The 72,089-nt window shown below is 27.2% G+C and overlaps 5 protein-coding genes and 1 long non-coding RNA gene across 8 annotated transcripts; 2 read left to right on the forward strand and 4 right to left on the reverse strand.

Moving 5' to 3' along the window:
- Window positions 1-1,054: 1,054 nt before the first annotated feature.
- LOC126551280 (probable NADH dehydrogenase [ubiquinone] 1 alpha subcomplex subunit 12) lies at window positions 1,055-4,854 on the reverse strand. The gene is made up of 4 exons (XM_050204194.1): window positions 4,683-4,854; window positions 3,018-3,100; window positions 2,826-2,941; window positions 1,055-1,295 (listed from the first exon to the last, which is right to left on the reverse strand). Exons 1-4 carry the CDS (start codon window positions 4,775-4,777, stop codon window positions 1,164-1,166), a joined length of 426 nt encoding a protein of 141 aa, XP_050060151.1. The 5' UTR covers window positions 4,778-4,854; the 3' UTR covers window positions 1,055-1,163.
- A 788-nt stretch (window positions 4,855-5,642) lies between these two features.
- Window positions 5,643-11,862, forward strand: LOC114132673 (DC-STAMP domain-containing protein 2-like). 2 transcript variants are annotated; one of them, XM_050203351.1, is made up of 15 exons: window positions 5,643-5,990; window positions 6,056-6,201; window positions 6,346-6,481; window positions 6,643-6,793; window positions 6,868-7,027; window positions 7,202-7,323; window positions 7,406-7,547; window positions 7,640-7,853; window positions 7,918-8,071; window positions 8,943-9,111; window positions 9,180-9,344; window positions 9,751-9,997; window positions 10,236-10,463; window positions 10,757-10,911; window positions 11,552-11,862. In XM_050203351.1, exons 1-15 carry the CDS (start codon window positions 5,845-5,847, stop codon window positions 11,695-11,697), a joined length of 2,481 nt encoding a protein of 826 aa, XP_050059308.1. In that variant the 5' UTR covers window positions 5,643-5,844; the 3' UTR covers window positions 11,698-11,862. The 2 variants fall into 2 exon arrangements, with proteins under 2 accessions (XP_050059308.1, XP_050059309.1); XM_050203352.1 differs by lacking the exon at window positions 5,643-5,990 and having other exon boundaries at window positions 6,112-6,201; window positions 6,332-6,481.
- A 359-nt stretch (window positions 11,863-12,221) lies between these two features.
- LOC114132674 (glutamate receptor ionotropic, kainate glr-3-like) lies at window positions 12,222-21,825 on the reverse strand. Of its 2 annotated transcripts, none has more exons than XM_050204074.1 (9): window positions 21,680-21,825; window positions 21,109-21,432; window positions 20,500-20,618; window positions 20,256-20,426; window positions 19,499-19,722; window positions 18,741-18,955; window positions 17,969-18,091; window positions 15,342-15,490; window positions 12,222-12,688 (listed from the first exon to the last, which is right to left on the reverse strand). In XM_050204074.1, exons 2-9 carry the CDS (start codon window positions 21,316-21,318, stop codon window positions 12,472-12,474), a joined length of 1,428 nt encoding a protein of 475 aa, XP_050060031.1. In that variant the 5' UTR covers window positions 21,319-21,432; window positions 21,680-21,825; the 3' UTR covers window positions 12,222-12,471. The 2 variants fall into 2 exon arrangements, with proteins under 2 accessions (XP_050060031.1, XP_050060030.1); XM_050204073.1 differs by having other exon boundaries at window positions 21,668-21,825.
- LOC126551225 (uncharacterized) lies at window positions 17,070-19,579 on the forward strand. Its single transcript, XR_007605089.1, has 3 exons — window positions 17,070-17,711; window positions 18,767-18,922; window positions 19,495-19,579. It is a non-coding gene; the product is annotated as an uncharacterized LOC126551225 (long non-coding RNA).
- Window positions 21,826-26,103: 4,278 nt separating the features above from the next.
- Window positions 26,104-29,559, reverse strand: LOC114124148 (glutamate receptor ionotropic, kainate glr-3-like). Its single transcript, XM_050204075.1, has 10 exons — window positions 29,412-29,559; window positions 29,124-29,272; window positions 28,456-28,785; window positions 28,268-28,383; window positions 28,014-28,184; window positions 27,712-27,935; window positions 27,199-27,407; window positions 26,773-26,895; window positions 26,562-26,710; window positions 26,104-26,470 (listed from the first exon to the last, which is right to left on the reverse strand). Exons 1-10 carry the CDS (start codon window positions 29,557-29,559, stop codon window positions 26,236-26,238), a joined length of 1,854 nt encoding a protein of 617 aa, XP_050060032.1. The 3' UTR covers window positions 26,104-26,235.
- Window positions 29,560-33,496: 3,937 nt separating this feature from the next.
- On the reverse strand, window positions 33,497-52,702 carry LOC126551085 (uncharacterized). Its single transcript, XM_050203849.1, has 21 exons — window positions 52,564-52,702; window positions 50,731-50,975; window positions 49,190-49,614; window positions 47,217-47,557; window positions 46,946-47,097; window positions 45,444-45,779; window positions 44,517-44,632; window positions 43,974-44,144; window positions 43,632-43,855; window positions 42,634-42,842; window positions 42,029-42,151; window positions 41,763-41,911; window positions 40,289-40,559; window positions 35,882-36,211; window positions 35,656-35,837; window positions 35,421-35,591; window positions 34,806-35,017; window positions 34,433-34,644; window positions 34,034-34,159; window positions 33,817-33,965; window positions 33,497-33,743 (listed from the first exon to the last, which is right to left on the reverse strand). Exons 4-21 carry the CDS (start codon window positions 47,362-47,364, stop codon window positions 33,497-33,499), a joined length of 3,528 nt encoding a protein of 1,175 aa, XP_050059806.1. The 5' UTR covers window positions 47,365-47,557; window positions 49,190-49,614; window positions 50,731-50,975; window positions 52,564-52,702.
- Window positions 52,703-72,089: the final 19,387 nt, after the last annotated feature.

Below are 72,089 nucleotides of genomic sequence, written 5' to 3' on the forward strand. Positions count from 1 at the left end.
TCATCAAAATTTGAATTAACCAGGACCCTCAAAGTTGGAACTATATTAATTATATTAACTATATTTAACTATACTTTAGTTCATTGAATATAATTCAAATATAATATAATAATATTGTATAGACTCAAACATAATGTTTTTAAGGAGTTCAATATAGGCAATTTCTATGTACATTCATGTGAATGTTCTCGTCCGCCTTATAAATATTACTTACGACTTACGAGTGCTGTGCACGAATGCAGCGTACATGCACTATTATGAATACGGTTTTGCTAATTTAGTTGTCCAATCAATTTTTTTCGGCTATTATACACGCTCCCGCGGACGAAGTAAAACCACCGCCGACTGTGTTTTGTGTGTTTCTTATTCTTTACTCTATGTTCTGAATAGAGTATTTATATAAATATTCTATTATTTAAATAATTAATAATTTTTTTGGTAAATTTTATTATAATCAGTTAAAATAAAGCCTGAATGTAGTAACCGGGTACGAGTGCAGTAACTGGTTTAAGTGAGAAGTCGGGAAGGTGGGATACATAAGGTTATTTAATTTTTATCTGTGAGCAACAGTATACCATTGCTAACAAAATCGATTCTTAGTGAAGCTGGTATATCTACTTGAACACGTATATGCCTGAACTGAGATCCCTCTTATTAATTTGGTATAAAATATAATAGCGATTAAATCCCTTAAAAAGCAAAAGGGTTACAATTGATACAAGTAATAGATGAGCATAGAATAATTTTTATATTTTAACTAGTCTTATGATTTGGTATCATAAGCAATTTAAATGCAACAATAAAGCAATAAAATTGATAAAATAGTTCTATTTTATCATAAACTGTAGAATTTTATAAAAAGAAAAATTGTATCAAATTGTATCACATTGTTTTAAAACATTTTCTGTTAATTATTGGTGTCTGGTAATATAAGAAAATGGTAATCTTTATTATACAAATTAAAATTTATACTGAATAGTATTTCTATTAATAATATACAATCAAGTAATATATTATACTGTATCAATTAACTTGATAATCAAATAAAAACATATAAATTGATGGTATGTTTATTTGAAGTTTACTATTTGTTAAACTAATTTAATCATGACATTTATAATAATTTGCTTTAAATAGATATTTACACTAAAGAGCCACATAATTTAATTTTTATTTGGTGGCACCCAAGCTTGGATTTTTGGTGGCATTGTACTGTATGGTACATATTGGCGTTCAGTACCAGTTTCGTTTTCTGTGTGTTTAGCCATCCATTTATACTTAGGCCTGTTTGGATCCTGAAAGATACATTAATAAAAATAAATTATATTTATTCATAAATAATTTATACACTTATTGATAGAATACTAATTAATGTTTTAGTTAGTTTTAAATTAAATTATTTGTATTTAATAATAAAATAAATACAAGGCTTGAATCAAAAAAATTTGAAAAAAAATAATGTATCAATATTTTTATTTATTTATTTTTTTTGTGAATCAACACTATTCAGCTTTTTAAACAATAATATTTAAGAAAATATAAAAAATAAATAATGATGAATAGTAATAAACATTTATTAAAATATTATTTATATGGAGGTTGTTGTGACCTTGTTATGAATGATAATCGATTATTAATAGGATTGCTTAGGGGTCCTTATAATAAGGGAATTTTTTGAAAAGTTGGAATGAATCACTGGAAAATTAAAGGGCTCTTAAAGTCTGGTGTTACTTGAGACACATAAACAAAATCTCTTTAAAAATCCTAGTGTATCAATCTGAATTTCAATTAGCCTCTGTGTTACATTTATATGAAATATGATACAACAATCTGAGCATAATTTTAAATCAAGTAATTCACTAACAGGAATGAAATCATGCAGTGGATGGGGATATTTAAGCAATAACTTGCAAACCTGAGAAAGTACTTTGTACTTTAACAATCTGCTATACATGACATTGGTGTAGAGAGATTACACTAAGGAACCATATTAACTGACATTTATTTTTGTGACTTTAAATTCAAATAAATTGGTATAAAGGAGCTAATATATTTTCTTATCATACCAAAATGGTATTATAGGTAATAAATTGTAGCAATGGACTGTAACAGGAAAATCACAAAGATGAAAAATATATAATTTTATGATGGGTTTACAAATTTGTTTATTTTTAATATTTTTATTTGTTAATGTAGAGTGATATTGTTTAAGATTAACTGATTTTACCTTGAAAAAATGCTGTAGATTAGTTGTTCTCTACTAGTATTACATCAAAAAAAAAAAAATTTCAAGGACAACATATAAAATAATTAAACTCATTAAACTCATTAAGATAGAAAATTATATTTTTTAAAAATTAAGTTTGTAGACATTTTTGTATTGAGTTTTACTTAATAATTTTTATAATCTTTTGTTCTGGACTTGAAAATGTTTTTGTTCAAATCATTAGAACTCCTTACAACCAAATCACTTATCATTAAATTTAGTGTCATATAGTTTAAAATATTATAAAATCAATGGATATATTTTAAGTATTTTTCATATATTATTTTAATTAAATTATGACTAATATGATTTTATATTATATATACATATATTGTTTATCTATAATTTATAATATAAGTTAGGATATTTTATTCTCATATATAAAAAAAACAGGAATATTTTATGATTTTGTAATATGTATATATATATATTTTTTTTTATTATTAATGAAATATTAAACATGCTTGTTTTTATAAATTATTTCTGATCATAATTGTTTTTTTTATATACATAAACTGTTATTTTTAATATTTTAAGTAAAGTAATAAACGATAATTACATTATATGGAAGAAGGTCTGTTTTGTAATGGATCCAACCATACCATTCAGCAGGAATTTGACTAGCATCATAATCCAAAAATACTTTTTCATTGTATTCTACCCAACGATTACGTCCTGAAAAATGTTCACTGAATTAAACGAAACGCCCACAAGAAAAAAAAAAATATATTAATTGATAGATAATAATTACCATAAAAATATAAATTATTTTCATAATAACGATTGCCCATTTCATCAGTACCAACTAATGTACCAATTTTCAATTCATCATGTCTGTAAAAAAGAACATTCAATTAACAAAAATAAAAAATTTATATACTAAAAAAAGTCAAAAATTTATGTTATAAATAATAGTACCAATATAACTAATAATTACAAAGATCGTCTTTTTCAAAATAACTAAAAGTGTTTTTAACATGTTTTTCTAAAATATTTTTACAATTTAATATTTAATTATTTCTAATGATGTGTTTGGGTATCTAATGAATATATTTCTTCAACATGCCATTCTGTTTCTTAAATATATATATTATACAATATTCATGAAACATTATATTTACACAGTGTTAATAAATACAGTCATACAGATTATAAAGTTAATTAAAAAAAAAACTATTTATTTAGTCATAAAACATAAATAAATATCATAAAAGCATTTATATTATAAGACAGGGGGAAGAAAATCAAAAATTATCCTCCTCCCACTGATGTTAATAAAATAATAACTATGGTAAAATAATAATTAAAAAAAAAAACCTAAAATATAATATAAAACTTGACGTATTTGAATGATAAATTAACTGTAATAGGTAGTTAAAAATAAATTTTAGTAAAAATTGTTTACATATTATTATGATTAGTTTGAAAACTATATTCACAAAAATAAATCTTACTTGTAGGCTATAAAGTATGCGAATGTTTATGAATCAGTTTTTGTATGATTGTAGAACAGTTTAATAAAAAATAAATGAAGAATTATTTCCAATCTGAGAAATATTTATGATAAAAATTTTGTAAAATTAAAGTATAAACATTTATATAATAAGACAGGGGGAAGAAAATCATAAATTATCCTCCTCCCACTGATGTTAATAAAATAATAACTATAGTAAAATAATAATTAAAAAAAAAAACCTAAAATATAATATAAAACTTGACGTATTTGAATGATAAATTAACTGTAATAGATAGTTAAAGAGATTAGTATGAATATTTTCAAAACAAATTTTAGTAAAAATTGTTTTCATATTATGATTAGTTTGAAACTATATTCATAAAAATAAATCTTACTTGTAGGCTATAACGTATGCGAATGTTTATGAATCAGTTTTTGTATGATTGTAGAACAGTTTAATAAAAAAATAAATGAAGAATTACATCCAATCTGAGAAATATTTATGATAACAATTTTATAAAATTAAAGTATAAACATTTATTATAATACTTTGTGTTTTTTTCTTACAATTTCCAGTTAGTGTGATAGGTAAGTGATAACGCTAATCGGCAGAATTACTTATGTATTAATTGATAGAATTATACTGGTGAGTCTTAAGCAACAATTAACCGGACATTATAAAAACGGCCCTAATTATAATTTATGACCAGTAATCACCTATACCAAAGAGTTGAGTTACTTAACTCGAGTAACACTGACCTGTATGGATATTACAACGTTGCAGTATTATAATGATAAACACGTATTTATTCATTTTTAAACTAATACTATTAATTACTCAAGTATAATTTAAAAACATTTTTGGGTAGGTAGTTTGTATGTAACTTGTAAGATTTGTTTAAAGGAAAATACTCAAAATTAAAACAGAAAATCCGTAATAGTTTAAGATGAAGAACTTACCTGAACAGTTTTTTGAAGGCATTTAATGGTCCACCGTTGGCTTTGATGATGTTCAAGCCGGTGGTAAATTTATTAAAAGGAAAAATTTTATTCATTTTGACAAAAATTAAACCATAAGCAAACTTAAAAATAAAATATTGTCAGTGGACTTGACTTTAAAAACTATTATCACGCGAGTTGTTATCAATGTCAAGCAATCAGATGTTTATTATTACTTACTTTTTAAATTGTTATTTTAGTGATTTGCCAGGCAAAATATTTCGTTTTTTGTATGTTAGTATTAATAAATTTAATGATTAATTCAACTATATTATAATAAAGATTATCATTAAGTATTAAAGTTATTAATTTTTAATTGTTATTAAATATTATTTTACGTATAATAATAATATGTGTAGTTTTAATAGTTTTTAAAATTTCTGATAGATAGCGTACTACTATATAAATCGTTGGATAATTAATTATAGTTTGATATTAAAATTCAGAAACTATTCCACTGGTACGTTTTGGTTTTCTGAATCAAGCTGTTCTAGTTTTATTGATTTAAATAATTAGATTTTATTTTCATTCTATAAAAAATATAAACTCTAAGTTCAGGTTCAAATTAATAAAGTAATTAATTTCCTAATACCTCGTAAAAAAAATTTTAAATTACCTAAGCTTTTTTTAAACCATCTACGATCTACCTACTATAGTATGATTAGTTGATTAGTATTGTTAAATTTAAAACAAAAAAAATATATTTTGTGGAAGAGTTAGTGCATTGACAACATTGAAATGAAATAATTTTGGAGATTGTTGATTAAAAAAATATATCATAGAATACGTCATAGTAATATAATAGGTATTCGGTTTAATCTAAATTTGTTACTATGTAAACTATTATACCAATTGCAAATTGTGTATTTATTGCTATGAACGATCATTTTTTTATTTGTTAATAAATGTATTTTTAATAAAATATTTTTATGCTATTTCAGTACTTAGGTACATAATTATTTTCTTCTAGTTGGTAGTTGGTAATTTGGCAGTAACCAAATTACCTTTTTTTTGTGTGTGTGGGTATATGTGTATAGATAATTTACTGTTATGCTTTGTTTTCTATTAATTTATTCTGAACAATTTTATAAACTGATACAAAATATTAAAACTAGTGATTACTATGTATTTTCTTCGTGTTTTTCGCACTTTATTGTTGAAAATGATATTCAAAAGTTATTTGAGACGAAAAATGTATGCATTGGAAAAACTAAAAGGAAAGACACCAAAATATTCAATTTTCGATCGTTTCATCAACGTTTTACTTAAGTAATTGTTTGTTATTGTTTTTATTTTATTGAAACCACCACTGAATAAGTTGTTATCTTGTTTAGTTTATTGTGGTGTATTTGGATGGAAAAATGGTGTGGTGTAAATAAAGAAAACAAGAGAATGATTAAATGGGCAAAAATTAAGAAAATTTTAGAAACTAATGGGACGTTTGCAAATTTTCTCTTAAAATCTTTATTAGGATTTATGAGTACGCAGTTTTGATATACTTACCTACAATTTTATAAAACGTTTGATATAATATTATTACAATTAATTTTATCAAATGTTCCAACTTACTAACCTAGTTTATTTTAGTCTGAGTATTATTGTTCAAACAGATCATACATTTTAGGTGGTATTTTATTGACTATGGGAATGTTCATGTTTCTGTTACTGCAACTAAATTATTCATACACTAAAGCCACAGTAATAAGTTCAACAATTGGGAGTGTACTAACTTTAGGATTGGCTTTTTCTCCGATTTTCAGGTACGTTTAGAATTTCTAATATTCAGTTTTAAATATTTTTAATAACTATATGTACATCGGTTACTTACAATGGGATTAGCAATCAACTTCTAGCAAATCTAGCAATCTAATTCGAGATTAAATATATAAAAAATTATGTTTACATTTTTTAATTGATATAGGTGTATTTTTATGATGGTATTGCCGCAATTATTTTCGGATAAGGGTCGACACGCGCTACTCATGTATGCGTTTATTTTATCTTTTTCTGGACCTTCCAAGACTACATTACACAACACTGGAGTCTTATCGGAATCACTCACTTGCCTGCAGGTATATGAATCGCTAGCCCAAAAATAATTTCAATCAATAACAATTCGTTAATGTATCCAAGTTGAATGTTTCAGGACGAAATAAAATCAGCTATACGACAAATCGTTGAATTAATAAAAAAGCCATTACTGGCCGTCCGATCTTCTATAACACGCATAAAGGCAGATCTAGCCGTAATAATCAATAAAATGAAAAAAGGAATGTTGGCCGTCAAGAATACTGTAACCGAGTTAGGTGAGGATGTTAATAATTATTTGGTTATCAATTTATCATGCTGTTCGTGAGTCCTACACACAAAATATAATAATTGTTATGATATCATTATAAAAATATTATATTATATTTAAAATTTTGCGTCACCAACCTTTTTTTTTTTTTTATATAACCTTTATGTTTTCTCCTGTGTAGTACGAACAATTAAGTCAGCGTATGAATGGCTGTACAGCGTAATGAACATTTGTAATAAAAAAGTCGGAACTCCATATCAGAGGTGCACGAGAATGTTCGACGACGCTTTGGAGGAGTGTAAGGTAAATAGTTATAGTGGCTTAGAAATAATTTGTGTGACCAATGTAGCAACAATGAAAAATAACTAATATGCGTTTTACACAGGTAACGGTGTCTCCTACATTCGATTGGATGTGTTCGATATCGTACGTTATTTCCCACGTATGCTATACGGTTAAGTTCCTGGACAGCCTTTGTGAATTTTTCGAATTCATAAACGAATCAATTTTTGGAGCGATTCAAAACAGTGAGCTTTGAAAAATTTTAACATGAACACCTATTTCTATACCACCGTTATCGCGAAATTGTTATCCAAATATTAAACCCTATGGTGTTCAGGTATAAAGAGTTACGTGCGGCACATGAAGAACATGTTTTATGTATCCATCGAGTTCAAACATTCGTTTGCATTTGAGTCGAAGCCGAGCAAACTGAGTAGCGATATTATTCGCGGTATCATTACCGAAATCAAGTATAGGATCGAAAATGTCGTAATGCTGTTTGACTGGGCTGGATCGATTTTTTCGTTCTTCTTCCTGTACGTGTTTGTGATGTGAGTACTTTTGTAACTGGTGTTTCTATTAAATACGTATCATTTTAAAATATTATGGTCGTAGGGTATGGCGGTACAGACAGAAGTATTTAACGGTTGATTCGTTTGATAATAAATATTTGACAAAGGAGTTATACGAGCTGGACGAACGGAAACAGATCCTTGATCGGCCGACAATCATGCCGCTGACTAGAGTCGAAAAAAATAAATTCATAGAGGTACCTACTAGTTAGTAATTACTATTATAGTACACGGCATTTTCTACTTTATATGTACACAATGTGAAACAAAAAAATAAAAAAAAATAGCCGATACAGTTAATTAATTATTTCTGTGATGTTTTCGGTTTAAAACTTTTTTACTTGATATAGTATAATTACTAATAATCATTTAACATAACCATTATTATATTGTTATATAAAAAAAAATTTTTTAAATATTGATTAGGTAGGTATCAAAAATCTTTATAATATGTACAATATAATAATAGATAATTTAATGTAGATGACTATGTATTTTCGTAATTGCCAACATCAATGTGAAATGCTTGTTATACAATTAACTTAATACCTACCTAAGTAGTAAATTACTTAACTAATTTAACTATCAATTATATAGTTAATACTATTAATATTTAATTATAATTCTTTCTTTAATATTATAATTTTAGTAATTGACATTAAAATTATAACGACAGATTAATGCAATTAGATTCGGATTTATATTATGTACATTGTATACATGCGTATTTTTTTTTATTAATATAATTATATAAGAGATTTAATTAACGATTTAAATTCATTTTTTTTTATTAAAATGACATTAATTTTATTTTAAATATTTAATATTTTATGTTTATTCTATACTTTTTGAAAAAATAGCTAATAATCGAAAGTTTTGTATAGACATTTATTTTGATATTTATTCCATGGCGTGTATTTGGTGAATTCTTAGTTCTATTCAATATAATATAAAAAAAAAAACTTACAAATATTCTGTTTGAAAAATTAGGATTCGTATTGGTATACATTTGTTGAACGTACTAAAATAATTCAATGTAATATTTTTGTTGTCAACATTGTAAATTAGCGAACATCTGCTCATTTGGTACTACAAGAAAGAAAAGCATTGTTCCGGTCATTGGCCATACTATTACTGGCGACTATTAAGATACTCATACAAATGGCGGTAGATTACAGTCTTTATTGGATATTGATCACTGTCAGAAAATATGGGCGACTGTCGACCCAACTTGACCGTAAAAACAATAAAGTTGTACGAATTGCAAGTTATTAATTTTTCATATTTATCATATAAATTTCTTAGCGCCGAGAATGATCGATGTGAACATCGACGGCGATGGAATACTAGCAGATCTATACAAAACTATAATTCAAACGTTTAAGCCGGTGGCGAATGAAATGAACATGGATACAATGAGTTGTTTGCCGAATCCGTGGCCGCCAAACTACGATTGTTATAAGCGAATCAGTAATATAATAATCATTTTAAAAATGAAAATCAATAACATGTTCCGAGCTGCAAAAATTGAGCTTACAGTTTAAAAAAAAAGTTTAACTAATATTAAATTTACCTAACAAAGAAAACGTTCTTAATAATACTTGATTGATTTTTTTAGGTTATTGCTCAGAATACATTTATTTTATAATATTTACTTAATACAACTAACCGTTTAAATTATATCCATCATTTTAATCAGCAATATTACTTAATCGTTTTGTTCGCCATGAAATTACCAATGTAATGCATTTATTGAAACACAGACATCGGAACATGATATAAATATATATCTGAATTATATTATATATCATGAGGCTAAGCGTGAAGTCCATTAGTGGCCCTATTGAAGAATATATCTTCAATCATTTATTTTTAGTTTTTGTGTTAACTTTGACGTGGTTTCTCGCCATCATGCAACCATACGGTTTGCGATTTCGGTCTTACGTTATGGGATACTATCATCCGGACGTGGCCAAGACAAGGGCGGTGTGGCTGCATAATCACATAATTCGCCGGAGAATCAATTTCATCAAATTTGCAAGGCGATTTCTGCGCAGGAAGTTCGGCCTGGGCGGTGGAGAAAATATTGAAGACACCTCCTTTTTGGATTTAATATATTCCAAGTCAGTATTTATATAATTAAATGATGGTATCACGCATTCAAAAAATATTATTTAACTAACCAAACAAAATTTTACAAATGTCATTATAATATACATTTATGGTTTTTGTTAATACGTATTATAGTGCATCTTCAATTCTCCAAAATATGTACATTTCATATAAATCTTGAAATAAAAAGCTAATCGATAAATATCATATTTAATATTTATTCATATTTAATGAAAGACATTTTTAAAGGTGCCCATTCTTGGATCGTATCTGGAGTCGTAAAAAGCAGATTGTATGCCTTTTATGTGGTTACAAAGCAAAGGAAATAGACTTAAAATCGGGTGAAATAGTGAAGTGTGACAATGGCAACTGTAAAGGTGTATATTGTTCAAAATGTTTCAAAGACATTGACAATAAATGCACTTTGTGCAGCAATCCTATTAACTATGGAGACATAACAGATATTAGTGAAGAAAAGTATGCGTTTTAACTTTTAACTCATGAAAATATGACTAGCGGAGGATCTAGGATTCAATTTTTTTTTTGGGAGGGGGTGGGGTAGTAGTAGTTATCCACTGTTACGAGATAGAAATATATTTTTATCACACATTCAATTACTTATATTATTACCTATATTTATTATTGAATTAATAAAACTTAACTTATGACAATTTAGGTGGGATAGGTGGGTAGGTAGTTCGTGTCCTCTCCTTAAATCCTCCACTGATTATGACACTATTCTAAATAGCAAATAAACGAACTTTCTGCAGAGATAGTTCTTCAGATGCAACCGAGACGAACGCTGTAAAATTATCAGTTCACAAAAAACCAGCTAAGAAGATAGGAAAACGAAAACATGTTAAGTGGGCTAAAACAGTTTTTCATAAAGTTAGCACTGACGAGGAAGGAAATGATGGCGATGAAAGTTAGTGTAATAATAATATATTCAGAACTTAGAAAGTTCTTAAGCAAAGAACCGAAATAAAACGTATTGAAATAAGAACTCTTAGCACTTTAAAAGTTATAACTTGTTTACGTATAAGTTCATTAGAAAATAATAATTTAAAAATTACTTTGTAGTTTTTTTTTTATTAACAATCTTGTAATATTAATATATACTACAATTAAGTACTAACTTGTTTAGATAATAAGTTCCTACTTAAACCATTGTAATTAAAAAGGATATTCATACAATAATAAGGAAAATTTAACCTATCGTTGAAAAATTCGAAATAATTTAATTATTCCAATTAATAATAAAATGACAATTAAAGTTGAATGAACTATATTAATTTCAATAATTTTATACATCACTATTGTTGGAATATATCCGTATAAATAATAAGCGTTCATAATAAAGTTTTAGTTGATTAGAAACATGATTATTATTCAAAATAAGTTTCATTCAATTAAAATATCAATTTAATTAATTTTCTTTCATACATTTTGAACTAACGAATTAGCTAATTTTATCGCATTCGTTCCGAGGTCGAAATATATTATATTGGTCGGTAGGATAAATAGAAAAAAATACTTATTAACTGTTGTGTGGTTTTAATATAAAGGTTCAATAAGTGAGTGTTCAAACAGTACGTGTAGCAGTGTGTCGAACTCTTATGAAAACGATCCAAACTATGTGAACTCAGATTTGAACTATAGAACATTAATTATAGAGAGTCAAGACGGCATCCGAAGATATTTGTCTATTTAATTATAATAATATTATATTTATATATTTTGTATTGTTAGTGTTAACGCCTTGTTAGCTGTATATCATTGGCTTGTGGTTTATTATCATTTTTTTTTTTTTTTTATAAATTATTATATGTTTTTCAAAAACATTTTATTTATTTTTTTATTATTTATATAATTATTAATAAAACTTTAAATACCTAATTTGTTTATGTTTGTTGAATAATATAGCTTTTTTATTGTATCTTCGTCCAGACGAAAGAAGTCGTGAAAGTGTTCAGGTATGTCATACTTTTGGCAGGGCTCCTTGTGTACATCCATTTCGTATATATATAATATTATATTATAAATTGATCTAGGATAACAGTAAGTTTGACATAATATTGGTATTTAGTCATCAGATTGGTATGTGTGTAATATTTTATAATAATAATATAATAATATAATGGATCATGATTTAATTTTGTTTCTGACGATCAACCAGCTATAATTATAGTCATCGAAATTAATACACAAACACAATAATATATTATGAGACGATAGACGGAGTAAGTACTTTTATTTTTTTCCACGTTATGCTTGTACATATTTTTATAAGACGTATAAAAATAGCATTAAAATTAATTACTTACTATTTAATTATATGCTGTACAGTGTACTTAAATGTTATTATACAGGTAATAGTTCCCTACCTCAGTTAAACTGAGGTATAGTTATTACAATTATGAAGCATTTACGTTCTACGATAAAATAGCAAATTGATTATTTAATTTTCATAACAATATTATGTATGTTATTTATCCACTTGGGTCTTATAAATGTATTCAAATATAAATAATAACCATGAAGCGCATATACCGTAGCCAAGAAATATTAATGCTGGATAGATTTCTTTCATGGATACGCTGTTGAAGCGTATTACTCCCGAGTTTGCTGAACACTTTTGTTTTTGCGGCATTAGCTTCTTGGTAGTTCGATATTTTAAGCCAATTTCTTGTTGTTGTATCATCCTAGAATAGAAATTATGCTATTATGTAAATATACAGTGTAACGTAAACAATAAATGCCTATATTTTTTAAGGTGATTTGATATTGAATTTCACTTATAAAACAGGATGATTCACCAAGCTATAACTTACTTTTTTTTCTATGAAAGTTGTTATTCAAAATATGATTTCTATAATACTGAGTTGATGTTCTATTGTTTGTAAATACAAATTTGAAATAAAAAACGCATTTTTATCATAATACATTATATTATAGTCAAATAAATTTCATAACAAAATACAATTCACAACTTAAACTAATTGATTTAAGAATACATAAGTACAACTGTACAAGTGTAGGTATAACATTTTATAAGATAATTTATATATGTTTGAAAATTGTAATATATGACTATATTATTATAGTCGAATAAGTTTCATAATAAAATATAATTAACAAAATTAATGAAATCAACTGATTTAAGAATATTTAAGTACAACTGTACACAAGTAGGTATAAAACATTTTATAAGATAATTTATATGTGTTTGAAAATTGTAATATATGACTATATTATTATAGCCGAATAAGTTTCATAATAGAATATAATTCACAAAATTAATTAAATCAACTGATTTAAGAATATTTAAGTACAACTGTACACAAGTAGGTATAAAACATTTTATAAGATAATTTATATATGTTTGAAAATTGTAATATATGACTATAATATTATTATAGTCGAATAAGTTTCATGAAATTAAATCAATTGATTCAAGAATACATAAGTACGACTGTACAAGTAGGGATACAAAATTGTATAAGATACTAATTATATGTTTGAACACTGAAGCTATATAGTATATTAATTTCTATACTATACTGTAGACCATATCTCATGCAGCGCAACAAAAGACGCGACGTGCGAATTTCTTTGCCCGCTTCCACAACGAGGGACGTTTGATTTTAACCTGAGTCACTGCTGGTTCTGTCATACTGCTACGAGTCGACAAGTCCCGCGAAACTCGCATCGGAGTAGTACATTTGATTTCGGTGTCATAAGACACGCTATCAGGATAGTGAATTGCAATGTTTGGCATTGAACTCCACAATGGTTTAGGACAACCGGCGAGATATCGGCTCTTTGCGTCCGTTTCGCCCGAGCTATCACCGTTTGATTCTGCCGTAGAAACCTGACGATCAGATGAGATGGACGGCGATCTGATTTCGACTTCCGCGGTCGGAAGTTCGTCGATTTGCGGTTCGGCGTTGTTTGCCAATTCGATTGGCGTCGGACAAAATGCCACCGGTTCAATGGAAACCGGCTGTACAGTAACGGCAGTAGATGCCTGCAGAATTGCGGCCGTGTCATCACCACCAGTCGTTAAAGCCGCCGCCATTAGATTAGGCATCGACCCATACGGTCGTTTTATAGTCATGATGTCGGATGCATTTTGACTGTCTGAGACTGTTTTGGAGACCACTGTAGGCGACAAAGACAAAGTCTCGTTTTCGGTTATGTTAATAGTCGGAAATTCGTCGATTTGTGGTTCGGCGATGTTTGCCAATTCGATTGGCGTCGGACAAAATGCCATCGGTTCAATAGAAATCGGCTGTACCGTTACGGCAGTCGGTACCTGAATAAGAATCGCGGTCGTGTCGCCACCAGGTGTCAAAGCCGCCGCCGTTAGATTAGGTCGATACCCGAACGATCCTTTAATAGTCATTTCAGGCGATGCATTTTGACTGTCTGAGACTGTTTTGTATTGATCATTTTCCAGTTTCAATGATGTAGGCTCGGTTATCGAGACCGCTGTAGGCGACAAAGACAAAGTCTCGTTCTCGGTTATTTTAATAATCGGAAATTCGTCGATTTGTGGTTCGACGATGTTTGCCAATTCAATCGGCGCCGGACAAAATGCCATCGGTTCAATGGAAATCGGCTGTACCGTTACGGCAGTCGGTACCTGAATAAGAATCGCGGTCGTGTCGCCACCAGGTGTCAAAGCCGCCGCCGTTAGATTAGGTCGATACCCGAACGATCCTTTAATAGTCATTTCAGGCGATGCATTTTGACTGTCTGAGACTGTTTTGTATTGATCATTTTCCAGTTTCAATGATGTAGGCTCGGTTATCGAGATCGCTGCAGACGACGAAGACAAAGTCTCGTTTTCGGATATATCAATATTCTGCATGTTTGTATAACTTTATACGTCGTAAAGCTTTAATGCTTTTAAAATTGCAGAATAATTATTAAATGTACGTTTTGTAAAAATTTAATAGGTACTGCAGAAGAGTGAAGACTGAACTGAGACAGTAGAATTGATACCGACAGTATTATATTTATTTCAAAACTTTGCAGTTGTCCATAGCAACGATACAAATGTTTATAGTTTTTGTAATGGAAATATATTCTTACAAGCCGTATGCACAATATGTATTATATACAATAACAATATATTTAAAAATTCAAAACATTAGAATTTGTATGCATTTATTATTAAAAAAAAATGGAGGTTAGCATGCTTGGCAAATCATCTCAATATACTATATAGGTTTTAAAATTCAAAAGTAATATTATTGTTAAGGTATTGTTTTAATGTTGAATTCGCATTTTAAGTTTAAAAACATAAATTTACTAATTAAGTAAGCGTTTAATGCTTGAATAGGTACATACTTTTGTTTAAATACGTCTTTGTATCCTGACTTTTTTACGACGTATAACGTGAGAAGTGGTATTTTATATACTTCCGTTTCAGATAAACTGCATTTTTCATGTTCTTGCCATGTCTTAGCTATTATATCATATGCCAATGTGATTTCCCCCTAAAAAATACTTTGATATTATATACTATATTTTTAAATAATTTTGTTAAAATGTTGATAAAAATTATAATTATTTTTATTTTGGAACTTGGAAGTGTTAACGGATGGTACTTTTCGAGTATAGAGTAGGAGATTGTTGACAACAACCAAGGATACAGATCAGGTATTTATTACGAACAAATTTTTAAAATGAGATTTTACTCAAGCAAGTTTAATTTATTGTAAAAAGTTCTGTTTTTATCGAAAAATTTGATTAAATATAATAATTCATTAGACTATGATGATAGATTGTGTTTAGTTAATACAAGTGTTTCAGATATTATGTAAAAAATGTAATAAAAATGACTCAGAATTTTTAAAAAGCTTTACATCACTCGCGTCATCTCTACAGAACGGGATCATCCTTTTTGCCTTGGTGTAGTGTGTAAATACAAAATATAAATGAAGTAATGAAGCCCGATCAAGAAAATACACACGGAAAAAAATATGTAGTTGATGTTACTAGAATTGTAATAATTTTAACTATATTTTATAGTTACATATAGGACAGCTATTATATTAGTTAATAATACTACATTATTATAGTTATCCTATTATAGCTATGGTAACTATAATATAGTAGTGTCAACTAAAACATTGTAGTAATTTTTTAGTACTGAATACTAAATGTTGTAGTTAGTCAACATAAATCGTATAGTAGCTTCTACTATACAATTTAGTTAGCAATACTTAATCTTTAAAGCCCTTAGTTCTGAATACTAAACGTTTTAGTTAATTAACATAAATTTTTTAGTAGCTTCTATTATACAATTTAGTTAGCAATACTTAATCTTTAAAACCTTAAGTACTGAATACTAAATGTTGTAGTTAGTTAAACTTACATTTTATAGTAGCTTCTATTATACAATTTAGTTGGGAATACTTAATTATTTAAAGACCTTAGTACTAAATACTAAACATTTTATAGTAGATTGTACTATATTAATTAAATAATTGAAAATGTATACAATTATATTTCAATAAATAAAATAAATAAAGTCAGAGATAAATGTAAGAATATATTTTATTGTTATTTAATTACAATTAGGTAATACAAATGATATACTTTATACTTATTATGTTCTAATTCATCTGATAATACAACATCTAAGTTATCTCAATCAATTACTGAATGCTGAGTCATAACTGATGAATTTTCCTCTGGTAAATTCTATATTATAAAAAAAATTATGGATTATAACTACTTAAATACAAGATTATACAAATTCTTACTCTTTCTGTTTTTAATTTTTTCAAATGTTTTAAAAACTTAGAGCGCTGACCAATTTTTGGGAATAACTGTTCAACCATAGTTTCAGTAAGATCAAGTAAAGCTATTTCATCATATTTTCTGTGAATAAATCCATAGTGGGTAGTCAAGCTTTTAACCTTAAAAAATTAATTTGAATTTTATTGTTTACAATGGTAAATGATGTAATTTTGCGACAACAAATGTCAACTTTACGACCATCTTTAAAAATTTATACTATAGTAATTAAACAAAAATTATATATAGGTAGGTATATTTATACTTACATGTATACAAATGACAGCAAAAACGTATTTGATGACAGTTGACAAATTCACAAGTGACAATAATTGACAAATTAAAATTTAACACTTAAGAAAATTTAAATTTCAAATGACGCAATGACGATGACGGACACGGAAAAATAAACAGAAAAAGGAAAAGCCGATTTTCGATCACTCAGTTACTGCCATAGAGGTAAAAAACCCGAAATAGGTAAAAATAAAAGTAACAGTGTAACCACGAGCCGTATTGTCCAGTGTGACCGGCACCCGTTGTCAGGTGTAATATTGCGATAATTACTATAACAATTTAAGCAATAATAAAATACTAAAATCTTTTAGTTGAAATTACCAAAATATAGGTAAAAAAGTCAAAAGTGGTTGAAGTATACTGTTATCCTTTGTGATTGAAATAATGTAATACCTTACACCACTATTTCTAATTCAGGAACCGTCGCTTTTACTTCCCAAATCTGAGTCTAGATTTAAATGAACAAAGTTTAACGATTGTCGTCCACTGACATCGTTCAGTGTACTTTAAGCGGTACACGACTTATACGCTGAGTGTGAGAAAGACGAGTGGGGCCGACTGTTGCCTTTACAGCACGGCCATTAGGAACGCCCACAACCATGGCACACCATATTCAGATCGGTAACCCTCATATGCTTTATACATTGTTATACATTATCTGTCTTTACATATTATTAATATATGCTATATTTATTTTATACATACATTCTAAGAATCGAGTACTTTACTTAAACAAGGTAATCCTGGACTTAAGCGATTATGTTACATACTGAGGTCTCGGTGACTATAGATCTCGCAAATATAAACATAAACTTTTCCATAGGGAACACGTCAAATGGTAGGGACCGGTTAAGAGGGAACGTTACACTATAACTCACCAAATACGAATGAAATTCATTTCGAACTCGTTCCACGCCTATCTCCGGACTCGTAAACGCCTTTGCACCTTGTGGTTTCATCTTTTCGAAATAGATTTTCTTAATATTTTCATCGACCGTCTCCTATAATGAAATATTCGTAATCGTATACGTTGTATTTAATTGAGTTAACGCATTTATATTATGAACTGAAAACACTAATTGCCAATATAATTAAATTTTCATTTGATGTTAACCAGTGGAGTATATATTGTGGAATTACACATCCTCATAAATAATATAATATATTTCATGGCGTATAGTCGGAAGTCTGCATGGAGAGTAATGAAAAAAAATACATTAAAATCTTTAAAAGAAATCTCTTTGATATCTGATCAAACGAAAGGCTTATGATCTCCAGTATAAATACCCAAGTATAAAAACATTAATTATTAGTAGTTTAAAAGCACTTAACTCCGTGTTTGCCAAATAGACTTAAACAGAAAACAAGCGAAATCTTCATAAAACATTACGCGTGCGGGAAATAATAAATATACCTAAATGTGAGTTGGATATAAGGCTCTCCTTATACTATTGAGGCATGTAATTATTTCTCAACTTTAATACGAAGATACGAAGAAAAAAATACGATTTCTAAGTTTTTTTTTTTTTAAACCGAGAGCGCTCCATTCAATTTTTTCCTAATCTTCATGCGCAACAATACCATGATTTATATTATATTATTAAGAGTGACGATATCTCTATAATAATCGATAAAGCATTATTTTTGTACATTGAAATATATGTAATTGTGTTTAGTGTCTTGTACACTGAACGTAATCGGTTTGTTTGCCAAATCAACGATGGTGTTGATTGTCTTGCTGGCCGACTGCAGCAAAACTACGATACAAGCCGCGTACGAGGTGAACAAGAACACCGCACAAAGGAACAGCGTGAACGTGGCAATTCGCGCAGGTATTGAATAGTGAGTAGCCGCCACTGAAATGCCTGCGAACAGATGATCGATGTAGCCTGTGAGTGACATTAAAAACAACAGGGGCTATTTTTTACTCTGAAAATAACGTTCTATACTGTTATCGAGTTATATCTGTGTTGTCGTTATTATTGTGCTGTACCTATATTATTATATTATATCATAACACTTTGTACTTATGAAGTATTCTTACTAATTCGTATATAAAAAAGACCGTGAACCCACTATTAGTAGGCTGCAGTTTATATGTATAATACTCAATTTACAATGGCGCGCGATCGCAGTTTTTAAAAAATAAATTTAAATAATGTTATGCTAATTAAACTATATCAGAAATCCGACTGTAATATTGCATAATTCTCTAGGTATATAAAACATTGTATGATTGTAAAAAGGTTTTGTATTGAAATATATTAAATTAATCATGATATTATAAATTATTACACGTCTTATTAGAGTACATGAAAATTATATTCAATAGAGCATAGCAAAACACTAGTCGAAAAATAAGATTGGGATAAGTCACGTATTTACCTGACTTTTATTTTTATAGGTACCTTGTTGACAAATAGCAGCAAAGACTAAGGTGACCGTATCTAGTGCGAACGAGAGTTTCATTTCTACGCCATGTAACCAATTGGAAATCCATATGAGAAATACCAGAGTAACGGCGAATACTGACATAACGATGAGCAGCGCTATCCAGACATTAGGTACGAATGGCAAAGTAAAAATGTTGTTGACACTGGACAGAGGCGGTTGTTTATAAATAGCGACAGTTCTGTAAACATAGAATTAACTTCATTGATTTTTTTGCAAACAGAAATAATTTTAGTTAAATCGGTTAAAATGAAATCAAATTAATTAAATGATATGATTTTGAAGTAATATTATATTTTATTAGTTAAATATACTGTGTTAATTACAGTAAATATTTTTTAACTTTTCATTTTTTAATATTTAGACCATAAGATACCTAATGTTAATTCTTCAATACAGCTATAGGTAATATAAAAGAAAAAGCTTAAGCGAGTTGAATTCGTTGGAATTTTACATTAAAATTGATTTTGTAGTCATGATGTGTTTTCTAGGTTTATAGGTAGGTAGAAATAAAAAGGTTGAAGACCATTTTCTAATTCAAATTTTAAATGTTGAAAATGTTTACTACGTTTATAAATTTATAATATATAGTAAATAAAAATGGAGCAGAAGGTAAGTGAATATTATAAACCGTCAAGAGTGATGTCACTGTTGCAAAAAGCAGTATTTTATTTTGTTAAATAAACTTATTGCTATTATATTTTCAATCATTACCGAGCTATGAATGTCCCGACGGTCAAGTCCCCAATGTCCATTCGATCTGATCTCATCAGAGCACCGGCAGCCGTAAAGTCAATTTCTTCTCTTTGCAGTTTTCCTATTAAACCGCTATACGTCCCGTTACCGTAATTCCACCCATAATCGGAAGACAAGGTCAAGTTTAACCTTTAAACACAAACAAACGTTAAGATTGATGGTTTTCAGACTATATAATATTTAGTATACATATTATACTAACGTGAAATTTAATTGTTCCGCTAATACTGTACAAACGGCATAATGCATATGGGCAAATATATCTAAATTGTGAGTAACTATAGGCTTATCCCAACCGTGAAAACTGTTGGGTTCTAGAACCTGATAAATATATGACATTAAAAAATATATTTTTTATCAGCTTTAATTCGTTAATTTTGGAAATAATTGTGATTACAATGAACTATTCAGGCTTCACATACCATAATTTATGTAGTACCTACTTAAATTAAATTATAATACATTAACGTGCACTAATAGCGCGTAGCTGATTTCTAAGGGGAATAAGAAAAAATATTAAAATTATAAAATTTGTATTGTTTTCATAAAAAAAAAAAAAAATTAAAAATTGAGATAATTCGTATACCTACTTATTATTGACCACATATAATAATACTAAATAAATCCTGCTGAAATGAATAAAATATGCAACAACTTATTATGTGTATTAACTATGTGATATAATCTCATGGAATTATACTCATGTGTTTTTATAAAAGGCATTTAATTTACAAATAAGGGAATAGCTATGCTAAGTTTGTAGGTATTCATACAACGTTTTGTTGATTAAAATGTTTTACATAGGACTTACTACAGTAGAGGCTGAAAGGACAACACGTTTAAAGTTTGTCCGATCAGAGAGTTTAATTTCCACTCGTTCTGGAGTCATCACGCCGACTCGGGACACTTGAACTTCTTTGGCAACACTCAACCGAAAACCATCCCATATTTCCCAGAGGTTTCTATTAACCTCTATCAATAGATAAACTCTCGAATCTGGCATTACGTAGGCTTGATTCATATGCGTTTTGAATGAGTGTAAAGCAATTTCTAGGGCGTCTGTTTTATTCGGATTTCCGTGCCGATTAAAAAGTACCCAGTCATTTTGAAGGCTGAACAGTCGTCTATTTGATGCCTATATAATATTTATATTGAGAAAAATTACTGTATTATTCACAATATAATACATTTTGTTTAAATATTTATTTTATTATATTAACGCTATTTCATCAATTTAACACTATAACCAAGTGCAAAATATTCATAACATATTGTTTACTCTATACTGATCCATATAATTTGTAAATCTGATTTTAAAAATAAAATTTAATAAATTATAAAAATAATAATAGCTTCTATATAAGTTAAACCTGCTGAAGTACATAAGAAGCTTGATTGCATGACAAGTCAACTAATATCCCAGATCTAAACCATGTGTTTTGCGTCTGATGTACAATTGTTTGTATATTTTTTAAATCAAAATTTATCGATATATCTTCATTTGAGAATTTCTTAAGAAATTCACTGTTTATTCCTATATCAGATATAAAAAACGAAAATTATTATTAATAAATCAAAACATATTTTAATATTAATAGTTACACTGATTGATATAGTTTATATACTATTACATAATTTTGACTTAGATTCGTAGTGCCTAATTATAAATGATTTTTGTTTTGCTTTAATAAATATAGATACAATTATAACACTGAAAGTAAATAAAATGTTTTAGTTGAATTTGTTTTAATTATATTATCTTTATTTAAACGTTCGTTAATTTTTTTCCGGTGTCTATTTAATAATTTAATTAATATAATTGTAACTATCGTGTAAAGACTGATCATAAATTTAATATGTGATATTAGATATTTAATATCTTTTTATGAATCATATAAAATAAAATTTATTACGGTTATAAGTTAAAGTTGGTTGTTTTAATATTAATCAAATTATATAATATATTCTATAAAAGCAAGTCCCAAATTTTTTGTCCCGCATACAATAACATACCGTTCAACCTATCATTACTAAAATGTTTACTAATATACGTCTGAAAATTTGATAAAAATTTAAGTACCACTTTTGTTATGGAACATGTTCAATATTTTGACATTTTCAGATTTTTACAGAAATATGTTATTTGTATCTAAACACACTATGTGGTGTGAAAATGAAACATACCTAAGTGTTCCTATATAAGTAACAGTATGTGTATCTTTATTTAATTTATTTCGAAAAGGGAACATAATAAGTTACCTACACAAAAATAAGTTTTAAGTCTCTCCTATAAAATTTAAATTCCGACGTATGTGTTTTAAACATTTTGATATATTAAAATAAATTTTTTAAAGCGTATAGTTAAGCAATAATTGCCCACGACCCACCTCAGAATGTATATAGAATCGATGATGAATCAATATTATTATTGTCGACGTATATGAGATGTGACAACGGCTCGATGCTTTGAACGGTCCTGCGGGATTTGAAGTATAGACCACTGCTTTCTAACTACGACTGAATTACTTAATTTCGAGACTCGAGTTGTTTAGATAGATTAAAACGAATCCAATAATAATAATAACCAATAGAAAAGTAGTTTAGTATGTCAGTAGCGCGTTGATTGGCTGTGTGATGCGAAACCCCACATAATGCCATGTCCAATGTTGTTGTTTAATAATCATTATTATTGTTATTCATTTAACTACATTATTATATTATTATATAATACATTTTCCAAGTGTAAGAATAATGATGATAAATAATAATAATAATAATGTGAGAAAAAAATTGTTTTTATTATTTATAAGTATATTTATGAAAATTTATAGAATTTATAAACACCTTAAATAATAATTATTTCGCGTAGGTATAAGGTATGTACTATGTATACTTCAAAGCATTTTATGATCGAAATAACTATAAGACCAAGAAACATTTCCACAATTTTCAAACAACTATCCACGTGGGCGGAGCACTCGGATGAAAGCTAGTATATAATAATATATTTAGATAATATAAATATTAAATATAATGTATTAATATATTTTGTGTATATTATACATTTTTATCTAAAGTTTTACACGCAGTTTAATAAATTATATTTTAACGTGATTAATTCATAAATGCAAGGCTGAGCATTAACGAATTAAAAGTAAAAATTAAGTTAATTAACTCGTTACTTTTTTTTTGAAATTAACTTTTAACTTAATAAGTAACTTTTTTTTTAAGATTAATGTGTTAATTTCAAGTTAATTTTATTCAAAAATATTTAAACTAAGTTAATTTTAGTCCATAGAATAATGCAAACTTTAGAACGATATTTTTAGAAAAGTACGTTTTTTAATACCTATTTAATAATTTGATGTATCATTTTAAATTTCCCCATAAAGAAAAGCATAAAGAAAAACTATCTAATAAACATTATTATGTCTGGATTTTTTTTATTTTTAAAATTAGAAAATTTCAACTTTAAACTAAGTTAAGTTACTTTTTTTCAAAGTTAACTTAACGAGTTAACGAAAAAAATATGAGTAACTTTTAACTTAACATAACTTTATTATTTTAAAATAACTTAACTTAAAGAGTTAAAAAAACCATTAACTTGTCCAGCCTTGCATAAATTATATGAATAATTTTTGTATATTATGAACCATAAGGTATCCTTACTTGTGTCCCAACATGTTGAAGTCCACACTGTATGTACGTTCATATTCTTGAACACGTTTATTAAGCCATTTAATAAATTACTATAATTATTATTGTTACTGTTGACTACATCAAATATTGTAAAAAATAAAAAAAATTTCCACAGTATTAGCATTTTTATTAGTTAATGCTATAAAAATGTACAGGTAAATGGTTTACAAAAGTTCTAGGTACTCATAAATAAAAAAACAAACATTAAATATAATATGATACTTATACGTATAGGTGGTTGCGTGGTAAATCCAACAGAATTAGTGATTTGTCTGCCCTCCATTTCTTAAATATTAAATGTGCTTGAATAGCAAATATCAACTTTACATAAAATAAAATTAAAGAGAATAAAATAATATTACGAAAATGATATAGTTTATAAATAATAGTTGTTATTGTACGTTTAAGTATATATAATATATTATTGAACAATACACATAATTAAATAAAAATAATTTAAAAATAGGTTTTCAATTTTATGCGATAATAAAAATGGGTATGTATTATAACATTTACCAATGTAAATAAGTAAAAGTAGCTTGTTAAATGGATAATTGTGTGCATTTTAAATCAATTAATTTATTTAAAAAATATTATTATTCATTTTTTTTTTTTTAAATAAAAAAAAAATAATTTTTCCGTAAAGTTATTTATGTTTCATCTACGTATTTCAACTATTTAGACAACTAATTAAATACTTTTAAGTTTTAATCTTAAACTCATATATTATATACTACTATAAATAAAAGGTGATGTATTAATAAAAATCATGTTCTTTAAATATATATTTTTGCTGTATAGCAGTTTTTTTTTACTAGGTACCTATTGCTAATTGTGATAAAGTTGAAAGTTAATTAAATTGAATTGTTTCCGGATTTTTAAACATCAAATGACTAAAAAATAGGTCAAAAACTCGGAAGTTTCTAATACACTATGCAGTTATATTATATATGGATTGTATTCTATGTAATTTAATAAGAGATTGCTATTACTTTTCAACCAAATGTTCATAAAAATAATTTTTCAAAAATGAGTATAATGTGTGAATGAAAAGTTATTCAGTAATTTACAAACTAAAAAGTTTCTGAAATAAGTTGTAAAGGATTTACTTTATATCTATTTATTATAAATAAAATAAATCATAGAAATAACGCGTGTAACAATTGTAATTGTTTGTAATATATCTCGTATTTCCAGCAATTTCCAAATACGGGATACTATAGGTCAAAATAGTTCCATAGTGGTAAGCTATTTAATATATTTAATTATCTAAAAAAGCATATTTGTAAAATAATATTTTAAAAAGTAGCTACCTAATCTACAAAAAAATTTAAATTTGATTGTTTTTTTTTCAAATCCATTTTTGAATTCATTATGATGACTGTCATTAGTTATTATTATCATTATTTTAGGTAATCATCTTAAATTAAAATATATAATGCTGTGTAAAACTCCAATAAATTTAATGAAATTTAAAAAGAATTTTTTTGTTTTTTATTTAATATAAACAAAAATAAAATTGTTTATATTGATATATAGTGTAAGAAAGCTATTATGTACATATTATGTTGTAACTTGAGAACTTTCAAAGTTAAATTTACAAATTAAACTGTAACATTCATTATAAAAAGTTATTATTATTATATATATATACATATATGTTTAAATTATTATATATGTAATCAGAAGAGTATTGATCTTATATATTTTTTTCTAAAAGCTATCTAAATTTTGTTAAATTTTTAAAATTTAACTTAAACATTAAAATAAACAATTAAATATAAAATTATTCCACAACAATACTTAAATAATGTATTTTTAATTTTATGTAATACAATTGTATTGAATATAAATATATCATCATTTACCTATACCTACTACAATATTTGTTTTGACTAAACAATATGCATATATGAAAATAAAAAACATCGAGTATTTACTATTTTTGCATTTAATTATTTTAATATCATTGTTATAACAAGTGAAATAACATATATATCAATATAAGAAAGTATACTATACTATACAATTACTATACAACATATATAAATACTTCTATATTACAGTATAAATGATAATTTTAGTAAATAAACTAATCAACCTGAATTTTAAAAATAACTTTGATTTTTTTCTAGTTATCACTGATAAGCTCGGTTATAATTGTAATAATCGTAATAATAAATAATATTATTAGATATTTTTAACATATTTAAACTATTAGACTATCAGAGTGTTTACTTCAACGATTTTTTTTGGATCTGTGTTTTGTCCAGGTGAAATGCAATATTTCTAGTATAAAAATTACCAAAGAAATGCAAATACCGAATCCAAATACTGCGAGTGTTAGAAATGTTTCTTTAACGGAAACGCTAACGTATTGTTTTGTTCTACTGGACGATCCACAGGATGGCTTTGGAGGTATCCACTGATTAGAGATTCGTTTGCTTAACCCGATCTCCATCTGTTGTATTAGTCTGAGCGTAGACGAATTTTATATGAAATATTATACAACTATATAACGATGGATCAAAATTTGTCAACAGTATTGGTTTTTTTTATACATACTTTTGTTTAAATATGTCTTTGTGTCCAGATTTTTTGACTAAAGCTATTGACAGAAGTGGTAACTTGAAAAGTTGAATCTCACCTAAAGCACATTTTTCCTCCTCACGCCACTCTTTACTGATTGTTTGGTAGGCCGACATAATTTCTACCTATAATGATAAAAATATATTTTATTATTTACATGTCAAAATCAAATACAGATTGCAAAAACCATAAATCCGTGAAACTCTGTTCGAATTCTTTCCATCCCTTCTGCTGTTTTAACGAACGCTTTATTACCATAAGGCACCATTTTTGTCTTGTAAAGCTTTTTTAAATCAGAATCCTCTGTTTCCTGAAAAATATCTCATAACAACAATTTATAATATTTATCATATTATCTATCATAAAAAATGTTGTATTGAAAATTGTTGAATCTACGCGTTACAAATAATGTTACTTGTTATTAGAACTTGGTAATTTAGAATAAATAGCAATGTCCTAAGTCTATTAAAATATAATTTAAATTTAAAAAATAAAATAAAATAAAAAATTAAACCGAACCAAGTAACAAAGTAAAACTATATAGTATGTATAGTGATTACTGATCAATATAAATTATTCATTACAATAGTATAATATTGTAGTCTATACTAACTTCAAAATAACGTTTTCCATATGGACTAATCTGAGTACTAAATGTCATTGACGATTCTACTATATCTTTAATAGATTTGATTGAATTACTGTTTGATTGCACCAGTGCAGCAATACTTGCTGAATAAGACGTATAAAAGAAAACTGATGTAAAAAATAGTACGGCGATGACGACACGTATGGATATCAAGGTTAAAGTTGAATTAAACCCTAAAAATATGATCACATTTTAATGAGCTTAGATGTTTCGATAAAAACTAACTAGATACATGAAGTGATTTAAAATTAAAATTAGGTTTTGGAATTAGTAATTAATTTTTTTTATTAATAATACAGAAAGTGAATTAATTTTTTTTATTGATAATACAGAAAGTGAATTAATTTTTAAAACAAATTATTGTTGTCTTCCATAATCATTCGATAACTGGCACAATAATTATCGAAATAAGGTAAAAAAATGAGTAAGTAATATCATATCAAAATAAATTTTAACATTACGTATGATTGAACTTGCCTTGTTGACATATTGCACCGTGGACCAAGGTCACTATTTCTGGAACATTTAGTGAACCGTATTTTTTTTCTCCTAAGTAATTATTCACTCGCATTAAAAACATCAACGTGAATACAAATACACAGAAAGTTGCACAAACACCTATCCATACATCAGTTGTGAATGGTAATAGCAAAATATTATGTACACTAGACAATGAAGGTTGCCTAAACATTGCTGCGGTCCTGTTCAAAAGATATAAATTGACTTTGTCGTCGAATTTTAATCATTTCGTAAATATTTAAATGCGATTTGTGATTTACCGTAATTCAACTATGCCAACTGCAAAATCAATGACTGACATTCTATCTGTCCGAATAAGAACACCAGTTGCACTAAAGTCAATTGCTTCGTTTTGTAAAAGTCCGATTAAACCACCGAACGAACCATTGCCCAGATACCATCCGTAATCGTTGACAATGGTAATTTCTGTTCTTTAAAAATATTTTCAAAAGATATCTTACATCGAAATCAGAGTATAATATGTGTGTTAATTATTTTTGTGTGATTTTCTTACTTGAAATTAAGTTGATTAGTTAGTGTAACGATCATTTCATAATGCATATGAGCAAATACATCCAAGTCGGAACTAATTTTTTTATCGAATCCAAAAAAACTATCTTTTTCGACTATCTATGTGGTAGAAAAAAACCCTTAAATATTTTAATTTGTATAATTTAAGATTCTTCGCTGGCTTATACAAACCACTGATGTAGATTTCAGTGTAACACCACGAAAATTTCTTTTCTCGTCATGCATTTCGCGTATTGTCATCCGGTTTAACGACGCCGTGCCAATTTCAAACACTCTTATTGCGTCTGATTTACTAGCCCGAAAACCGCTCCAAATTTCCCAAACGCCGTCATAAGTCTTTAAGAATAAAAATACACTCGCATCCGGTAGAACGTACGCATTGCCCAAGTATAATTGAAATGTTCGCAATGCAAATTGAGCTGAGTTCGTTTCGTTAGCGAAAGAATTCTGATCAAACAGTATCCAATCGTTTTGCGTATTGAATAGGCGATCGTTTGAAATCTATATTCATTTATAATTCGATATTAATTATTTAGTATTATAAGTATAATATTGTTATATATTATTATATTTTGTGTACACCACACGTGGTCCGTGTTTAAATTTTTTATCTTATTCACTATGTTAATATCAATTGTTTGCGTAAAACAATTTTACTAATGTAAACAATTTCATTTAATTATTACCAAACCAAAGTAGTTGAATATTTTTAACTATATTGTATAACACAATGATGTGTTAATCACGCGGCATACACGGAAAACGACGACAGTGTAATTATGGCACCTTAACCCGAATGAGTATGAAATATTTGATCAGATCGATCCGAAGAAAATTACCTGTTGTAATATTTCTGTTGAATTTTCACAAGATAGATCGATTATAAAGGCACATCTATACCACGTGGAGTAGTATTGTAGCGTGTGTGAGTTGAAAGACACGGAAATGTCGGCCGTTGAGAGATCGTCCAAAAGCTTTTTATTGACGTCTGTACCGAAAGCATAATATACTTCGTTAATTTTTATAATATTTGTTTCGATGAGTACATTGCTTTATGCTTATACAATACTATTAATTATACTATTATCGAATATATTAATGTATCCGTATTCGATTTGTATACTTACCAAATGGCCAACAAGTAATTGCAGCTGTTACTGTTTGAACATGTCTTCGAACGAAAAATATTTTTAATACATTTAACATTTCATTGTAATCGGCTGAATTAGCAACTTTAAAAACCATAAATATGATAAATATAACAAATTTATCCATTTATCGAACTTTTAAAGTTTTCAAAAATTTTTCCGTAACTATAGTACTGTTTGGGATTAAAGTAAATTCTTTATGACTAATAACGTAAAAATATATTTTATTTTATGAAAAAATACAACATAATAAGTAATGCAATAACCATTATAAAAGTGCATAAATTAATTTTACATGAAAGAAATAGGTACCTATAAGTGTAAACAAGTGCCATTAGTCATTTTACAAAGGAAGTTTATAATGTTAGCTAACCATTATTTTTACTGCGTTTGAAAACAGCCAATGTCAACCTAATTTTGATTTATTAAAAATAAAAGAATGAAAAAAATATCGATTATTTTATATAAAATATTATAAAGTATAATAATATTGATAAAAAATGTTACAAAAATTAAAAAAATTTACATAAAAGCTCCGATTTGATTTCAAACAGAATTAAAAATAAATAAATATCAAATTAGGTAATACTAAAAATAAGTTATGCGTGTCTGAAATATGACCAGCTATAAATCTAAAAAAATAAGTATTGAAGTATGAACTATTGTATACAATACACTATCATCGGTACCATTCTAGACTCTTGGCTACCTGTACTTACCTTCTTCGATCTCGAAAAGGAGAAATCGAAAATCGTATGATGAAACTAAATTTTATTTTATCTATAAATACCGCCTATGTGATGATATTAATTTATTAGACAGGAAAATATATTTATGATCTATAGATGTTTAGATCATTGAGAATTTAGACTATGAGCTGACTTTCACTCCATCGAAAATTGTTCAAATCTACCAATCAATCTACGACGTTTTTTTTTTTTTTTTTAACGATTAATCATTATAAAACAACTTCCTCGTATTTATTCCTTAAATAATTAACTTAACACGCCGTCGGATATCGATTACGGCAATAAGTAAAAACTAGTTTATACGTAGTTGGCTTATTATACCTATCAATGGTATGATTAAGACCACGTATGGCTTTAATATGATTTTCTTAGTTTGGCATATTTAATATTTTTTAGATATTCGAATAATATAAACGTTCCGTCGACAATAAAATATATTATTATGATATATTGTAAATGGCGTGACTGCGATTATTAATATGCCATGACATATAATTATGTCATTATACATTTATGCGTATCATTATTCATAGTTGATGACAGCCAGGTATTTCACAACTAATTTAATTGGTTGTATGTTATTGAATGTGTTTTTATTATACGGAATTTAATTAAATCTGAATTATGATGTATTTCACCTTGTAAAACGGCAAACTGCATAGTTGTAATTAAATAGTGAATGTATTGATCAGAAATCCGCAAAAGCGTTATTATTATTCAGAAAAAAAAAACCGATTTGTATCTGTTGTAGTTTTTATTTTTTTCCTTACCCCAAATCATGTACCTATAATTTTACCACTGTCCATATAAATTATGCAATATCAAACGAAATAATTTTACCTAATAACATAATATGTATATAGCTACTTTTTTTTTATAACAATTTAGTTTTGGTTAAAAAAAATATAGGTCACTGGCCAATTATACGAAAAATCCCTCGACCACATATTACTATATTAAAACACAAAACAAAAATAATGCGTATTTTCAAAACCAACATTTATATACAATAAAAAAAATTAATATAATATCTATAAATATTTAAATATTTAAAAAAAATAACTGTAAAGAAGCTAAAAATTTAAACAGTAATATTATATAACTATAAGCTACTGTTCATAGTTTAAGTATTAAATACCGAATAATAAAAAAATATATATTATAATTTATTTATTATAATATATTATTTTTTTTTGTTTTTTAATAAATAATATTTATAATTAATCAAGTTTTTATAACGATTCACAGTGTTTTATACATATAGTTAACAACTAAACTAATATAATATGGTATGTATAATTAATAATAATATAGTTATTGATGGCAGAAAGATATTATACTGTATTATAACATGTAATTACATAATCCTGAAAACCAGTTTAATTAATCAATTTTAATATTAACTTATACTGGTATGGTCTTATATTTAATCAAATGGATACTATCATCCATCGAAGACTTATGTAATCTGTTCATCTAATTTTGTTCTTTATAAATAATCTACTCTAGAACGATATTATTTTAAAATTAAATACAACAATAGAAATATAAAACCATGCTATCGGTTTAAAGTTTTGCTTTTTTTAGTAAGTATTGAGGTGTTGTTACTATCAATGAGTCTGTTTTCTCAACATTTTATAAATGCTGAAATATTGTAAAGATACAAAATATAATATGTTCATGGTAGCTGCATAAATGCACGATGAAACACTTTTTATCATCATTATTATAAAACAGTAAAATTAAAAAGCACATCATGACTCGATATCGAGAATCACAGATAAGATAAAATAATACAAATTTTTTTTATTAATTTGTATATATTTGTTTATGAAATATGCATACGCATACATGTTTTATTGCTTTGTTAAAATCAAACATTATTTAAAACCATTAGAAATAGTTAGAGAATTATTATAAGAACTAAGAACAACTAAACTATTAGTTGTATAGACTAAACGAACTTGGCTTCGGTTGAAATGTTTAGAGCGACGTTGACAATCCTCTTATTGACAAGTTAACTGGCCAATTTTGATTTAGACGTTATTATAAACTCTACAACAGTATAGGGGAATCGTTGCGCTATGATTTGAAGAAGTGAAGTCTATGTTTAATGTTATATTTTTATTGTATTATTCTTTTAATTCATTTTAGTCATAGTTATGAATAATGACACGGCGTTTGGTATAGGCTATTTGGCTACAGTTCTGTCGTGAGCTTATTTTTCTGATGTCTTATCGGTCATCGCATAATTTTATTATTCCAATATTCAATAAATTAAGCTGAATTTAATATAATCACAGTGTTAGTTTATCACTTAAGGACGACAACAAACCATATTTAGACACTAAAACTATTTCAGATTTTCCAAATATTGTTATTAACATTCGTTAATTTGTTAAAATCTGGTAAGGCCTTTGCATTACCCAAATAAGTTTTAAGCGTTTTCAACTATTATATGGTATGCATTGTAAGAGTTTGAACTTGGATCCAAATTTGAAAATGCTTCAATACTAAGAATTCAATACACATTAATGATAGGAATAATAAAATAAAAAATAATAACCTAATAATTTAGTATAATATAAAACATAATATTTTTGTTGTTCAATTACAATATTAATTGTTCTTGGTAAGTATTCAATTTAAAATAATGTAAAGTAGTAGCAATATTATTATAACGTTATGGTGTGTACTTCATTACATTTTGTTGGTCATACATTCTCTTGTTATTCATAATTTATTTAATTGATGAATTGAAAAAAAAATGTTATTTAATGTATTTACATTATATTGACATCAAAGGAAATATAGTATGTTTTAACCTGGTTATAATGGTTATTTATTGAGTCATTTTGAGTTATGAGGTTATTTATTTCGTCATTTCACTATTTAAACTATTTTCATAATAAATGTCTATGTATAGATGTACCTATATAGTTACACATAATTTTGATTAAAAATATTAATACTTCATAAAATAGAAATGAACTAAAATTGATGATTTAAAATTGTTAATTTTGAACAACATTGATAAAAGTGATTTAAATGTATTTTAAAACCCTATAATTACCTAGTAATTATTGTAAGTAATCAACTTATATTTTAGTATAAAAACAACTAAAATAAATTTAATATCCATTGCATGATTTTGTAATTATTACTTGTAAACCTATAAACACATCTAAATATATGTTAATAAATATTTTTTTGATTATTATTATTATAATAAACACTATTAAAATATATTTTAATTATTTATCATTTTTGTAATCTGATACAGGATATAATACTTTGATTTAAGTTTTTGTTGTATTATTTTTTGATTTTTTTAAATCTCTTCATAAAGTAGTGCATACCATAATAATACGCAAGTTCCAATACTAACACCGTCAAGGAAATTAACAACCCATAACCAAACAATATTATTGTTGGAAGTATTTCTTTGATAGATACACTGACATAATTCCTATTTTTTTTCGCTGAGTCACATGTTGGTTTTTTTGGTGTCCATCTTTGAATTAATCGTTTTTTAATCCCAACTTCATGTTGTTGTATCAACCTTTGTAAATTATAACAGTAACAAACATAACAAAAAAAAATTTTATAATTTGAGTACGTAAACAAAAACATACTTTTGTTTAAATACATCTTTGTAACCAGATTTTTTAACCACCGGTATAGCTAGAACAGGTAGTTTGAACAGCTGAATTTCATATAATCCACATTTTTCTTCTTCTCTCCATTTTCTATTAATAATTTGATAAGCTGACGTTTTTTCAACCTAAATAAAATTTAAAAATAACTTTCTCTGAATTTGTATAGAGGTATAAAATAATAAAATATTTCAACCATAAATCCATGGAATTCTGTGCGAATCCTTTCAATTCCCCTAGATGCATCTGTGAATGAGTTATTTTCATCGTATGGTTTTATTTTCACGTCATATAGTTTTCTCAATATTTCATTAGTTGTTTCCTATAACACAATTTAAAATATTTACAGACAGTTACCTAAATTATTTTTTTTTTAGAAGCTAAATTATCTATTTAAAAACATTTATAGCATGAATATTATAGTAAATAATTATTATTAAATTACATTAATTAAGAGGAATAATGTACTTAATGAGATAAATAAAATGCATGCAGTTTATAATATTTTATTTAAACATTTACTATTTAAAATGTATTGATATTATGATAATATCTATCACACTGGTAATATATTAAATTTAAATTGCATGCTTACGTTAAAATAAGGTTTTGCGTATGTGGCAATCTGTATACTCATTGTCATAGATTTTTCGTGGAGGAGATCTTTTACGTTATTTATTGATGAGCTCGTTGACTGTAACAGACTCACAATTGAAGCTGAGTATGCATTGAATAGGAAAAAAGTAGTTGAAAATAGTACAAAAACTACAATTTTTATAGAATTCAAAACTAAGACAATTGTAGAACCTGAAATTGTATAGATAAAATATTAAACTGTAAAAAGATATATAGGCTGTATGTGCTACTCATGTTCACCAAAACATTTTCTATTGATTTTTTTTTCTGATATCAAAAGAACATTGTTAAATATTAATCACGTTTGGAGTTTTGAATAAAACAATTATTACCTTGTTGGCAAATAGCACCATGCACTAGTCCTATAATTTCCAACACATTTAATGATGTTCTACGATTGGCTTTGAATTTATTTAAAAACAGAAGAATCAAAACGAATCCCATAAGCATGACTAAGGTGACTTGCCATACTTCATACTTAAATGGTTCGATATGGATATTAGTGACACTAGATAACATTGGTTGCTTGAATAATATATTGCTTCTGTAATTAAATCAAACATATAATTATAGTACGGTGAAATTTTCAAATAACAAACTTCCATTTAACTAAATTTTCTATTTAACGAATTGATTTTGAGAGCCATGACCTTCATTGTTAATTATTATGCATTAATTTTGTTTAATGAAATCTTCTATAATACGATTTTTTTTTCTCCGTGAGGATTCATTAAAGAAAAGTTTCACATTATTAGATAGGTACTTATAAATAAAATTATTTACCGACAAATGCATTGTTAGCAACTTATTGAATAATTTAATGGTTATTATCTTGTTAAATTAAGCAGACTAATATTATTATGCCACTAGTTATTTATTATCTTATATGTTTAAATCAAACAAAATTATTATCTCGGTCACAATATTATCTATTATAGGTATATTACTCTAAAGAAACTGTTCCAACTGTAAAATCAACTGCTGTCATTCTATCGAGTCTCATCAGCGATCCAGCAGCGCCAAAATCACTTTCTTCTCTTTGCAAAATGCCAGTTAAACCAAAAAAAGAACCATTGCCGTATGACCAACCATGATCGTCAGTTATAGTCAAGGTATAACTAATAATATCAATAATAAAAATATAAACACTTTATAAACAATCATAAAATATTATTGCAGTACTTGAAGTTTAGTTGGTAAGCTAAAAGTTGAATCATTGGATAATGCATGTAAGTGTATACATCTAAGCCAGAAGTTGTTGTCTGATTGAAACCGACAAATTCAGATGGATTGAAAATCTGCAAGAAATAACAAAAACTAAGTAAATGTTTATAGTATAAGTATATTTTATATTTATACATAAAAAGTTACAAATAATATGTGAAAATACTCTTGGAGTCTTCCTTACCACAGTAGTCGCTTTTAGATTAGTTCCCCGAAAATTTGTTCTTAGTCTAATCGAGTCGTTGATTTCTATATGATATTTTGATACCAAACCTGTTTTAAAAACTCGAATCGCATCTAATTTACTTGCTCGAAAACCACTCCAAATCTCCCAATCATTATTTCCAATTTCTTGAAACAAAAACACACCAGAATCCGGTAATACGTAGGATTTTCCCAAGTATGTTTCAAAAACAACCGAAGCAATCTTCAAGGTATCATTTGTATTCAAAACTATTTTTTGGTTAAACAAAAACCAGTCGTTTTGCAAGTTGAATAATCGATTATTCGACACCTAAACAGTAATTATATTAATAATCATCATTAGTATAATAGATCCACCTAATGTACAAAACAGATATTTTGAACATTATAACAATTATTTTTGTTTATAAAAATATAATGATGCGGTATTATGATAAAAGTGAATACATTTGTTTAAATATTTTCAAACTTCTAAGTAAGTATCAAAGCTAACTTTACAATTTTATGTGTAATTAAATACTTTTTGTATTATTATAAAGTAAGTCCTAGGTAATAATAAATAAAACCTATAAAATATAGAAATTCCCGACACTAAATAGAATTTTACAATTAAATAGTATAATTATTCAATTTTAGTACATAAAAACAATTAATATCGCTCGAAATATCACTTTTTTTATAAATATTTATGATGAAAATTGAGAATTAACACAAAAATATAATATTAATCATCAAATTGATAAACGTTACATCAATTCATGTAAAAGGACTATAAATCAGATATTTATAAAAATTCTAATATATTTTTTGGCGCAGAGTTGAAAAAACCAGGAGTCTGGAACTCAAGTCTAAATAGCTCCACATCCAAAGATATAACATAGTTATGAGTAAAATTTATAACTGTACGTCGTTAAAAAAACAGGGGGAGGTTATATGAATATTGTTTCGGCATTACCAGTGTCACGACAACAATGAATAATTAACATAGCATTTGTGCAACTTTTTTTTTATAGTTTTCTCACTCTTCTCAGAATCTAAAAACCACTTAAAAAGTTATGATCAATAGTTGAGTTGTAATAATAATATATACATTATACACATATTAGAATAGATACTTTCTTTAAACAAAAATACTTGTTTCTGCTTAAAATATACTCAATGATTTATAACTAAACTGTTTTATATTATAATGTAGTTTAAATTAATTAATGGTTTTTCCTTCCTAGAAATTTCTGGGAGTGCCAAACCTAATCAACCAAGAATTAATGTATTACACTACTATAATTTATGTTATATTTTATTAATTAATATTAATTTGCTTATAAATTATATGAAATATATATGTGGTGAAAAACCTTATGCATGAAGTTTAATGTTCCATCACAAGATAAATCAACTATGAATCCATGTCTATACCACGTGTCGTATATCTGATGCGCAAATAAATAAAAACTCAACGATATGTCGTTTAACGATAATGTCTTTAATAGTTCTTCATTTACATCTATCAAACATAATTTAACCATTTCAATGTACATTATTCAATATTATAACTTAATATACTCAAATCTTAATCATAATCGATTTCATTAATAATTCTAATTACCTGTGGGCCAACACGTAGCAGCAGTAATTGTTTGGACGTGTCTTTGGATAAAAAACTTCGATATAACTTTTATCAAATCACTGTGTTCGTTTTGAGATGTAAATTGAATGATCAAAATTAAAAATAACACTAATTGAGTAATAATAATTTTGATCATATCGTTCGTTAGTTTGCTATTATGATTTAGGTTAACTTATAAACTTATAAGCCTTTGTCGTATGTTAGTATTCAGATTTAGTAAGATTTATACGAATAAGTAATATGTTATTTAATGTTGTTCCTATTTATAAACATGATACTAAAACGTTAAACTAAATTGACATATTGGCAAACAACACAAAATTATTTCAAGGATTTTTTTTTTTTTTTGCAATTCGGTAAGTAAACATTATTATTTTCACTTTACGATAAACCTAATGGATTTGTGAATATAAATGTTATAATATTCTGTTTTAGCTACAGTTTATGTAATAATGTATTAGTTATTAGTTATTACCTAGTGTTTGATAGTGACGGTTGTACTTATGACCGCTCTTAATAAGTTACCTCTATATTAAATTTAAGTAACACAGCATTTGTTGAGTGATGTGCAATAATGACATGTTCGATGAAGATAATTTACAATTTAAGGAGTTCAAGTAGTATTAAAATTAACTGTATCTATTAACTGTATCTATTTCAGAGAAGACAAATTTTGCAAATTGAATAAAACGACTACAGACAGCCTACAATATAACCAGGACGTTATCGAAGCGCCAAGTATCAATGTTTCTATAATAGTTCTTCCATAATCTTTAAAACATTGAATTCCTAACTTGATGTTTTCTTCTTGAAACAAATAGAAAACTGGTTTCATCAATTACAGGTACTAAAAAAAGAAAACCGGAGAATTCGTGGAGAAAATATGCAACTTAAAGAAAAAATAGTTATTCTAAATAAGTATATTTTATTGGAATAATCTATAGAATATTATGCTATGCTGGCATAATCAATGTACCATATATTGATTATGAAGATTGCGTTTTAAATTAAATCCGTTAATTAACATTGTTTTCATTCTAAACGATCAATATAAATAATAATAATTACTCAACACCTGTTCCAAATGCTTCTTATGTATCATAATATAGTGTTCCTAAGAACTTAAATAGTTAATAACTATTTTGGGTTGAAGAGACAAAAAAACCATCTTTGTTGTATTTTCCATAAAAACGAAATTTAAGGGTAAACCTTTAAATAGAGTGATAAAAAAAAAGAAAAGAAAAAAAGCTCTAAAACAACTACAATTGATTATGAATATGTTATCAAAACTAGTATAAATCAATTAGTTTGTATTATTTGTTTTCTTTTATTACTGAAAATTTTACTCTATTCAATGTGCTGATGGTTCAATTTGCAGATATTGTTGAAAAAAAAATATTTGACTATTTAATAGGTACTATTTTTTTTTTGTAGTAAAAAAAAAAAAAATATATATATATATAATATATTGTAATTTGGAAATATTTATTTGTATTAACAAATACCTGATATGATCCAAATAGTTATATTTATAATTTACTCGGTTATAAATTTTACTATAAATATAATTTTAAAAAGATGACACATTTATTTTTACTAAACACCATTTGGATATTGACTTGTATGAATAAAATGTTTGTGAAATGAAAATTGTTAAATAAATAGCTGATCTCGTGCACTTCGTTGGACATTTAAAGTGCAAACAACAATATCATGTTTTATTTTTTACATATAATGAACTACTCAACGTTGCCGCCGACCAGTAACACCAGATGCATTCCTTCGTAATTCGTATAGGCGTTAAAATTATTGTCAATGTTAAAAAACTTAACTATGTATTAAAATTTGTTTATGCAAATAAAAATATAATTGCTTAGTATTTAAATATTTTCCATTTGAAAATCAAAATGTATTATTATTTTAATATTTTAGTGATTGAGCAAAATTATGAACAACATATAGGTACTATTGTATAGGTACCTATAATAATTATAGAATATTTATATTTTAAGATTACTATATTTTTCTTTAAGTTCGGCTCGTATGATTAATATAATTTTTCTTCCATTGCAATTTGATTAATATTTTTTAGAGCATTTAACCAACAACATAATTTGAAATTTTTCACTTCTCATATTTGTATTTTGTCAAATAGAACAATTCATTCAAAGTTATTCACGCTGTAGTGATTGCCAATTCCAACTTACGAAACGCATTCGATTTTTTTTCACGTCGTACCGTTTTAGAGTCTTACACACACAAATAATAACTAATGATACAAATATTTTTATTTTATGTCCGATAACATGGGTCGTCTTAAATTAATAATTAATCGTATATGGCGATAATCAAATAAATATATATTATATACGATTTATTAATTATTTATGACATTTTAAGGATGAGATACATCACAAGAAAAAATCATTATATTTTTAAAAAAATGTTGACTGATGTTATTATGATAATATATTTTAGTTGTGTAACTGTCTAAACACTCTAAACCCGTGTAAACATTTTGTGCATTTTAAGTATATTTTTCAATAGTGTAAATACAATAATGCAGTCATACTTAAAAAATCACGAACCATAAACTAGAGACAAATTTTACATTAACAAAATTATAACGACGGAAATGTCATTATTTTAACACTTGGGCCATATTGTTGAAATTATACGCCACTGATTAGAAATAATGAACATGATATAAAATATATTGTGTTATACTAATATTGTTAGCTTGTACAGTAAAGTTTAAATTTTATTGTACAAAAAACGAAACACACCTAAATATGATTCGGTGTGCAGATTTTGGCTATAACAAGTGTAAGTGTGGTATGTAATTTCAAAAAACAAAATTATGATCGAAATACATAATCCAAACCCATATATCTGAAGCATGGGATATATTTCTTTTATAGAAACGCTGACAAACTGATTGGCTCGGTTTGAAGAATCACACATAGGCTTGGCAGGGATCCATCGTCTTATGATTCGATTTTTAAGTCCAACCTCTTGTTGTTGTATCAATCTTAAATTTCATTATAATTAATTATAACATATCATATTATTATACACTTATAAGGAGGAAAAAAAATAAAATATGTATATATATTATAGTATTATATTATATAAATCATATTTATCAGCATAATATTGTTAGGTACATACATTTTTGCAGATTAAACTTTATTACAAACTTTATACATTATGTCAGTGTTTCTTAAACGTTGTTCCGCAGAACCTTAGGGTTCCGCAAAACTTGAGCGCTTTTTTTCAAAATTTTCAAAAAAATTACTACTAAAAATTAGTAGCTGTTAGCGGAGCAAAACTATTTTACGCATTAAAACTATTACAACAGGAGTTTATCGCACTGTAATAAGTAGGGGCTAGGATTTTAAAGCATAATAAGCAACTAAAAAAGCATACGATTGTTTTAAAAAAGCAAAAAAAGTATATTTTTTTTTTTATAAAATGAATAAAAAAATTTGAAAAAATAATTAACTACCATGTATTTCCCTAGATTTGCAGTAATTAAACTGACAACATAGAATAATTCTATAACATAGAAAACTAACTCTTTACATCCATTGAAGTGATCAGTGCATACTTAATACAAGAGGTTTCATATTACAACACTAAATTTTGAAATGGCAATGTTCGATATCGATGTTGTACCTATTGTTGTAAAGGCATACTTATGTAGATCGACAACCTATACATACAACACATATTTTAATAATCAAGATAATGAAAACAATAATAATCAAAAAAATAAACAAAAATATAAACATTTAGTCCGCATTCTGGATTCTTACGTTTCTGATTAATTTAGTTTTTTATTATTACTGTAATGTCATAATAAACATATAAAAATTCTACAGTTGAAATAACTGAAAAAAGCAATAAAAGTATTTATAAGCCGAAAAAAGCAAAAATAAATTGGTTTATTTGAAATCAAAATGACGTGAAACGAATTTATGTATAAAAATAAGATTTCTATCTCATATATAAAAAAGAAGCATATGCTTTAAATCCGAGCCCTAGTAATAATCAATAACTTATTTTTGAAAACTAAATAAAAATAGCTAAAAATCTAAAAAAAAAAGTAGATGTTTCACGATAAAAGTGGACAGAAAAAAAAGAGTTTCACGATTAAGAAAAATGTTAAGAAACGCTGCATTACGTAATAGATGCGCGTATATACCACTGATAATATTATTCGATAACTTACTTTTGTTTTAAAATATCTTTATACCCAGATCTTTTAACGACCGCTAATGCAAGTATTGGCAATTTGAAAAGTTGAATCTCCGATATACCACATTTTTCTTCTTCTCGCCATAATTGACTAATTAATTTGTACGCCGATACAACTTCAATCTTGGAACAATACGATAATGTTAAATATAATCAAAATACACATAATACATATAGAATCGTTGAATTATGTACATCTTGGATCTACTCATTGTTAAAATTTTACATGACTCAACTAACCAAAAATCCATGGAACTCTGTTCGAATTCTAGCTATTCCTGTGCTAGCTTCTGTATACATATCCTTTTCGTGAGATTTCATTTTTTTATCATAAAGTTTTCGTAATAATGGGTCGTCCGTCTCCTAAATTATAAAACCAATCATTTGGATACACATGAAAACATTCATTACAAATATAATTGATTTAAATCATCACGTGGTTAAAAACAACAAAAATTCATTACATTTGAAATATTATAAACATTTTGTATCCGTGTATAAATTCCCAACATTTTGCCGATGACTGGAAATAGGCGAATAAAATGTTATAGCTACTCCAGTTTAATGATTGTGTGATAGGAGATACAGGAGACAACGTGGAATCAAATTAAATAAATGTTTAAGCTTTTAGAACACAATTTAAAATTAAATTAATTTTAGGGTATAGGAAGAAATCCAGAAAAAGTAAATATATTATAGTGATGAACATTTTTAATCTAAATACTTGAATAATTTATTTTTCGATTTTGTTTATGGCTTGGAAAATAATGTACATTTTTGGGTCCGTTATAAAATTTTCCTACCTACTCGTACTAATATAATTACAAGACTTGTATAATACTTACGTCGAAATATACACGACTGTACGGAGTGACTTGTGCGCTAAACGTCATCGACGATTCCACCAAATCGTTAATGGTTTTTATCGAATTGCTGGGTGACTGGAGTAATGCAACGATACTGGCCGAGTACGACGTGAACAGAAATACCGCAGTCAAAAACAACACGAAAATGGCAACTCGTATGGACCCTGCGTTCAGATTCATTGTGTACCCTGTCGAAAAATAAAGAAAAAGCACAGTAGGGAAATGATATGTACGTGTCAACTGTAAGTATCTCAATACGAATTAAAAAATGGTTTACATAAACGAATAAGTGTAGATGGATCAAATAATAACCACTTAGTGTCACAACCTCGCATTCCAAAAAGTAAATTATTGCAGTTATTTATTCTACACGGTCGCTAAATAATTGTGGTAGGTTAAGAGTAATTTGCAATCGCGGCATACTGTTTTTCTCTCTAGCACACAAGCAACACAGACAAAACGCATTCATATAACTGTATTATATTTTTATGTTTTTGATAATCTTAGAGTACCCTAATGATAAATGGTAACCTATTACAAAAATTATACAGAATCGTTTTTTTTGGCGGTTTGATATTATATTGATACTTGATTTGTCTAAATAATGTCTCAAAACAATGTAATATCCATCATTTAAATTTCTAGAGAATATGTTTTTATTTTTTGTTTTTAAAGCCAAAGAAAAAAAATGTACATTGATAAGTCAAACTCACAAACATATTATACCTTATAGTTATTTTTGTAATAAGTGATTTTACTCTAAGATTACTTAAAAGTCATAAAAAATGATTTTACACGAATGCATTTTGTCTAATAATGGTCGTGGATCTGAGAAAGAAAACGAATATTGCGCTTAAATTTTCTTAATAATATATAATAACACGTCTTTATCGTTCAAACTAATAATATACATAATAATATATATAAATATTATATATAAATATATATATATTATATATAAATATAATAATATATACCTTGTTGGCAAATTGCTCCGTGCACGATCGTAACCGAGTCCAAAACGTTTAACGACTCTTTTTCGTCCTTCTTGAACCTTCGTGTTGTCCGGGATAAGAACGCGATGAGTATCGTGAATCCGATAAATGTGAAAAGCGTCACCATCCACACTTCAAACTTAAACGGTAGAATGCAAATATTGTGGACACTAGATAGTGGTGGTTGTTTGAACAACGCCGCCGGTCTATAATCAAAATTGAATTATAACATAAAATCTTAATATATAAATAATAAATAGTATTGTGTATTATGTTTCATAGACCACGAAAAAACTGTTTCAACAATGCATTGTGTCGACTTACTGTCTATAGAAAGTCCCTACGGTATAGTCGATTGCATTCATTCGATCATTTCTTATAAATGAACCGATGCCGCCAAAATCAATTTCTTCTCTCTGTAGTAGACCCGTCAGCCCACTAAACGATCCGTTTCCCAAATTCCAGCCAAAACTATCGACGATACCTAAATCTATCCTATACACATGAAAAAAGGTATTCTATTAACATTTAAGATATAATTATCTTAAAATATAAATATTCTATAATTATTGTAGATATACGTTAGTACCTATTTAGGTATGTTGTTCATAATATTTTGCTCAATAACTTTAAAATAGTAACACATTTTGATTTTCAAATGGAAAATATTTAAACACTAAGAAATTACATTTTTATTTACATAAACAAATATTAATACTAATAATAATATACATACATAGTTAAGTTTTTATAATTAATAGTTAATACACAATAACTTAAACCTCCAATCTTGGAAGTAGGAGCCAACACAAAAAAAATTATCCCTAACAATACTTGACTGTTTATTTTTTAATCTGTTTTGCTTACTTAAAGTTTAGTTGATCCTGTAGAATCATGTTCAAATCGTAATGCATCTGAGCGAATATATCTAGATCGGTGTCAGCAAATGGATAAAACCCTTTGAATTTGTTTGGTTCTGAGATCTAACAAGAAATGATGACAAAATCAAATAAATTACAATAAACGTCATGGGTGAATATTTTATAGGACTGATGGAAGCTATAACCTAAATTTCGAAAGTTTAAGAAGTTATTTTAGTATTTAATTCATATATATATTATACAAGTTTTAAATTATTATCTATTAACTTTCCTTCTTCCCATAACTGTACATATACATTATTTATTTTACACTTACATGTTTTTAATCAAAATTATTTATTTTATCTGACTTTCGTTTAGACGATTACCTGTTAGCAAAGCAGTCACTGTTTATGAGATAATAATAGCAAAAACTTGGTTTTTAATTAAAATTCTTCAAAATTAGATTCTTGAAAAGTTTATTAGTTAAGATAACTAAACGTAATATTTTCATTTTTGATTAAATTTGAAGTCATAAGTCGTACTAAAAAAATAATTAAAATATTTCATAAATATAAAACTATCAGGAAAGTTGAACAATAAATGTTTGCCCTTTTAAATGCACATAAACCAATAAATTGCATACTTTTGTTTTATAAAAAATAAAATGGTTTTTTATTTTAAGCTTTACTTTAATTCCATAACAAATTTATATATACAGTCTACTAGTTAAAAAAAAAAAAGAAAATCCGGTAAAGTGTGACGTACACGGATATCATAATCTTTATTGGATAGTTATTTTAACTCTTTTCTTCTATATAATATATTATGGATGCTATTATTATGTTTAATACTACGTTTAATTATTTGTTTCGGTTCACGTGACTGTTATTATATGAACCTAGGCAGAAAATTTATTACGATGTTTACTCACCACAGTAGTTGCCTTCAATGTGATACCTCGTAGGTTTGACCTGAACAAGATGGAGTAATTTTTTTGAAGATTAAGTTTGTCGGTTGTCACCAGCCCATATCTGTTGATTTGGATTCTTTCCATTTTACCGACTTTGAAACCTTCCCATATTTCCCATCCATCGGCGATGTCGACAAAAAGGAACACATTGGATTCCGGTAGAACGTATGCTTCGCTCAAATGCATTTCAAACGTCTCGAACGCGATCTTCGATGTGTCCTGCAAGTGACTTTCGTTTCGCTGTGAGTTAATTAGTATCCAATCATTTTGCATGTTAAAAAGTCTGTGTTTCGAAGCCTGCGAGCGTATAAAATATAATATTATTTATGGGTAAGAACTAAAATCGCCATTACAATAATGATTCGATTACTTTTTAAAAAAAAAAAAAAAATACAATTTATAATGACGTGAATTGATTACCTTCATCAGTAAGTTAATGGCAGGTATAATTTTAGAAAAATAATAATTATCAAGCGCATTAATAGTCTATGAATAAAGTGATTTTTACTATAACAACTAACAAGCGTTTAAACGGAAATTAAAAAGTGCAACGTATAATGTGCATATTAAATTCTATACTGCAGCAGAATATCGTTACGATTGCTACCACGATCTTCATGTAGCTTTTTAAAAAATCGCTAAATGAATAATACCTATATTGTTATTTTATGTATTGAAAACTTGAAAAACTTATATTATTAATATACAATATATTACATAATGAACTCATCAATATATAATCGTTCTAAAAGTATCAACGCAATCGATTCCACCAAAGTTTCCTGTTAAAAAAAAAAACATATAAAAACTATATTATACTAACTACATCGACCAATAATTTCGCCGAATACTGTTCATTAGATAATATGCATTTATATTCTATATCTATTAACGGCACCGGCTACACTATTCATAGATGATATAAAAATCGTTTAACTGAGTCTTAAATTTATAAAAAAAAAAAGGTTGAAACCAGTTATACGTTTTAAACTGCATACATATTATATTACTGAAATTGTTTATTAAAATAATTAATTTATAACACATGTCATAATGTTGAATTTAATAATATGTACAATTATGTATTAATATCATGTATAATTTATTTAAAATACCTCTATCATAATTTATATAATATGAATATGTTATACAACGAATTTAAAATATAATTAGTATAATTTATTTAAAAAAAAAAACGTTAAGCAATGAACAAACTAAAAGCACTTAAAGGTTATAATTATAAATATTTATATTTTTTTTTAAATTTAAGGCTCGTCACGATAGATAATAGTAATTGTAATAAACAATTAGCTGGCGGAGTTGATACAAAATCGAAGAGAATGATGTACATGATGACGGAACACTTAAATTAAAACACATACACATCCTCTATATTAGTCTTTAAAAAATCAGATAAAAAGTAATCGACTGTGCAGATAGTGGTACTCATAACAGCAAAATACCTTTTGAAACAAAGTGGTTGTAACCTGAACACAAGACACATCAACCAGAATTCCATATCTATACCAAGTTTCGTGCACTGGAATCATGGACGGACGGAAATTCACTGATATGTCAGCCGACGACAGTGCCAAAAGTAGTCGGCTGTTTGCGTCTGAAGAACGTCATTCGTATAATAAACGTACATTGGCGTAATATTATCATTTTTATTTGCCATTCAACTAAATTCTCAAATTTTATAAAACGATAAAGGTCAAAAAAAAAAAAAATTACCTTTAGGCCAGCACGTGATAGCAGTTACAGTTAGTACGTGTTTTTGAATAAACACTCTGGTCAGTGCGTTTATCAAGCCATCGTATTCCGCCGACGTTTTAAACGATGACGCCACAAGATAAAACCAAAATGCCACAGAATTTCGCATTTTTAACGATTGGTTACATAAATCAAATGAAAAAATTTAAATCGATTCGGACTCCCAACTCGCCTTGCACACAAATGGCATACTTTGTTAGTGGAATAATGGTGATAGACTATCACTAAAATATAAATCAAATGTTTGAAGAATAGTTAAGTCAAGTCACGAGTCGCGTGTTTAATTTTTTTTTCTAGTTCACCTGAAACAAAATATAGGTATTTAGTCAATATTTTATTTAGATGTATCGTAATGGAGGTCAGATAACATATTACAATTACATCAAAGGATACGCTTAAAAAAGTAATATTATGTAGGATATTTTATCAACATAAATATTAAATTAGTATTTATTTTATGAATTGCAGATATTATGATTTTTTATTATTTAGATACACTTTGTTGAAACAGTCAACAGTTGAAAAACTATATCAATGTATAATATACAAAGATTTTATTTTTTTATAGTATTATTATATAGTGACACTCGACTAAAAAATATTGCAAGTATCGTCAAAAAAAAAAAAATAATAATAGTAATAATTTACTTTAGATATTTTAACTATTATTATATGTAATAAATAAAATTGATATATCTACACTATTAAAGAAAACCAGTTTAATAATAAATTGGAAAAGTTGTAGTACGTCAATTATCCAGAATACATCTTAAATTCAGCTTAAAACATGTTTGCTATGATAATTATTTCCTTAAAATAACAATATAATTATCATTATAAATTTGTTTATCAATTTAAGATTTGGTTTTTTAAAATGTACAAATTAATGTATGTTAAAAAATAGTTTGGTCTAGTGTTTAGCCTCATTAAAAAAGTTAAGTCTAAGTTGGTTAGAACTTGAATATCAGTGAAGTAATATAAATTAGTGATATTGGGGTTTTTTTATAGTTAACACTACCTTTTACATAGATTAGCTAGAGTTGATACACTAATAAATTAATAGGTATAACACTGATTTATGATTGTTTTGTCAAATGAATTACTTTTCTTCTTCTAATGGTTAATGTGAATAATTTACAATTTAATTCTAGAAAAGTTAATTCAATTTAACTTTTAATTGCTAAATCACAAATCAAAAGCCTGTAATAGTAGACTGGATACTAATGGCAACTTCTCTTCTCCATAGTATATTATAATCCCTTAAATATCCCATGTATCATGCAAAATATATCGTTCCAAAAAAATTAATATTACTTAGAATATAAATATTTTTTTCTTCGACTACATTCTTAACCTTGGTTAATGGAAAATATTGTAAAAGATTCCTGTAAGTTATGTTGCCTATAATAACGGAGTTAAATTAATTAAGATACTATTTAAGTACTTAAATATTTTATATTGTTATATTGTTATTTTTTATAAGATTGAATTTTATATCGTATAGTAGGACTTTATAACATAATTAATACCTTTATTAGCTTATAATGAATAAGTTATCAAAATATATGGTCAAATATACAAGAACTTTAATCGTTTCAAGTTTGTATTAATATTTATATAAATTATATTATACTTATAATTCAAATGTCGAAAAACCACCTATTTAACTTTGTACATATTTATCTAAAGAATTAATTTATATTGTCGCAGAACTATTTGTATATATTATCCATGGTCGTGCACAGGTTTTAGATTCCTACAAAGATATGTATAATACTAAAAATGTTACACGAGTAAAATTTTTTAAGCATTTTAACTTAAAACTCTGAAAAAAAAATAGATATTTAAACGTAAAATAACAATTTTTCCTCGTTACACAATTCGGTTTCTTGTCCGCGTTTTAGTGGATGGCCTTTTAGTATCGGTCGACGTACTTCTCGCGTCCACAGATAAGTTCCGGGCTGCTTAGGTGGTGATCGCGTATCTCATCGATCGGCATGATTGAGCCTTGTCAGCATTCAAACGGCTCGGAATCAACATTTTACAAAGAATGTTTGCTTGCTGGTTTCCGTCTCGACTACCATATCGCAGCGCCACATCCGGCTACGAGTTCCGGACGATCACAAGTCGACTATCGTCATCCGGTCTCACGGAGACATGAAACACTTTGCGTACCTGTTACGCGACCCGTCACGATAGGATATATTGGGCTATAGCGTTAAATGGGCGGCATCAATTTTCCGTGAAAGCATTCGTTTTCGCCTGCATTTGTTCACATTCGTGGAACACTTCATCGGAAAACGTCAGTTGTGTTTGGCACACGGTCGTCCGCGACTGCCGTTACTCAACATGGTTACTCCTATAAGTTAAGAATAGCGTTCAATAATATTTATTTATTTTGACTTTTTTGAAAAAACTTTAAGTAAAATTTTAGCATCCAAGTCAGTGTAGATTAAAATTCGGTTTGGTTAATATGTATGCTATCATATTTATTTAATATATTTATCCCTTGGTAGACTAAAAATGGATTTGCAAAAAAAATCTGAAAAAATATTTTATTTTACAATAGACTCGTTGAAAAAAAATGTTTGTAGACGAGGTCAAAATATTACAAGCACTAAACAAGTACAACTACAAAATATTTTATATTAAATCATCATAACAATATTAATATTACATCCCACCAGCGCGGCGCATTAAAAGTAATTTTGAAAGTCGATAAATGTTATAGTTAATAGTGACTCGAGGTTAATATTGTATTTTAAGACTATTTAATTTCAAAACTATACGTGAAATAATCTGGAAACTATTTACAATTAAAATAATATGTATTATATCTATATGGTGTGTTAAAAGTTTCTTAGTTTTGCGATTTTCTTAAAAAATAATAAATTTTGATTTTGCAATTTTGACAATATTTCACAACAAACTTCCGTTGAATTATACTGTCGCTGTATGAAATATTTACAGTACTATCCCTTTCCCTCTCTAGAAATCTAAAAAAAAAACAACAGAATTGCATGTAAAGCCCGTAAATTCCTCGCATCGCTTATTAGAAGTTAAACTAAACTAAATAAAAATACAGCCATCGGAGTAACATATACACGCTTGTCACATATATTATATGCTATACAAGATATTATTATGTATACTTGTTCCCGAAAACATAATATAAAATATAATAAATTCAATGTCGGGTAATACGTTGCCATATATTGTAATAATAATAACGTATACGTATAGATATTATTATAAACAATTTATAAATCATCGTTAATTTGATGGTATATTATACTGTATTGTGATAAATATAAAATACTATTTTTTTACGAATTTTTCGTCTTCCAATAGAAAACTAAAATTAAAAAAAAAAAAAAAAAACGTTTCTTCTGTCAATAATAACGATGATAGCCTATAAAAGTCTCTATCTACCAACATTATATTAAAATAGCAATTATTATTATATAATATTTACCACAACAGATCGTCTTCATCGTCGCTGCAGCAGCAATATAATATATAGTACGATAAATGATTCGTACGTAGACGGTAAATTGTGCTGTGGCGTTAAAAAAATGTAACCATTTGATAATAATAAATTATAACAATACGTCTTGTCCCCGAGACCTCTTATGTCATGGATGAGAATTATTATCGTAAATCATATCGCGATAACCGTCGACCGGTTTGTCAGACTGCTAGCCAAAAACCACGTATCCACTGAGCAGTAGCACGTAACAAAATAACAAAAAAAAAAAAACAAATTTAATAAACTAATACAGACAGTCTCGGCATTGTGGGTGGGGGCGATGGGGATGAGGAAAACAAACATCTCGCACATTATCTAAGGTGGTTGTTATATTATGCGCACTGTAGTCGTAGTCCGTCGCCAAATAGCCGTTCGCCTAACGAATACATCAAACCTGCTGTACGCAGTAGCACTCTCTGCTTCCATCTCTCTCTCTCTCTTTTTATGTACATTTTATATAATAATAAAATACATTATGTGTATATATATTAAAATGAAAATATGAATCATTTTTCGATTGTGAAAGCAACACGTTTGAAAAAAAAAATAATAAATATAAATAACATACACGCTGTACAAACAAAAAACATAATATCGTATTAACCTATCGGGTAACTGGTCGTGAAATCAAAAAGTGACTTCGACTAATACGAGTAAAGACTTTTTTTCGTCTTTTGTCCGTCACAAATTCCGTTTTAATTTTTTTTTTTTTTTTTTTGTAAATCGTTAAATCGTTTCATACAACTCACACTACTGTGTTACTTATGACGATTGCAGCTGCACTGCTCCTATACTATATTTGTTATAATACTCGTGCGTGCGCGCGTGTGTAAGTGTATACAATTTCTCAAGTTCTTTTTGTCCACCGCTCATTGAAATTAATTATCAAAAGACGTAACTAGACTACGATTATAAAGATGAATTACAAGCGGCAGCGGCAGAGTGCGATGCACAAGACCATCGGTTCACAAAGCACCGACGCGCGACGATAGAGGTATACCTACAAGTCATAACCTACGGTTCGTTTGGTGCGGCTGTGTTGAACGATACTCACTCTTTCTTCGGTTTAACAATATTATAATAGTTTTAGTCTTTGGTGTCTGCCGAGCAGACGGAGACGCGGTGAAAACGGCAATAGGAAAACTCGAGAGTCAATTATTCGTGTATAATAAAAATAATAGTAATAATAACGATAATTACATATTATTATAATATAATGTGTTGTGTTTATGGTCTCTTAGTCTTATATTTCCCCATATAATACCAGACGTATATACGTGCACGTCCGTAAATAATATTATACACACACTCGCGTGTGTTTTTTTTCCACTCACATGACGCATAATATACACATTAAAAGCACTGATAATAAAAATTAATAATGGAAGAAAACGAACGAGTGTTTTTTTTCCCTCGGTCGTAATGTTCTTCTTTTTGACACTCGTACACTACATCACGATATCCGTATTTTACGATGAGCAACGTTCGAGATAACCGATAATGATTTATCCGACTGCCGTGCAGTCCAATGCGCGCGCGCACGTGTGCGACTGAAATAATCGTTTTCGTCGTTTATATAAAAGAAAACAGTGCACACTTCGAACGTATTATTGTAAAACTTATTCTCATTGTAATCGTCGTGTTTCTGTCGACGGGAGCAAGTCGCGTGGATTTAGAACAGGGCTGTGGTGTGCTAAGTTGGGCGGGTTAGCGTGCAGGCCAAACGCACGATTAAAATATAATAATATTATATTACGTATCTATGTGTAAAATGCAAACCTATCTGTTTGAGGCCCAACGACGATACAGGACGTGTTGTAAATCACAGTAATCGTTATCCTCGACGCGCGATGGCAGTCAGCGGAATTTGACGGTCCTTCTAATGTGACGCTGATTTTTTCTTCCACCTTCAAATATTAACGACTGCCGTGTTATTTCAGATCGGGGAAAAAAACCGTTGATGATTTATAAACGACGTTACGACGACGAGTTATGACAAATAAACAATAATATAATATTATCGTTCTGAATAATATACTGTAGTGTCGTATACAGTATTTCTATATCTAGTAATATTTATCGTATTGCGATTTCTGTAAAGGTATTGCGGAAAATATAAACGCTGTTCTAAAAATACAATGTCAACTAAACGTCGTGAAAAAAAAATATGATTCTGCGGTCTGAACACTGTGATCGATCCGAATAAACGTGTTAAACGAGATTATAACTGCAATAATTGCGACTGGCGAGTATGAGTATGAGTATGAGTTGGTATATACATATATTTACGAGGTGTGTGTCTCGTTTATGTATATGTATATAATAAATTTAACAATATAATCGCTACGTTAGACGTTCGTTCGCAACGAGTTTTTTCAATAATTCATCTGCAATAATCACTAAACATACTCCCGCGCTACAATAAATAACCATGACAATAGTAATAATAGTTATAAGTAATAAGTAATAACAATCTTCGGATAGTATATGTATAATAGACAATGTTGACCGGTAACAGTAAGTAAATTCGCTGTGAAATTATACGACGAAGCTAAATGTGTCACGATTTCGCACTATATATTCATTTTCACGTCTTCGCGTTAATCTTGTCGGCAGTTGGATAAGCGTATAATATATTAATATTACAATATAATATAGAGCAGATAATTATCGTAACTATGAAAACTACAAGAAACACTGAATAATGTCTGTTGGTGCAACATTTTCATTTCCCCTTCTCACAGTTTTCAGTACGATAACGATTTAAGACGATCGTGATGTTAAACAAATATAATATTATTCGAGTGGAATATACATGACTATAATATAACAAAGTGTATATTAGCTGTTATAACAGTCAAAAAAACAATCGTTTCTCTGACAATACATTTGAAGTAGTCGTTTACGATCGAAAAGCTTATCAAAATATTTTTTATTACCATTTAATACAAATAACATTGTTTAGAAAAAATGATAGATCGAATTGAATTTTCACTAAGTGTTGTAAAAATATTATATAAGTGATCAGAATACGTTAGGTATAATTTGTTCATAGCTTCAGACTAAACATAATATTATACATTTATACAATAGTATTTCTTGCACAGTTGTGCTTAAATCGAAAATGGGAGCATTAAATAATATAATAATAGGTATACATAGTTAAAAGAAATCTTTTTACTCAAATTATCGGTTATCTTAGTAAGTGACTTAATATTATCATAATTATTGATGAATATTTGAATTGAAATAAATTATAGCTTTCTTTAATACATAACCTAACCTAACCTGTATTAATAGAATTAAATAAATATATTAATAATAATTTATTTTATAAACAGTATCTTTTGAAAAAAATATAATTCACTCATAAAATAGTCGACATTTTATTTTATCCTCAAATAAAATATCATTAAACAAAATACACACGTTAAATTTTTTCCGCGAAACTAACTAAATATAATATTGTATACTACAATAATTTACCATAATTTATAGTTAAAACACTGTTACTGCGTATAAAACATAACATAATATGTAGTTCACCACATATACATACATACTATTATATAGAATATACTATACATTTATATTTAACACTAACTTTCAGCAATAATTGCCATCTTATAAATGTTTATGATTGTGTACAGATTACGGAACAAGTTACGTATTTTATCGCATTATAATATACTCAGATACATCGTTAAACGGTTCTGGGTCCGTTTCATGTGGCGGTCATCGTAATCTCTATCCGTTTCACGAAATACGATGTATAATAATAATTTACACTAAACCCGAGCTAATATAAATTTGTTCCAATGCTATTGGTCTAGACGAGTTTTGGGTTTCAGCAGTCGATAAAAAATATTTAATTTTTTTTTTTTTTTGATGACGTATAATAATCATCTGAATTGATAATTATTAATTAGCACGAATGCATGCTGTCGTAGGTATAACTAGTTAAAATATATTTATGGTATTTTATGGTATTTTTTTACCAAGTGATTTCGTGATTATCTGCTTAGACTATAAAATGTATACATATAGAACTGTGATCTTATCATTAAGCATCGATTATCTATGGAGAGTTTAATTTCCTATTTTTTTTTCTAACCTAACCTTTTGGTAAAGTTATGCGTTTTATAAACAGGTATACATATATATATGTAAATGGAAAAAAAGTGTAAAAATTAAAAAAATAACTAACTATGATTAAGTCGTGACGTCGTCGGTATAGATAGTACGACAGGTTAGGCAAACTGTGGTTTTCACCAAATACCTATGACAATCAATAAATGAAGAAAAGAAAAATTGTTATAAATTTAAATGTATGCCTATATTCAATTAACGAAGGTATATGTCTTGCACTTTCCAAGTATTTTCGAAAGTACTTATAGTTTTTACAATCGTGATGTATCGTGGATTCAGAACTACTTAGAGGAGTTAATATATATTTTTTTTCATATAAAAATACTTAAACTTAACTCAATGGTTGTCTTAATTAAATTATTAATTTCACAGTTTTTTGTACTAATTTAATATTATAAAGTTTCAGTAACATAGTAACATATACGTTTTTAAATCTAGTTAATACATTAAAATAAATTAGAATTTGAAAATATTAAAATAAACAAATTTAAAATTTAATACAAAATATTTATAAAAACATATTATTTAAAAAACATGTACATACCAGATATATTAAAAAGTACTAATTAAAAATTAGTTTTTGTATACTAGATGTAGATGGTTCTATTTTTGAAAATGTGTGTACATTTTTCCAATAATGAAGTCTCTTCACTCGGCGATCAAAATCAAACTGATATACGACCGAATGAATTTTCACCCATTATCAAATGAACGTACCTTATTGAATTCTATTTTTAGCATCACGGAAATTTTCAATAAAAAAAAATATTTATCATTTTTAACGATAAATATTTTTCATTTATTTAATAACATTTATTTTTCAGTATTATGGAAAGTATTAAACGAAGTTCCACTGTACTAACAATATTTTGGAAAACGGGTGTTCGGAAGAAAAACGAAAAATATTGTTGAGCAAAATATCCCCTGCCCATTAAAACATTGGTTTATTGAGGCAATATCTAAATAATGACATAAATTATTGATAATTACTATAATTGTTAATTTTGATATATTTATCAACAAAACAAAAATTCTATAAATTGTAGTATCAAATTATTTTCATTATATCATCACATCACATATATTTTTGTTTGAATCGGATGTTGTTTTTTTTTTGAGAAACGAATAAGTTTAGAACAAAACATTCTGACTTAGTGAAAATAAATATATTCAAAACCAAAAGGTCCAATCTGTAGAAAATTTTTATGGTGAACAAAATTTTTTTTAATATTGTTACTTATTGTATCATGTTTTATTTAAAACAAAATCAAATTATAAAACTTTACGTAAAACATTCTTGTTAAGTTTTAGATTTGACAACCGTTCAATATCATTCACGAATAAACGGATACAACAGTTATAAAATTGCTCTACCGAACCATTTTATGTTTTTAAATAGTAGCGTATAATCCAGAATCTACAAGCCATTAAAATAATCACCTATAGCAATTTACATTTCATATTATTATCTATTCTAAAGGGTACAGAAAAATCTGTTCAATCGATTATTAGTTATTACACAATTTAAGTATAAAGTACCTAATATTCATGAAGAGGTCTAGCGACCAGTATACTCCGTATCAATCAAATTTTGTTAATATTCCACGCAATAATTTAGCCAGTATTTCACGTGTTATTTTCACACATATTATGCGTCCCAGACGGAGAATATAATATGCAACGGAGGTCTGAGCTCGTATCGGTTTGCGTGGCGAACGACGATAACGTTAGTATAATACGATGATATAATAATCGGGTCGTTTCTATTCACGACGATTTCCGCAATACGCGTTTTAATAACAATAATATTGGCAATTCCTATGCGACCCCGCGAGCCGTCCGCGTACCTTTAACGCATATTACAATATTTTTAAACGTATACACCTATCCACCGCGGACGTGATATCGCCCTTTTTTGGCATCGCACATCGAAACGAAAACACACATACAAATAACGCACGAAAAAATTCAAAACTCACAAATTAACAGTGGAAGAGAGGTGTATTATTATTTAAGTGTACGGTGTAGAGACGATTGCCAATGTATAATATCGTTCTCTCGAAGTGGTAAAAAAATAAAAAAAAAAAATATCAAAACAAAAAACAGTCGAAAAAACAGCATTAAAAATTAGTATTCATATGCTCGTCTCGAAGTGTTAATTATCAGTGTGATTGGAGCAGATTAATATTCCGAAGTCGATTTAGATTTTTTGCTGCGGGTTTCTCTGTCTCCTTTCCAAAGTAAAAATCCCATCACTTTATAACACTTAAATAATAATAACAATTTATAATAATTGTTGTAATTATATTTAAATCTATAATACAAAAAACACCGACATTACGTGAATGTGATATTATTATTTTATCTTATTATACCTACTTAAATAATGTTTTCCTTGTAGGTACTCGAATTTGATTATTGAAAAAAGTATGAAAATGTTGAGTATTTGATAATTGGTACGATATTTTTTAACTTTCCCAGCAGCAGCTAATTAAGTGAATACTTGACGAACTTGAGTATAGTTTTTCAACATTTAAACAATTTTTTGTAAGTTTTATAACATAAGTTATTTTAAATACAGTCGTTTTGAAATATTCTTCAAATTATTGTTCCTCATTCCATGTATAAATTGCGTCACATTAGTGGTGATATTATGACGGCTGAAAAAAAAAGAATAAAACAAACTTTTAATTTGTGAATATTTATTTTGTGTCTTGAATAAAATTAAAGAACAATACCTGAAGGTCACCATTATACTCTGCGTCGATAAAAGAAAATAGATAAGACATTACATAAAAAATATGGGTAATTTAAATTATAGAATAATAATACAATTAATTATATCATATTATAATAAAGACATTAAAATTTTTTTATACGTCCGAATTCGAATAATTAAATAATTTAACAATAGAAAACAAATAATAATTTAATATTATATACATTTAGAATGTAGAAATGTATAATTTATTTTAATCAAATTAACCTGATAAATTGCACATGGGTTTTTATTGATATATGTATCAAATATAAATTCCAAACGGCATTATTTAAAAAATATTAAATTTTGTTATTTTGTATGTAAATATAATAACACAATAAAATATATTATTAAAAAAAAAAAAAATTGAATAAAAAAGTTTTATCATTTACTCGCAAATTATGAGAAACATTACTTTCCCAAATAATCTTAATTGAAGGTGCATTTTTTTAAAATTTTTTTTGATCTAATAACAAATGAAATGTCAAGTCGCCTAATTATATTGCAGAGTTTTTGAAAACTGAGTCTTTCTAAAAAACACGGTTCACCTATACACCAAACTTAGTAGTCACCGCTCACCATACAAAACAAGTGTGAACCAAATCTCTAACACCTCCCTTCATAGATTCTGCAAAACTTCTGAAAAACAGATCTGTAGTTATAATTGAGAAGATAATCAATCCGATTTATTCTTTAAATGGCAGACGGAACAAACATTCAACGAATTTTGAGTAATTTTTTTAGCGGTTTAAAGAGGAAAAATTATCAAAATATGAAACGAGCAAATAACATATTATACAAATCAAAAAAATAATTATTTACCACATACAAACCACCGTGCCACCGAATAAAACCAAGGACACTTAACGATTTACGTACAACTAAATCAACATGAGGACGGAAATGAAGTGAATGCACAAAAGTGAAACACTATACACAATACGCCAACAGTTTTTTTACTTAGAACACGCAATCCAGAGGCAATCCATTTAAACAATAATCGTACGCCAGTATACATCACGTAAAATCGTATAACTTTACGTTCCCTCCGCTCAAAGATAATCCGACAACATAACACCAGTTCGTAAATTTATCCAAGACTTTTTGAACAACAAGACAATCTTCGATATTAAAAAAATGTAGAATATTGTTACTTTGTCGTTAAAAACATACATCCCACAAAGATAAATAACAAAATAGACAGTGATAACAATTATTATACAAAGAAATTGAATATAGTATATTATTGTGGAACGCCTGACTTTGTACTGAAAATTAATGTCATAAATTAGCTAAATAAATTGAATATATTTCAAATTAAATTATTGAGGAACGCGAGAGTAAACATTCTGAATAAATAAAATCAAATATAAAATATAATAATTAATTTAAATAAATCGAAAGACGTTCGATTAGCTACATTATAATATAATATAATATTGGCTCTCCAATATGGTAATTGTCTGTAAAATATGTTTAACTAAAGTACAACAATATTAAAGAAAGTTATCAACCGTATAATTTTCGAAAAATCACTAAAGTCCATTGGTATTTCATTATCTGTATAGTTTATAGTATGATAACGTACTACGATACACCGTCATAACTCCACCACAGTCGTTCCATAAAATATCCAACAGTTAACAGTTAATTTATCGTTTTTCATAGAAGTAGTATTAGCCATTAGGTCAGAGACGAACCAATGCCACGCTAATAACGCTCCTCTTTTAGCGACACACGCGACTGTCAAAATTCGTCGAATGTTAAATTATTCAAGTTCAAAAAAAATCAGTCGACACGTGGGGAAAATAAATTCTAGCCAAAACCGTTTGTTCGTCGGGCGGTTGCGAAAAGGTTCGCGACATCCCTGCAGGGTACGCGTGAACACACTGAACACTCAATCGTTTCGAATAACGGCTGGCGGACATGCACATACGTCACATTATAGTATTGTACACGAATAAATTTAAGTATGGACACATAGGCGTCGTTTACACCTATTTATAATAATAATATAAGCGGTACGTTCCATTACGAAATTATCGTTTACAATAAGTACTCGCTCTATACACACGTATATGCGTTTCGCTCCGAATCGAAACGATCCAGACGCGTGCGTCGTATTAATGTAATAATAATAATATGACGATCATCATCAGGACGACAACGACGACTACGATAATGGTTATATAGTCCGTACGGATCTCAAAAGAAAAGTAACAATAATTATTATTATTGTTGTCCGTCGGCGGCCGAACGTTCGTGACCGGACTGCGACAATACCATTACACACACACACGGCAAAGGGCAAACCATTAAACTACATAATATAAATATATATATATTGTGTATATAAATATTATTGACTCGTCGCAAACGTCTAGTTCTCGGAAATCCACGGCACGAGTCGAGAGAAACGTATTCGGTTGAAAAATTATAACTTCCATCGCTTCCAATCAATCCGGCGCTGGCGTCATATACCTATGCATTTGATGAATTACAGTCGTTTATACGTCTTATCGTATATAGCTGCGACTTCATAAACTACCTATTTTTTACCCGCAATTTTTTAACGAAATAAAAATATGTACAGTTTGCGCGTACGGTGGCACGTGAAAACATTCCGACGCGTAATATACTGCGCGAATACTGCGAATGTCGTACATTTCACTACCTATATTGAAATCGATTCGTTTCGAATTTACCGTACTTCGAGTTAATTTAAACTTCCAGAGGGGTATGTAATACAGGTATGTCCTGTACACGTCGAGTTCGATTAAAACCTGAAACGCACCTGCAAAATATAATTATTGTCTGTACGATATATGTTCTAAATATTATGTTTTCCGAGTACCAATGCTAAGTTCAAGTATGTATAGGTACTTCGATGCTAACTCAAACAACTGAAAAACAAACGCAATTATAAAGCAAGTCAATAAAGTCTGTACAGTAAATATGATTTTTTTTTTTTTTTTAACATACCTATACGTTTAATATAGCACACAGACCGTAGGTACAATATTATATTGTTCTTATTTTCAAGCTATTGATTAATAATTATGTTAATAAAGTTATGTGTACGGTTGTAGGAAAAAATTAAAGCGGACATAATTATTAATAGCAGTTGACATTGAAACGTTCCAAATCAATAATACATTAAATGGTTTGGTATATGGTTGTCATCGCTGGTTCATCAAATACCGTTCACACACACACAATAATATTTAATATATTTAAATTTAATGTATTCTTAATTAGATTCCAATAAACATGTCTAGATTAATATAAGCGGTTGTTATAGTTAGCCGAAGAGATAATATGTTGTATATATAATTTTATTGCTTTGGTAAGGTCACCACCACAAGTTCTTTTTTAATGAACTAGAGATCAGTGTTTTACCGTAATAATAATACAGTACCTTATAATATTATTATATTATATGTATATTGTTATAGTTACACAACGCATACACGTCGGGATAGTGTACGACGTGCAGCATTGTACGATAATTATATTGGTCTCACATAAATCGTAAGACGAAAACCGCGTAGGTAATATAAATCTTTGAGTGTTTTTGTGTTGATCAAAATAACGACGTTCACATTATAATAATATAACTACAATACCGACGATTGAATTATAATTTTCTGTTACAATTTATTTTCCGTTGTTTTATTGGCATTGTGTAAAGGCCTCATTAATCAAGTGGGTTACATTGAGGTATAATTATATGCAAATAATAAACGACCGGGACTCGCCGTATGTCCGTATGGAATGTGCAGTGCAGGGCGTAAAAGGTATTTATAAAATCTGTATTATAAGATTCTATGTAACATTACCATACGAAAAAGAATAATATTATCCAACATAAGATTCAGGTGTATAATATGTTCCAAAGTATAATTATGTATAGGTATATAAAAGAAAACGAAATATATCATTTAGTTAATTATTACAAGTTATTTTGCAATGTAACGCAATTAAATCGCGTAATGATATTATAATAATATTTATTATTCGTCGAAATTATAAATATTATACCTATTTTTTATTTTTATTTTTTACTATTTATTAATAATTCTGCATAGTGTGGTCGTTTATTCGAGGGGCTATATAGACAAGTAATTTTTTTTTATTATGTTATAAATAAATTGTTATTCAACATGCAAATTTATTGTTATTTATAACCTTGATGGAAATGAATCGATGTGCCTATAAACAACAATTTAAAATGACCATTGGAACTATATAAGAATGCAATACATCGTTTTTAGTGTCTCGAGAAGTATACGGGTCTATATATTGTTACTATAACCCTTTATATAATAAAAAATAGTTTATACAATTTAATTACAATAAGATTTTTTTCACCATTAATATAGTTTTTGTAACATATAATTAAATGTAAATGCAAATAAATTAAATAGATATTCCTTTATTGTGCACTTAAAAAACAGAGAGTTCATAAATCTTTTTTTCATCAGACAGAATTATACATTTTTTATGTAACGGGTTTTTTTTTTTTTGTATGATTACTACGAGTACTGATTCCTTGCTTAAATGAAAGTCTAAAATTTTAAAAAGATTTATATTGTGTACAAAATTGAACACGTATTGTATTTGAGAGTAGAGAATATTACCTTAGAAGTATTTAGCAAAATATTTCCAAAGAGTAGCAAAAATGTAATCAATAAAGAGGAATCGTTCTCGCATTTTTTAATAATGTTAGACATTGTTTTCTTAATAATTATATTTTTAGAATTTAATAGAAGTCAAAATATAAGATTTTTATGTTTATATGAAGTAAATTTAAATGCACTTTGGTAATATTCTACAAATTTAATAATTTTTATACATTTTTATTCATATCATATAATATTTAAACTGTATAATATATTGTAATACCATATATTTATATCTCTACACCATAATTATGAATCGTTGGCTTTGTTACAAATTCTGGAAAAATTCTATAATTATTATTAAAACAAATCAACCAATCTCGACCAATCTTAAAAAAAGTATAAAGCATCAACAAATATAATATATGGTTATACACATATTATAAATAAATTATTAATAATATTATGGAAGGGAAGTTAAAATGTTAAAACTAAAACTGCGGTGGAGTTTAGCTACCCCAGGTCGATTAAAGTTACGCCTATGCCCAAATTTTATAAATATTAATTTACCATTATTAATATATTCTTAAAAAAATGACTGCAATAGTAAATACCTATGATAAATGTTTCTTTAAATTTTTAGCGGAGAAATGACGTGTTTTTTGTCTCTACACTCTACAGATAAATGAATTAAGACAAAATTCTCTATAGATAAATGGATATAGGTATTTTGTATTTTAAAGACTATAATTAAAAATGCATAAAAAAAACTGGAACTTAAACAAGTCCAGTTTTCGACAAAATTGTTTTTTTTTTTTTGTAAATCAAAAACGAATAACCGAATATCCGAAAATACTTGAAGTTTTAACCAAATATTTATGTGATAATTTTCCATACATGATATAATAATATTTTTATTTATTTTTTTATCAATTTATAGACATTTCAATTTTTCCTTTTTTATATATTTATAAGTACGAGATTTTTTTTTATAATATAATTAATAATTTAAGTTCAAATTTTAACAAAGTTAAAAAAAATGTATCAATAATTTTTATCTAATAAAAAATGTACCTATAAAGTGTTCAATTTTATAATTATGACTTAAAAATATAATAAAAAGTTCCTCATAAGTAGATTAATAGAAGAAAATAAAACTACAATTTATAATTTTTTTTATAAATATTTGAATTTTAAATTTGGTCGTGATTTAATAAAGACTTATGATTTTAGATATTTTGTTGTAACTAAAAATATTATTCATGGGGACTTGAAACTTTTACGTAGGTATATTATTATAGTATAGTTTAATAATATTCTATAGGTACACAAAACATTTATGTAGATTAGTTTTATGTTATTACCCATTGAATAAATTTTACTCTTCGAACCTATTCACATAAGTAACTTAGAGCCATGTCAGTATTCACTTAAAAGTTGTTAATAAAACAATATATGATAATATTGTATATTATCATACTATTATTATAATAATTAAATATTAATAATACAAAAAAATATGCAAGATTTTTGACAAAAAATTATTTTAACCTATTATACATCTAATGGTACAATAGATAGCTATAACTTACAGAACTAAATTAATATATTTAGTTATACAGTTACAGGCTAACGGCTTTCGTTCAGAATAGTTTTTCGTATGCAAAGATTCATCATTGAATTAAAATACGACATATTCATTGCAGTGACTTATTTAATAACAAAGCACACTATCCTATGAGATAGAATATCTATCACTCGCTGTTATACAGCAGACCACAGAGTATAAACATATTAAATCTCCAATAATTTAATTTTATAGTATTGTATTCAATTATAATAAATTAGTTTAAGTCATATTATACGTCTTATTGAATAAACTTAGCTTTTTGTAAAATCGTCGTTTATACTCGTATTTCGTGTGTTCATGTTTATATGTTCCTATTTTTAGACTTTATCTTTTTAACCATTGGCGAGTGTATTCTATACAAACTACAAAGTTTACAAATTACTTTTTGGTTTTAACTACACATAAATACCATATACAAAGTATAAATATAAATTGTATGAATTTATCTCATTAGATGATATCTTATACAATTGTATATTGTTTTTTTTTCTCTGATATTAATGTTCTTGTACACACACTTATAGAGTATAGTCTACAAAGTTTTCTTATTTTTGGTATTTTTAGTAACTACGAAGTGAAAAATATGAGATTTCATAGTCTCGATTATATCTGCGTTTTTTATACCATACTGTATATTGGCCAGTAAAAACAAACAAATAAGTAACCGCGATCGTATAATGAATTAAAAATTAGAATTTTTATTCATAGTTTATTAGATATTACAATCATAAAATATATAATATTATAAAGGCGTGTACGACGTTATAGGTCCTAAAATTATTTGCAGCTTGTGTAAAGCAGCGTGGTGTAATGCAAATTCTATTAAATCTCGCCATTTATAACATGCAGTCATTATAGGTGATTATAATTTATAACTATTCGTTTCGATTATAATATTATGTGGTAATATATTCGTAAAACAATGAACCGATTTCCCACTATCCTATTAGAATACCAAGTTGTTTTTTTTTTAATATAATTATTTGTAGTATCTGTAAACTATAACAGACATTGCAAATAGTTATAGACAGATTGTGGCTATATTTTCACATCGTGTGACGTCAGTATAAGTTGTATAAATTATAATTTATACGACATATAACAATATAAAATGGTTATAAAAATACTTCGCAAATTGAATGTGTAATATGTATATAAATTATACATACAATATACGCGTAAGTAATATAATTTTAAAGTTTTTGTTGTTGAGTGTAATATATTGTAACCAAGAACGGCTGTTAGACGTTATAGTAAATCAAGAATACCATGGTTATCGGTATATTGTATAGGTTATTGCTCAATGGTTATTTAACCCTAATGTAGAATACGTAGTAGTATACAGTGGTATTTCAATACTTAAAATGTTTTTAGTTCATTTAATGATGTATAATGTATATACTATATATATAATAAATACATGATATGAAATTATAGCACAGTGTCAGACTGCCATATGTTTATAATAGGGCCTCGCCCACAGCTTATTTGAAACCTCATATATTTTAATATCAAGGATTAATGGACATTTTTACGTTACAGGAATGTATTTACCGAGTACGTAACTCTAAATTATTACATTAGACCGAATTAACAAGGACTGTGTTATTTAACGACAATCATCATCAGTCGTCATCAAAATGCACGACGAATACAATTTTTTGTTATACGAATATTTAATAGCTAAAAATTTTCATTAAAGGATAATCACTGGTTTTTAAAAGTGAAAAATCACAATATATTAAACTTGTATATAATGTATTTGTGTGGGTGTATGATAAGGACCGTACATAGTACCTATATAATAACATTAAAACCTCGTGGGTTTTTGACCGATTGAAAGTTGATCCCAATAAGTACTAATGTCACGTTATTGAAAGAATAACGGATTATTATGTCTAGAAAACATACATATTTGGTACTTATCGTTAGTAACCGCGATAGGTAATACAAATATTCACGAGTCAATGGATTTTGTAAGTATTATCAAATATCCACATTTCATCGAACTCGTCTGGTTATCTGGTAATGTACGGCATGACGTAATACGAGGACGCAATATTCATTCAGATATCCGTTCAATAAATAATTATATGGAACAATTTTCAAGTGTAATAAAAGTTACACACGACTGAAACACAAATCAAATATTTAAAAACTAAATAATAAATTAAATTTTAGGCAACATTTATCAAAAATGCATATACTTACGATAGTTATAATAAATCCACAACCATAAAACACTATAATATATTAACGAGAATACGAATAAATCTCTGATAATTTTTTTTTTGTATCACGGTAGATAAGACGTGAGATTATTTTTTTGTTTTTTATGAAATTAAATGCCTACAATAAAAAAAAAATTATTAATATAAGTTTTTTTTTCAACATTATAGTATCATTTTATTTCGTTAGTCGAAGTCATACATAAATTTATAGTACCAAAAACGTTGGTGGAAGGACGTGGACGTTATTACAATTATATGTGTGTCTGTTTGAATAAGGATGTGAGTTTTGGACATAATTTCACATACATATATTTAAATATTTAATTATTTTACATGTTTTAAATATTTTAAATAAATTTTATATATCAAGTTCATACATTTTATTTTTTATTATTACAGTATTTAATTTATCAGATAAATATTATTTAAGTCTCTAATGTTTTAGTTTTTTTTTTTTTTTGATTTAATGTTGTCTTAATGGCTGTAAGAATTTATCATGTAATATAAAATTGTGTTTATTATAATATTGCAACAGTAGAATTTTTTCTTTTTTTTTTAGTACATTTATTACAGACATATATTTTGTATGATTTAAAAAGAAGTTACAATAATAAAGAATTTATTACATTTTAAAAATACATATTTTTTATTTGACATACTAAAAGTGAAGTTATTTTACCTTTGCCCATTAGTGTATAATGTTAAGTATCAATATTTAACTACATGATGTACAATACGAATTGAACAGTTTAAAAATTGTATTTTGTCGTTTCACGCTTGCAGTGAAGCTGTTAACTACAAGTATAAAGTTCATTGAAACTGGCTATTATTTGGCTTGTTGTAATGTCTTCGAGGTGTGTTCGAATGCAATCAACGGCCACTGCCGCCTGTTAGTGCAATAAACACAATTTGAGATTTCATCTATACTATAGTAGAAATATTATGTAATATGAAATAATTACAAACCTACCTTCTTATATACCTTCGATGATCACTGGTATCGTTACCGTTTTATAAGTACTTTATAGTCATTGTATAAGCGTCTCGCTGTGAGACGTTTAATTTAATACGTAGGAAACTTTTGTGACATATTCATAATTTTGCGTAAAAAGCACGCGATGCCCATCGGTTATTAACCATTTTTTCTAATTATTTTTTGTAGTGTACAACTATGATAACTCTATAATATTAAAATGCATCATGTATACATAAATAATAAATATGTACAACTACAAAATATTACAACACGTATTTCGGTCGAAATCACTACGTCGCTGCGAGTTCGTTTTTCTTCGATCTCATTTAGATGAACAGCAATGAAGGTGCTGCGCAGTTCCCTGTTACTGAACATTAATATTGATCTATCATTTTATCTACTTAAAATGGAAATAAAATGAACACATTCATGAATAAAAAAATGTATTACATTCATGAAAATAGTTATTATTGTTTAAAAAAAAAAAATTGGAAATTTGATAAAAAAAAATTATAATAAAATATAAATAAACATTTTTATTCGTTTTTTTTTTCAAAAATTATACATTATTGATCTTTAAAAACTAAAAATATACCACTGGTCAATACATTTGGTCAATATACCAAAATAAAGTGCATACCTAGCTAAAGGAATGTAGGTAAGTATTATCGATAGCCTGAATAAATCAGCTGCAGATTTTTGATACATTTTATCACCATGGATTCTTTGTTATACCTTGGTTGTTCCTATAAAGAAATGAATAAAACGTTACTATAGTAACCTCTTAATAAATTGTTTTTAGTCATAATAATTTTAAAAACACAACTATGATTCAATGTTTTTTCCATGAAAATATAAAGTATACTTAGTATACAAGCTATATGTTTACTTACCTCATTTTTTTCCTACCTTTTTACTAGGTACTCTACAAATAATATAATTCAGATAGGTACCTATACTCAAAGAACACTGAACTAAAGTCGAATAATTGTATTTCATTTTTTTTTTTTTGCATCCATACACAAAGCACAATACACATCGATCCCAAAGTGTATACATAGTTACATCATATTATTTAAGTTGATTCACACTGCCATAGCAATAATGTATTTCTGATCATATTACATACCGCTACCTGCAACCGGCTACAGACTCAATCAAGACACTCTTACGAAATATGTTCTTAGAAATAATACAGTAACTTGAATTAGTGGTGTAGCTGGATCACTGAAAAATGTGAAAATATAACTGTATTACATATAATAACGGATTGAAAGATCTAAATTACAATAATTAAACATATCCATCGCGTTGATGATAAATATATAATACTTTATTGCATATTTTATTAATTTTTTTATAGTTAACTTCTACTGAAACTATTTGTAAATCCCCAAGACGAGTATACATTATTATAAACTGTTTGTCGTGTATATAATAAACGCATTATGCATAATAATACTAGTTCATGGGTCGCCAACACAATCGTCGTCGAAGCTTTGTCTTTTTAGATTTATTACCACCGAGCCGGCCCGGTAAATGCGTATGTTAGTCCACGCGGTACTACGATTAAAATAATATACATAATAATATAATACTGCTGGCATTGGTTGTAATAATAATAATAATTGCTCTGGACTTAACATACCGTTCACCTCATCGCAGCTCTCGTCGTAATGAACTCCGAAAGCAATTCGATTGTTTTATTATTATTATTATTATTGTTAATTCTCGATCTTGTTCCGCGTAAAATAGACTGTTCTTTTTTATCGTTATTCTTATTTTTCTAATTGTCTTACGTGTTCTTCCATTATTCTCATATAACAATAATAATAATATTAAAATCATACACACGATACCTTGCGAACACGATATTTAATGTCATATAGACAACTATTATAGATGCTAAAATTTACATTGTGACATAAACCCGAGTGTTACAAAATAAGTGGTTTTAATTTTTTTAAATAACTAAATAAAAAGCAAGAAAATACGTTTATAAAAGAAAAATATCTAGATAAAATTAAAAAATTAAAAAACTACAATATAATAATATCTATGTTATACGCGTATCTTTGTCCATTTGTCCATTTCTGATCTAACTTGTATATTTTATAATGGTAATATATTATGCGCTTTTATATATTTAAGTACCTACCTACTTAGAAGTATTTTTTATTTTAATATACATTGTAGAATTTTAAGAAAATTTAAGAATAAAATTATATTGTTTAAAAATTATTTGACATTTAAAATAAACATTGGGTGACGTAGAGTTTTATAGTGTTACACTAAAAATGTATGTCTATAGATAATAGTACCTATATAGACAAAAACAAAAAATCAATCCTTAACAATAATAAATTATAATATACTTATAAAATAGTAGTTATACATATATATCATGAATTTATTATTTGGCAGGATAATAAAATTATCTCTGATTTACCCAGTTGACTCGTAAAACGATTTTTAGAATAATCTACTTTTGACTTCTTTGCCAAAAGTATAATTTAACGTCTTCGATCTGCAAAAATATTATATTCTGTCGATCTTCACAGATCGTTCTCGTTTATCGTCACTCTGAAACAAATACAATACATATTTATACGATATACCACATTGTTAGGCGGGTCGATCGAGATACTTATCCAGAGAAGAGGGAGGAAAATTCATAATAAAAAAAATCCGCGTACCTATGATATTCAATAATATATTGTCATCGTCGTCGCGCCGATGCTCCACAGTTTTTTAATTACTCGATTTTTTTTTTTATTTATTTATTTCCCGACGCCGCTCTCTCGCACGTGTCGTGTCTGCCAATTTAATACGATTTTATTTTTTTTTTTTTTGTCAGTACACAACGATGTATATAATATAGTTGGCCGGTTGCAAGTGAACGTAGTTATGAATCGAAAAACAGGATTCATTCATAAAGGAACGGCTGCTTACGGACGCTGCACTCGTACGCGGCGCCGGCGTTCGGCGAATATCTATTATTATTAATTATTACCATGTTTATATACTATATATATATATATGTGTGTGTGTATAAGATTATACACACTATATAATATACGCACCATGTGTATCGCAAAACCTTGACCACACGTCGTCGCCGTCGTCACTAATAGCTTTCGGCAGTCGCAGACGCCGCCGCCGAAGCCCCGGAAAAAATCGTGATTCTACCTAATAATGGATCTCTACCTGCCAGATCATTTTTTGTCATCACAAACGTTTTATCCCGTGGTGAAGTACATATTATTATATAATGTAATATGTTCTGGATTAAAAATGTTTGTACCTGTAAATGCGTTTTCCTTTGTACGATAAATGTCTTTGTTGAAACGAACAACTTGGTCTTTATCAAAATATATCACTTTTTAAAAACATCTAAACCGATGATAGTTCTTTAATATTTACTTAACATATTATATTGAACGCACATAAATGCGTTGAATTTGTGTCGAAATTACTTTTATCCTGTATCCAATGTATTAAATACTAATTCGTCGCATATAGGTTCAATAGTTTTGGTCTTTTGATAACTTTTGAGTTGTTAAAGTGCCGGATTAATTAATTTGACCATTGGATGTCCCAGTCGTATCTCGTACTTATATGAACATAATAATAAACTTCAACTGCCACAATTCACAGTTTTAGTAAAATATTAATAAATTATTCGTTAAATAATAAAATGTCATAAAATATATTTATTTTCAAACTATTATAGTATATTAGTCAAGATTACTATAATAGTTCATTAAAAAATATTTTTATAATATAGAAGTATAGAAAATACAACTAATGATTAACTAAAGGTGTGTTAATATACTTAAACTTGGAATATTGAAACAATGTTTGAAATAATTTCAGATATGAAAGAATTTTTCAAAGTAATTAAAATGCACATATTTTTGCCCACATTTGTCTGAAAAAAAAATTATTCACAATACATCATTATGATTTATTGAAGTTGGTGATTACGTGTAATATAGTATTTGTGTTGGTCCGTATTTATAATTTGATAAAAATTAACACTAATATAATATAACAAAAATAAATTTTAAAATATATCTGCATTACTTTTCAAAATTACAAAAAATAATAATAAGGACGACTTGTGCAGGAAACTATTGCAGTTCACTTAACTCTAGTTTTGTTATCATGCGATATTATCGTTACAAATTTCAAATTTACGAATAAATCCTGAGTTGAAGTGCATAGGTATTAGATTAAATAATATTAATTAATTAACAATTCATTTTTTTGAACATATTTGTATGAAATTGACAAGAAAGTGTACGCCTCAAGGGTAGACTTATTTCAACATCATTTTATGTCTAGTCTGCAATATTAAAGACTTAAATAACAATTTTATATGGCTAGGTTTGAGGTCACTAAATCAATCAACTATTTGGTTGTCATTTATTTTATACCTTAATAAATTTTTGACACGTCGTAATTATGAATTTAATTTTCTTAGGATAAAACAATACACATGAGAAATCGCGTATTTTATAAAAATAATTGAATTTGTACACGAACGTATACATCTATTGATGTAATAATGTCGTACAATACCCATTGTTTATTGCAACATTATTTTATTCTATCGTCATCTCCTTATATTTATATTATGTATTTTTATCAAAACGTCTCAATAATAACAATTGAATTCGTGTTAAGACGTCCGACTAGGAAATAAATGTTATTTCCTGTGTAGTAGGTACCTTTTAATGAATTTCAACAATACAATAGTTTTTTTTTTAAATTTTCTTCGTGTAAGATGTCTTCTGATATTGCGGTCTTTAACAGTTTTAGTTTCAGGTTAGGTCAAGTTAGGTAAAAAAACCGTAGGTATTATAGAGGTATTATAGGCTTTTTTTTTTTGTTGAAAATGTGGCGCCAGTGAATTCTATAGAAATGTCAACAA

The sequence above is a fragment of the Aphis gossypii genome, chromosome 3, assembly GCF_020184175.1.
Source record: "Aphis gossypii isolate Hap1 chromosome 3, ASM2018417v2, whole genome shotgun sequence".
NCBI classification, from domain to species: Eukaryota; Metazoa; Arthropoda; class Insecta; order Hemiptera; family Aphididae; genus Aphis; species Aphis gossypii.

What these genes read in the sequence shown, in the direction of transcription:
- LOC114132674 (XM_050204074.1), bottom strand. Translation starts at nt 21,318, where the DNA reads ATGAATCAAGCCTACGTAATGCCAGATTCGAGAGTTTATCTATTGATA. An exon ending in GTCGGGACATTCATAGCTCG is followed by an intron (nt 19,723 to 20,255) that starts GTAATGATTGAA and finishes CTATGTTTACAG; the next exon opens with AACTGTCGCTATTTATAAAC. An exon ending in ATGAATTTCATTCGTATTTG is followed by an intron (nt 15,491 to 17,968) that starts GTGAGTTATAGT and finishes AGTATTTTTTAG; the next exon opens with GGGGAAATCACATTGGCATA.
- LOC126551280 (XM_050204194.1), bottom strand. Translation starts at nt 4,777, where the DNA reads ATGAATAAAATTTTTCCTTTTAATAAATTTACCACCGGCTTGAACATC. An exon ending in GCCTTCAAAAAACTGTTCAG is followed by an intron (nt 3,101 to 4,682) that starts GTAAGTTCTTCA and finishes TCTTTTTTACAG; the next exon opens with ACATGATGAATTGAAAATTG. An exon ending in CAGACCTTCTTCCATATAAT is followed by an intron (nt 1,296 to 2,825) that starts GTAATTATCGTT and finishes TGTATCTTTCAG; the next exon opens with GATCCAAACAGGCCTAAGTA.
- LOC126551085 (XM_050203849.1), bottom strand. Translation starts at nt 47,364, where the DNA reads ATGCGAAATTCTGTGGCATTTTGGTTTTATCTTGTGGCGTCATCGTTT. An exon ending in TATCACGTGCTGGCCTAAAG is followed by an intron (nt 47,098 to 47,216) that starts GTAATTTTTTTT and finishes GACGTTCTTCAG; the next exon opens with ACGCAAACAGCCGACTACTT. An exon ending in AAAGATATTTTAAAACAAAA is followed by an intron (nt 40,560 to 41,762) that starts GTAAGTTATCGA and finishes ATGAAATTTAAG; the next exon opens with ATTGATACAACAACAAGAGG.
- LOC114124148 (XM_050204075.1), bottom strand. Translation starts at nt 29,559, where the DNA reads ATGGATAAATTTGTTATATTTATCATATTTATGGTTTTTAAAGTTGCT. An exon ending in AATTACTTGTTGGCCATTTG is followed by an intron (nt 29,273 to 29,411) that starts GTAAGTATACAA and finishes CTTTCGGTACAG; the next exon opens with ACGTCAATAAAAAGCTTTTG. An exon ending in AAAGACATATTTAAACAAAA is followed by an intron (nt 26,471 to 26,561) that starts GTATGTATAAAA and finishes GTCTACGCTCAG; the next exon opens with ACTAATACAACAGATGGAGA.
- LOC114132673 (XM_050203351.1), top strand. Translation starts at nt 5,845, where the DNA reads ATGTATTTTCTTCGTGTTTTTCGCACTTTATTGTTGAAAATGATATTC. An exon ending in ACTGTCGACCCAACTTGACC is followed by an intron (nt 9,112 to 9,179) that starts GTAAAAACAATA and finishes TAAATTTCTTAG; the next exon opens with CGCCGAGAATGATCGATGTG. An exon ending in AGGAAATGATGGCGATGAAA is followed by an intron (nt 10,912 to 11,551) that starts GTTAGTGTAATA and finishes TTTAATATAAAG; the next exon opens with GTTCAATAAGTGAGTGTTCA.